The sequence below is a fragment of the Rattus rattus genome, chromosome 8 (assembly GCF_011064425.1).
Source record: "Rattus rattus isolate New Zealand chromosome 8, Rrattus_CSIRO_v1, whole genome shotgun sequence".
NCBI lineage: Eukaryota > Metazoa > Chordata > Mammalia > Rodentia > Muridae > Rattus > Rattus rattus.
The window spans coordinates 13,865,783-13,937,871 of record NC_046161.1 but is presented as its reverse complement, the minus strand read 5'-3'; positions in this window follow the sequence as shown (position 1 = coordinate 13,937,871).

Sequence of the window (72,089 nt, the reverse complement as noted above, 5' to 3'; positions counted from 1 at the left end):
GCATTTGCTTTTGATGTCTTGAGGAAAGATCTTACTGTTGTAACCCAGACTAGCCTCAAACTAAAAATCTTCCTACTTCTATTTCCTGATGGTTTAGGGTGTACTGCCACATCTGTCTCATGGCGTAGTTTTATTAAAGAGCTTTCTTTAGATAATAGACTTCAGGAAATTCATTTCATCATTTTTGATCTTTTCCACTTTGAGTCACATTGAAATATTCTTGGAAAACCACAGGATAAGCGATTCCTTTATTGCCCACTTTTAAATTCCTCTGATACAGCTTGTGTATTTATTATGATTTCGCATCATTTAAAAATTTTCAGAAGCAGCCATGAGCAGTGTAGCTACAAGCAAAGAAATTAAACTATTGGAGTGAGCCTAGGAGCTTCCTGGGTGAACTCTTTGTGTCAAAACTAGAACAATATTTTGTAAAGAGAAAAGATTTTAAGGCAGTCAGCTTAATCATCTGTCATATTCTAAATATTAAAATCCTTTGAATATTTCCCTTTTTAAATACTCTTTATAGGGATTATTGAGAGGATAAATAAGAAATTACTATGTATTTTAAACATAGTAAATATGACATCTGCATTAATAGTTTCATTTGATTTCCCCCCTACTTGAATGAATAAAAATAGAGGATGAAGATATTTTCTGAAAGGTACCAACATGCAGAATGAAGGGTTTGCTTTGGGCTTCATTGGCAATCTTGTCTGTATTTCCTGTGTGATATTATATAAGTTAAATAAATGTTTTAGATTAAATATATCCTGTGAAATGGGTGTACAGAGAACTTAATAAGTGAGAAAAGGCAAATTGAAGGCCCTCCCAGTCGGCTTGGTTTAGTGCACACTAAATATATACATTGAGGACATTATACCAGGGACTATTCAAAATTTTAACTAAAATTAGCAAACAAAAACCTGCACAACTTTTAAGCTGTTCAAAGATTCAACTCAGACACAAATAATGTTGTATAGATCTTTCCTAAACAGATTTTATTGTGTAATATTTTCCTTAATATGATTTAGAAAATTTCACAAACAAGCTGGAGAAAGTATCAATGTTAGTAATCAGTAAAGAAACCCATAAAATGGATCATTGTGAAAGCATTTGGAAATAACATTGCTTTAGTGAAGCAATATTCATGATTCTAGTTTCTCTGGAATAAAAGCAGGACAGCACCATGGGAATTATAGGCAAGTATCTATGACATCATCTCCAAGACTTATTATATTTGCTACAATTATTTTTGTAAAGTTGTTATAAGACCTAGAAGGTAATGAGAGACCAAAACTTCTTTTAAAAAAAGATTTATTTATTTTATGTATATGAGTGCTCTATGTATACCTGCATACCAGAAGAGGGCATCAGATTCATCAGAGCCACCATGTTGTTCCCAGGAATTGAACTCTGAACCTCTGAAGAGCAGTCAGTGAGCCATCTCTCAAGCCCCATGAGAGACCAAAACTTTTAAGTTCATATTCCATTTTAGAGAACCTGACTCAAGGCTGAACTCAAGTAAACTAACAGGTTGGTACCTATCATTAGTTTTCAAGTTACCACCTCTCCCCAGTAAAATCCAAGCCTAGATCCAGTTCCCAACAAAACCATTGTCTCCAGGTTAATATTCCCCAGCAAATCCAGCATTTCCAGGTTACCCCTCCCGACAAACCCACCCTCTGTCTAACAACCACCAATTCAGAAGGAAGCAGAAGTTAAGTTTATGGTTTGACTCTCAGAAGCATCCAGTTATGCTAAAGGCCACACTAGCTTTCTAATACTTGCCAGGCTAGGGACACTCACCCCTCACTTGTTGCTTTCTATAAAACCTTGTCCCCATAAGTGTTTGGGGCTCTCCTCTACCAAAACCAACCTCTAGGTCCGAGGTGGGCTGAGCCCAAGCTCAAGCTTGATAACAAAGGCCCTGTTGCTTTTGCATCGAATTCACTCATGACTGGTCTTTTGGGGTTCACAAACACTTCCTTGGCACTAGAGTAGGAGACCCTCCATCTGATGTTTAAATTCTGATTCATCTTCTCACCCTCTATTCTGGGTGGAGAATATAGTATATTAGCTTACCAGTTTGACAATAGCTGCTAACACCATTAGACTTCATTGATTTGAAAATAGTTTTTGTTGTAACAAGGATTTTCATTGTCATCTTCTCTGAGGAGACTCTTTTGGGAACTGGGCAAGAATCTGTAATTCTTCTCAACTTTTATATGTGCTACTATAAATTAATATTGACTTTTTTCTTGAATCATGTCAAAACTGAACTTGATGGATAGTAATAACACAATTGAGTTTCTTGATTTTTAAATAAACAGAAAATACTTTAGATGAAATCAAACATTTTGCCCATTTCCTAAAGTAGGTAATCTCTCCTTAATAAATGATGCAGTTATTTTATAACAATTATTTCAAGTTTGAAATAATACATTTCTGTAATCTGATTGTGGTTTTATGTCTAAGCAGCCTGTTTTATTTGCTTTGCTTCGATAGTCAGTCATTCTAACATTTCAAATATTCATTAAACTCATGCAACATGATGAGTAGGTACCGAGGACAGAAATAGGATAAAGAAGACATGACACAGAGGGGAAAGATATCCCTTTAAAGGCAGTTTCTTTAATAGGATTTTTTTTACTTACACTTCAAATGTTATTCCCTTTCCCAGTTTCCCGGACATAAGCCCTCTAACCCATTCCCCTCCCCATCTTCTACATGGGTGTTCCCCACCCCAACTACCTCCCCTTCCCACCCACCCCCTACATTCCACTATACTGGGAGGGTGGGGGGAATTCAGCCTTGGCAGGACCAAAGGCTTCTTCTTCCATTGGTGCCCAACAAGGCCATCCTCTGCTACATATGCAGTTGGAGACATGGGTCATTCCATGTAGTCGTTGGGTAGTGGTTTAGTCCATGGGAGCTCTGGTTGGTGGGCATTGTTGTTCTTATGGGGTTGCAAGCCCCTTCAGCTCTTTCAATCCTTTCTCTAATTCCTCAAGCAGGAATCATGTTCTCAGTTCAATGGTTTGCTGCTAGCATTCCCCTCTGTATTTGACATGCTCTGTCTGTGCCATTCAGGAGACAGTTATATCCGGCTCTTGTCAGCATGCACTTCTTAGCTTCATCAACCTTATCTAGTTTTGGTGGCTTTATATATACATATATCTATATCTACATCTATATATATCTATATCTATATCTATGTGCTATATGCTATATGCTATATACACATGTGGAGCAGGCTCAGAATGACTGTTCCTTCAGTCTCTGCTCCAAACTTTGCCTCCTACCCACTTGATCAGATGTAGGATTGGTAACGATTTTTCCCAATCTGCTGGTTGCCATTTTGTCCTAATGACAGTATCCTTTGCCTTACAGAAGCTTTGCAGTTTTATGAGGTCCCATTTGTCGATTTTTGATTGTAGAGCATAAGCCATTGGTATTTTGTTCAGGAAAATTTCCTCAATGCCCGTGGATTGAGACTCTTTCTGACTTTTTCTTCTATTTGTTTGAGTGTATCTGGTTTTATGTGGAGGTCCTTGATCCACTTGGACATAAGCTTTGTACATGGGGATAAGAATGGGTTGCTTTGCATTCTTCTACATGCTGACCTCCAGTTGAACCAGCATCATTTGTCAAAAATGCTATCTTTTTTCTATTAGATGGTTTTATCTCCTTTGTCAAAGACTAAGTGACCGTCGGTGTGTCCTTAAATACAGTTTACCACATCATATAAACTTTTATTTCAATATACTTTATTTATATGAAATTTTGACTATACCAATATTTTTGTCCTTACTTAATAATTAAAGATATGGCTTCTCAGATATGGTCAATGGAGCAGAGTCCAGAAATCATCCACTAACACAGCAAATGACTTTTATTTAGCTAGTGCCTACTAGGCACCAACATATAAGGCTGGGAATGCAAGACCTAAGAATTTATACTACCCCTGAATATGTATAACCTCAAGGGTCGTGTAAGACAACTTTGTGCCACTAAGTCAAAACACCTGTATACAATAACTTAAAGCAAGAGAGATTTCTTTTGCTTTACAACATCAGATATTTCTGTCTGTGATCACTGGGTATGATATTTCTTTCCTTGTAGTGAGTTAGTAACTGAGTGGTATCTACATTTACTCAAAGCTTTCTTCTATCAGAAAGAAAGTTGGCGTACTGTATGTGCGTAGGTTTTACCACCTAAACTTCTCACTTCCATCCATATTATGAGTCCTTTAGTGGATTATTCAATTGATGACATTGTAGTGCCAGGGAAGTGTTAATGAACTCCAAAAGACCAGATAGTATCCATTCCGATGCAATCACACTGGGCCTTTATTTGGGTTAACTTGGGGGCCCCTCAGCCCACCACTAACACACAGGATGGTTTTGATGGCCCTGAACACCTATCATGATTTTACAGAAAGCAGCAAGGTGTGTGTGGAGAGAGAGAGAGAGAGAGAGAGAGAGAGAGAGAGAGAGAGAGAGAGAGAATGAGAGAGAGAGAGAGTAGCCTGGCAAGCTACTCTGCTAGAGCTACTGTGGCCTTTAGCATAATTGGCTGCTGGTGGGAGTCAAACCATAGACTTAACTTCTGCTTCCCTCTGTATTGGTGGTTGTTAGGCAGGGAATGGGCTTTTTGGAGATTGACCTGGAAATGCTAGATTTGTTGGCATTAACCTAGAAACTAGAGCTAGGCTTGGGTTTTGTTGTTTACCTGAATTCAAATTATGCCAGATTCTCTAAAAATGTGTCTGAATTTTAAAGATTTGGCCTCTCAATATCAGGCCCTTATAATCCAATTACATTACAAATGTACCATCTCTGAACCCTGTTGGGTACAAGCAATTAATATATGAGCCTTTAGGGGGCATTTACATTCAAATTACAATACTCTCTTTATGGCCAAAGGCTCATGTCCACTGAACAGTTCAAAATATATTTAGTATATCTTCAAGTGTCCCCAAACTTCAATACCTCCAGCTTACTGAAATTCCAAAGTCCAAATCCTCCTATAAAAGTTTCTGATATGAATGCAAAATATCCCACATAGGCTCCTTGATTCCTAGTTGATGGCACTGTTTGGGATGGTAAAACCTTTAGAAGATGCAGCCTTGTAGAAGGAAGTAAGTCCTGGGGATAGTCCCAGGGTTTAGCCAGCCCCAGTTCTTGTGTGCTCTTTGTTTCCTGACTACTGAAGTTGGCCTCCCATTGATACCATGATGCTTTCCCTGCCTGGATGGATTGTATCACCTTCAACTGTAAGCCAGTATTTATGTCTCATCCCTTTAATTGCTTTCTGTTGGGTATTGGTTTTCAGTGACATGAGAAGGTAACTAATACAAGATTGAATGAGTCCCTGAGCTTTGAGTGTCTATAAAAATGATAAATCAAATTATATATTTCCATATAGAGTGGCACATGATAAAGATACATATTCTCAAAATCAGAAGGAGAAAAATATCAAGGAAAGAGAGGACTACAGCTAGACCAAAGCAAAGCCTCATAGTTGACATCTGGGACATGTGGCATCAGGAGGTGAGCTTGAAAAGCCTAGGACATTCCTACACTTACAGTCTTACTGTCTTCAGTACTCACGGCCTCTCTTTAGGTTCCACCTGTGACCCATGGGTATTTTTCAGTGGATGTTTCATCCCCTGAGAGTATTCCTTTGTCTTCCTTGTATCACACATTATTATTTCAGGTGCTGTCAGTCAGGATTATAATCTATCAAACAATGTTTGGTCTTGCACCCTATCCTTTGAAACCTCAGTGGGAGTTTTAGTGAATGTTTATGAAACCGTGCAGTGTATGTATAATGTCAATGTTGGCCAACAGCATGCACTGCACTACAGTAGCAAGATCTTTCAAGTATTTTAAACCTTGTGCTGGCTGTGGGCAGTGTTTGGGTAATTCATACTTTCCAGGAACCTTTGTAGGTCTCTTGGTGCAAAGTATTGGCTTTATCTTAATGCTGATTTTTCAAAAACAAGCATTTTGTCTTTTTTGAAACTTTGCATACTTTAAATGTCTTCTTTTTATCAAAAATAAAAGCAGGAAAATCTTTTTGCTCAGCCTTTTGCTCTTCTTTGCCACATCATATCCTTCCAAAAGCAGTTAGCAATGCTGCTGCAGTTTAAATGTTGCCTTGCCTTGAAAGTTCCTCCCACATATTTCTTAGTTTCTCACCTTGAAGCTCTGTCTCCCCCTTAGTATCACTGCATGGAAAAAAGGAAGTCAAGTACTTGCTGAATGTTACTTGAATGTTCTCTAGTTCAGTTCTCAGCAGACGTCTCTGTAACCTCAAGATGTAATCTAGCCAACCACATTCCTATTAGTGTTCTAGCCTCCCGGATGGTCATAAGATTTGCCTTAAGCACTTCACCTACAGTACTCTAAGGTTTCACTATGCCACATCCCCAAACTTTTTCATAGTTTTCCTAGAAAACAGTTTAAAAGCTTCAAAACATCAGTGTCAGGTGAGCTACTGCATCAATCCCACTTTTCAGCAAAAGATTTATGTCAGTTACCTACCTATTGCTGTAATGAAATACTAGCTAAAACTCACTTAAGTTGTTATTGTGGCTCAGTCTATGGTCACTTGTCTTCATTATTTTTAGGTTGTGATAGGGCATAGAAAATGGTGAGACATGTGATGGAGCAAACCCCTTAGATTGTGGCAGCCAGGATAGGGGAAAGGGGAAAGATGGATAGATAGATAGATAGATAGATAGATAGATAGATAGATAGATAGATAGATAGATAGATAGATGATGGATAGATAACAGATAGATAGATGATAGATGAATGGTATATAGATAGATAAATGATAGATACATGGTAGATAGATGAGATAGAGACAGAGAAGGGGGAACACAGAATGTTCTTACTGTGTGTCAAGATTTCCAGACTGAACAAGCTAGATGGGGAGTTTGAGTTATCTAGTTCACTATTTTGATAAGTCCCTTACAATGCACTATAAAATAATAACAATAATTGTCGCATAGTAACACACAATAATAATTACTATATAACTTATTTTTGTTACATTAAGGTTCTCATAAATATGATAAAAGTTGCTTGCTTCTACGAATATTTTAAAACATTGGTACTATGGACTTTGAGAGTCTCTTTGGATTTTGTCCAATGTAAAATTGTCAAAAGTCAAGATGTAAGCTTTTTGTCAATATTGTCATCAGTTTCCAAAACTTCTAGAAACAAAATTGTACATATGCGTAACTTGAAACGTTCTCACTCTTGTAAATTCAGCATAATTTAATTGTAATAGTAGGAACCACAAAAATGTAAATTAAAAAAAACTTGGAAGATGGGATCCTGTCAGTACTGATAAGTGTAGTTTAGAATTAGCAGCTGTGGTAATTTCAGCCCCTAATGAACAGCTGTGCTGGCATCCTTGCAAACTGTTTACTCAGGTATGTCATTTTTAACTATCACTTTTGCAAACTTAATTATTGTCAAGATGGGTTTTTCTCTTGTAATATTTTGAAACTAGATCTCTGATAAATTGATTTCATTGTATCCTAATCAGGCTGGGTATAGTAATATATTCCTTTAATTTCAGCACTCAGGAAGTAGAGGCAGATGGATCTTTCTGAGATGGGGGCCAGCTTGATTTAGATAGCAAGTTCCAGGACAATCAGGTGTAGGGAATGGTTCTGATGCTAAGGTCCTACTACCCAATTGGTTCTTAATTGATCAATAAATATGCCAGGAGCCAATTTTTGGACAGAAGGAAAAAAGTGGGACCTGGGGGCACAACAGGCAGGTTAAGAGACACAGGAGAGAAGAAACTATTTCATCATGCTTTGGAGGGACAAAAGGTGACCAGCCACATAGAAGCCATAGGCTGCTTCCCTAGCTGGAAGATTAGAAACACAACTAAGCTAAGGGCAGATTCTCTAGCCACTGGAAATTAAATGTGCCCAGCAATTGAGCCAATAAGGCAGGCTGATAATAAGTTAATGTGTATATGTTTTAGTCTTTCATTCACAGATCTAATGGATTGGTATCTCAGTCCTCCCCTTAAAGCAGGATAGCAAAAACTGCATGCTACAATTAGGGATTAGAGTTTTTTCTTGTAGAGAATTTTCAAAATCTACCAACCCACATCCAAGAAGAATGCACATATTTACATATCTGTCTCACTCTAAGGGGATTGCAAGGGCTAACTTTTAAGGTTAACGAGTAGATTTAGGAATACCTTTGAGCATGACTGTGAGACATTGTAAAGATTAGGTTAATTGAGGTGAGACGATCAACACTCAGTGTGGATGACACCATGCATGAGTTGGTTCAAGATTAAATAAAAAGAGGAAACTCAGATACATACCCAAATTCATGACTGGAGATGGAATGGGTCTAGCTTCCTTACCACCGTGCTTTACTGATATAATAGACTACATTGAATAAATCTTTTCTTCCTTAAATTGTTTCCCATTAAGTGTATTCTTACAACAATAAGCAAAGTAATTAAAACAAGTAAACCCAGTTGTTTTGTCTAGGTCACCTGTCACATCAAGGTTTTATGAGATAGTGCTGTTGATCAGTTGTTCTCTGGAGATGACACTAAGAAATGTTCCTTCCACAAAGATTTTAGGAAAATGGATTTTTTTTTCAATTGTAAAATTGAGAAAAATTCTATAGTTCCGAATGGGGGAAGGGATAAGGGATCTCTATGGTGGTTTAGGGGATAATTGAGCAATATTTGGCAAGGTCCAGCATTCCAGTGATTAAACTTTTGATTCAGTTGACATGATGACAAGGTGTTGGTATATTGTTGGTTTCATCAGTTTGTCAGACACTATCCATCCACATATATTTTAGCAGACTTTTAATCATGAGTGACTCCTGGGTAAATTATCATGCCTCAGTAACATGTGAACATATTACATAAGATGACTCCTTGTCATGTGTGACTTTGGGGTGAACTGTCATGTCTCACATTTAATGAAAGACTTGGATAAACTCTTAGGCAACTCATAGACCTCATACGATCCTGCTTTCTTCAATTGTAAGTCTTCAATTAATTTTCATCAATAATGCCCCTGATAATAACCCTGCATAGTGGTTTCTGTTTTGACTAATTTTACAAAAGAGATCATACATGTCAGATCCTGATGAGAAGACAACACCAATATTTATTTTCATTTTTTATTGGCTATTTTTTTATTGACATTTCAAATATTTTCCCCTCCAGAAACCCCCTATTCCCTCATACTGCCTACTACCTCTATGAAGGTACTCCCCAACCTGCATACCCACTCCTTCCTCAGCATTGGATCCCATTAGAGGTGGTTGTGAGCCACCATGTGGTTGCTGGGATTTGAACTCAGGACCTCTGAAAGAGAAGTCAGTGCTCTTAACCACTGTGCCATCTTTCCAGCCCCAAGCAAGTACTTCTTGACATCAGCAAGTGTCTGAGTTTGGTGGATGCAGATGGGATGGTCCCTAGGTGGGGAAGACTCTGGATGGACTTTTCTTCAGTTTCTGCTCCACTCTTTGTCCCTGAATTTCCTTTTGACAAAAGGAATTCTGGGTTAATATTTCTGAGGTGGGTGGGGTAATCCCATCCCTCAAATAGGAGTCATGCTTATCCATTTGATATGGTTTCTAAAGGTTCTATCTCCCCTTTGTTAGGTATTTCAGCTAATGTCCTCCCTGCTAGATCCTGGAAATTCTTGGGTCCCTGACATCTGTGACTTTCTAGTGGCTATCCCCAGTTCCCCCTCCCCCACTGATACTCTCTTCCTTTCAAATTCCTGACCCTCTGTACTTCACCATCACCTCAGGTATCTGAACCTACCCCCTTTCTTCCTCCCCCTTCTCTCTCTCTCCCAGATCCCCTCTCCTTCTCCTTCCCAAGAATATTTTCTTCCCTATTCTGTGTAGGACTGTAGCAATCCACATTTTGGTGTGGTCTTTCTTCTTGGGCTTCATAGCATCTGTGAATTGTATTGTAGGTATTCCAAGCTTCTTTTTTGGCTAATATCCACTTATCAGTGAGTACATATTATCTGTGTTCTTTTGTGACACTCAGATAGATATTTTCTAATTCCATCCATTTGCTTATGAATTTCAGGAAGTCATTGCTTTTAATAGCTGAGTAGTACTTACTTGTATAAATGTACCACATTTTCTGTATCCACTCCTCTGTTGAGGGACATCTGGATCATTTCCAGCTTCTGGGTATTATAAATAAGGTTGCTATGAACATAATGGAGCATGTGTTCTTGCTGTATGTTGGAGCGTCGATTGGGTATATGCCCAGGAATGATATAGTGGGGTCCTCATGTAGACTATTTCAAATTTTCAGAGAACATGCCAGACTGATTTTCAGAGTGATTGTATCAGCCTGATAACCCACCAGCAATGGAGGAGTGTTCCTCTTTCTCTACATCCTCACCAGCATTTGGTGTCACCTGAGTTTTTGATCTTAGTTATTCTGACTGTTGTGAGGTGGAATCTCAGAGTTGTTTTGATTTGCATTTCCCTGATGACTAAAGATGTTGAACATATCTTTAAATATTTCTCAGCTATTCAATATTCCTCAGTTGTGAATTTTTGTTTAGCTCTGTACCCCATTTTTAATAGGGTTATTTGGCTCTTTGGAATCTAACTTCTTGAATTTATTGATATTTTGGATATTAGCCCTATATCAGATATTGGATTGGTAATGATCTTTTCCCATTCTGTGGTTTTCTGTTTTGCCCTATTGACAGTTTCCTTCACATTTTCAATTTTATGAAATATATGTCAATTCTTGATCTTAGAGCATAAGCCTTTGGTGTTCTGTTCAGGAAATTTTCCCGTCCCAATGTGATCCAGGTTCTTTTCTACTTTCTCTTCTATTAGATTCACCATATCTGGTTTTTTGTTTGTTTATTTGTTTGTTTGTTTTGGAAGTCCTAGATACACTTAAGCTTTGCACAGGGCAATAAGAATGAGTCAATATCAATTTGCATTCTTCTACATGATGACCACCAGGTGAACCAGCACCATTTGTTGAAAATCCTGTCTTTTCCACTGCATGGTTTTAGCTTCTGGGTCAAAGATCAAGTGACCAGAATTGCTTCTTCATTTCTGGGTCTTCAACTCTATTCCATTGATCTACCTGCCTCTCTCTGTACCAACACCATGCAGTTTTTATCACTATTACTCTGTAGTAGAGCTTGAGGTCAGGGATGGTAATTTTCCCAGGAGTTGTTTTATTTTTGATAGTGGTTTTTTCTATCCTGGGTTTTTGGTATTCCCTATAAATTTGAGATTTTCTCTTCTATCTCTGTGAAGAACTGAGTTGGAATTGGAGGGGATTGCATTGAAACTGTAGATTGCTTTAGTAAGATGGCCATTTTTACTTTGTTGTCCTGATCCATGAGCATGGGAGATCTTTCAATATTCTGAGGTCTTTAATTTCCCTTTTCAGAGACTTGAAGTTCTTGCCATACAGATCTTTCACTTGCTTGGTTATTATCACACCAATATATTTTATATTATTTCAACAATTGCAAAGGATGTTTTTCCCCTAATTTATTTCTCAGCTGGTTTATCAGTTTATCCTTTAAATAGAGGATTTGTCTGAGGTTTTTTTTTTTTTGTATCCAGCCACTTTGCCGAAGTTGTTTGTCAGCTGTAGGAGTTCTCTCCTGGATTTTTTTTGGGGGAGGTGGGATCACTTATGTATATTATCATATCATCCACAAATTGTGAAATCTTGACTTCCACCTTTACAATTTGTATCCCTTTGATCTCCTTTTGTTGTCTAATTTCTCTGGCTAAAACATCAAGTACTATATTGAATAGATAGGGAAAGAATAGGCAACCTTGAATAGGCTTTGAAAGAATAGGCTTTGTTGATTCTTTTTGTTTCTACTTGGTTTATTTCAGCTCTGTGTTTGTGATTATTTCCTATCATTTACTCCTCTTGAGTGTATTTGCTTCCTTTTGTTATAGAGATTTTAGATGTGATGTTAAGCTGTGTATGTTCTCTCCAATTTCTTTATGGAAGCACTCAGGGCTATGAATTTTCCTCTTAGCACCACTTTCATTCTGTCTCATAAGTTTGGGTCTGTTGTATCTTCATTTTGTTAAATTCTAAAATGTCTTTAATTTCTTTGTTTATTTTTCCCCTGATTTAATTACCATTGAGTAGTTAGTTGTTCAGCTTCCACATGTATGTGGGCTTCCTGTTGATTTCTTGTTGCCTTAGTCCATGGTGATCTGATAGGATGCTTGGGATTATTTCAAACTTTTGTATTGGTTGAGGCTTGTTTTGTGTCAGACTATATGGTCAATTTTGGAAAATGTACCTTGACGTGCTGAGAAGAATGTATGTTCTTTTGTTTTAGGATGAATCTCTAGATATTTGTTAAGTCCACTAGGTTCATAATTTCTGTAGGTTTCACTGTGTCTCTGTTTAGTGTCTGGTTTTTTTTTTTTTTGGTGAGAATGAAGAATTAAAGTCTCCTACTGTTATCGTGTGAGGTTCAATATGTGCTTTGAGCTTCAGTAAGGTTTCTTTTACAAATGTGGGTGCCTTTGCATTTGGGGCATAGATGTTCAGAAATGACAATTCCTCTTGGTTGACTTTTCTTTTGATGAGTATGTGGTGTCATTCTCCATCTTTTTTTGATAACTTTTGGTTGAAAATCTATTTTATTGGGTAACAGAATTATTACTGTAGCTTCTTTCTTGGAGTCATTGGCCTGGTAAATTTTTTCTAGCATTTTATTTTGAGGTAGCATCAGTCTTTGTCACTGAGGTATGTTTACTCTATGCAGTATAATGCTGGGTCCTGTTTCTATATCCAGCCTATTAGTCTATGTCTTTTTATTAGGGGAATTGATGTTGAGAGATAATAAGAACAAATGATTGTTGTTTTCTGTTATTTTTGTTTTTAGAGGTGGAATTATGATTCTCTTGAGTTTGTTTTGAGATTAGTTTCTTTTTTTCCCCCATGGGTTTAGTTTCCCTCCTTGTGTCAGAGTTATCCATCTATTATTCTCTGTAGTGCTGTTTTGGTGGAAAAATATTGTTTAAATCTTGATTTGTCATGGAATATTTTTCTTTCTCCTTCTTTGATAATTGAGAGCTTTGCTGTGTATAGTAGCCTGGGTTGAATTTTTTCTCTTAGGTTATGTTTGACATCTGCCCAAGATCTTCTGACTTTTAGAGTCTCTGCTCAGTAGTCTGGTGTAACTCTAATGGGTCTCCCCTTTTATGTTACTTGGCCTTTTTCTGTTACTGCTTTCAATCTTCTTTATTTTTTCTGTGTGCTTTGCATTTTAATTGTAATGTGACAGGAGGGATTTCTTTTCTGGTCCAATCTGTTTGGTGTTCTGTAGACTTCTTGTATGTTTATGGGCATCTCTTTCTTTAGGTTAGTTAAGTTTTCTTCTATAATTTTGTTGAAGATGGTGCTGGTCTTTCGAGTTGGTAAATCTTTACTCTCTTTCATAGCTATTATTCTTAGGTGTGATCTTTTCATTGTGTCCTGGATTTCTTGAATGTTTTGCATTTGAATATAATGCTGATCTTTTTTTCTTTTTGTATTTTCTTTGACTGTTGTATCCATGTCTTCTATGTATCTTCCATGTCTAAGAATCTCTCTTATATTTCTTGTATTCTGTTGGTGATATTTGCATCTAGGACTCCTGATCTCTTTCCTAGGTTTTCTATCTCCAGGGTTGTCTCCTTTTATGATTTCTTTACTGTTTTTATTTCCAGTTGGTTTTCTTCTATTCCTCCACTTGTTTGCTTGTGTTTTTGTGCATTTCTTTAAGGGATTTTTATGTGTTTCCTTTTTAAGGACTCCTATCTCTTTACCTGTTTTCTCCTATATTTCTTTAAGGAGTAAGGGAGTTCATTATGTCCTTAAAGTCCTCTATCATCACCATGAAGTGTGATTTTAAATCAGAATTTTGCTTTTCTGGTGTGTTGGGATATCCAGAGCTTGCTGTGGTGGGAGAACTGGGTTCTGATGATGCCAGGTACCCTTGGTTGTTGTTGCTTAGGTTCTTGTGCTTGCCTCTCGCCATCTTGTTATCTCTGACCAGATGGTTAGCTGGTTTTTCTGTCTCTGACTGTAGCTTGACCTTCCTGTGAGCCTTGGAACTTAGAAGTTTCAGCACTCATAGGACTAGCTTTCTCTGGGCAGGATTTGGGTATGGAAACCTGTGGGTCAGGATCAGCTCCAGGGAGCAGATGGAAAAGCATCATGTGCCTGACTGTTCTGTCATCCCTTTGTCCTGTGGGCTCCATGCAGTTCCTACTTGGGCCAGGTATTGGAGCATTAATGGTGGTCTCACCTGTGGCTTTAGGTGTGTCAGCACTCCTGGGATATCAGATCTCTCAGGGTGGGATTTGTGTCTGAAGAACTGTGGCACAGGATTAGCTCTGGGTGCATATGGAAACCAAAACTATCAACCTCAATATTTTAAAGTAGCTGGACACACATTCTTTCTCTCTTTCCCTTTCTTTCTCCCTCTCCGTATTTCCCTCTTCCTCTACTCTTCCTCTCTCCTTTCTTCTCTATTTCTCTTCCCACCTTTCTCCATTCCTTTTAGTCACAAACAGAATTTAGCCTATAATTAGGAATTATGTGATAGGTGGGAAATAGGTTATCTTTTATAAAGTTTCACTCAGGGTTTTCCTTCAAAGATTGGGTCAACTCTTTAATTTATTTTCAAGATAGTACTGTTTAGTTATTAAAATGTTCCATACTTTGAGTTAAATTAAAACTACTCAGAAACCACATATCTTCTTAAAAATACAGTGATTATTGTCTGAAGAGGGTTAAATATCAGTTAAAATGTATGAATTGTCCCCAAAACAGATGGGGTTAATAAATAGTTGCATTTTACTTTTAATATACATCACAAAATGTATTGGATACAAAAGAGATTTAAGATGCTGGACCCTGGTATGAAAAAAAAATAAGGGAATTCTACCTATTAGACATATAACAAATTATTCCTCAATGGACAAAACACAGGAATGCACAAATGATAGCTTTTCTCTTTTAATTTTATTTTGCTCTTTTCATTTATTAAGAGAGGATTTTTTAAAATTTTCCTTTATTAAGAAAGATTAAGCTTCCTCCATGAGAAATATTTCACCTGAGTAGCTGAGAGACAGAGAGATAGATAGATAGATAGATAGATAGGTAGATAGATAGATAGATAGATAGATAGATAGATAGATAGATAGATAGGAAGAGAACTCAGATGTCTCGTGCCTTCAAAACAGGGAGGTTAGGACTCAGGCAACTCTCAAAGAAGTGAATTCTGGAGGTTCTGGTATAAGTGAAAAGGACAGGAGGGACTGTAGAAGACTAGTTCAGAAAGAGGCTGTCATGGAGAATTACTGACCGTGCATTTAAAAACAGTAAAGAAGTTATTTCTCTCTGATATTTATAATAACTTAGTTATGAAACATCATTTACTCTTTCTCAAATTTATGGATCTCAGTCATGTTTAATTTTTTCTGTGATTTTTAAGAAATACAATTCTGATATGTATACTTATATGATTTTTAATGATTTCACTTTTAAAAATGAGCAAACTTGTTCCTGCTAATTTGTCTTTAGAGGACTGGGCACTCTTTTTTTGTTTGTTTGTTTGTTTATTTTTTCTTTTTTCCTGTAGGAAGAATAAGGGCAATGTCCTTTGCTTCTGAGCCATTCAACAAACACCCAGGACTTTCCAAGCTTCTATTAAATGACTGAATTTCTTTATAGTTGAAATCTTGTGTAATTATTTGATGATATGTCATTATTTTTCACATTCCCTACAAGGGACTTCAATTTCTCATACAATTAACATTACAATGCAATTATCCTTTCAAAGGCATATCCCAAGCTAAAAATAATGTGAAGTCTTGGGAAACATAATATTATGCTTTTACATAATGATGAGCCAATGTTCAACTCAGGGAAAATTAGTCCAATTGACAAACACACATGCTAAAAAAAAATACTACATTTTTCCATTGCTCTCACATGCTGCTCATTTTGATCACTATATGCAAGAAAACTGTTCTCTCTCTCTCTCTCTCTCTCTCTCTCTCTCTCTCTCTCTCTCTCTAGCTGTGACAATAAGGTTGTGGTGATTTTAAAGCTTTTCTTATTATAAATGTACTTTAATATTTTATATCAAAGCATTTTCAAATATCCCATGATTTATGTAATTAAAAATTCACAGAGATGCTAGGAATGCTTAGGGGTAGAGAATGCCTAGCATATATGATACTAGGTTTAACCCTCAAGCACTGCCAAAAATATTAAAAATTTCAGTCATGTTTTCTAAAATTTTAATATACTTTTGTGTAAATTAACCCATGAATCAAATTAAAGTAATATAATACACAAATAATGACATAAAATATTACTAAACTGGTAGTGACTATAAACATCTTCCTATGAAAAATTATATTAAGAAGTGATTTTATATAAAGACTTATACATTATTGCCCAGTGAATCCTCATACTACATATATATTCTAAAATCAATTCTGTTGCTACATGCGCGGTCAGGATACATACCATATTAACAAATACAGATGGAGATTCCAAGTGCTTAGTTCACAGGTAACACTATAATTTATATACTCATTAATTTATTCACAAGCTCAAGCTTTTTATTCTCTTATTTTACAGGTGTCATGGGTTTGACTTTGATTAACAAGCACATAAACATATTTATGTACTTTTTATTGCCTCTGAATATATTCAGGAAAGTTGTTTGGAAGTTAAAGAATATGCAATTCAAAACTGACTTATAAAGTTGGACAGATGGCTCTCTGGTCAAGAACACTGATTGATTTTCACATGACTTGTGTTTGATCCTCAGCACCCAGTGGGGGCTGCACACAATCTTCTGTATTTCAGTCTCTGAAGACATGCTGCCTCTTCTGGCAATGCACACAAGTGATACACAGATTTACATTAATGCAAAACACCCCTACACGTAATATAAAAAAATAAAGCAATTGTTTTAATTGGCATATAAATTCTGTATCTGATAGAATGATAAACATTGTAGAAAGGGTCTGCCTTATACCCATAGTCACTGCAGTTCTTTAAAAGACTGTGCTGTACTTTTAAGTATTTATCAAAGTTAATCATATGAAAGATGATGAGATTGTTGCCCCAAAATATGCTACTTGGGGAAAATTAGTATTTTGAGTTGAAGGCAATTGAGACAGCAGAGGAAAAGCCGACATATTTCCCACCCCATTTTTTAAAAAATATTTTTATTAAAGCAAGACAGATTCCCTTTCCTAAAGGTGCCAGGAATTTACATTCAAACATGATCTACTCTTTATTATTAGTAACACTAAAAATATGTTGAATTGAGTTCCTATAGTAGACATTAATTATTATAGAATCCCTGTTTTCTATACAGTTCATGGTCCTCACCCAACCAATTTACAAGTATTTACGTGGTATATAAACTTTGAGTCTAACCACATCCTTGAGCCTTCACTTCTTTTCTATGACACTTCCAAGTACGTAAGATTAAATATAATGGGCATGAACTTCTTCCTCTGCTGCTTTTCACTTTGTTAGTTTAGCTTGAAGACCTGAAGTACACAAGAGGAAGGATGATAAAGCATTGTTCTTTCAGTGTAGTGCACTTTCTTGGGCATGATGCACAGAGTAGAGAATTACAAAGTTATAAAAATGAAAGAGCTTTCTAGATGATGTTGCATTTCAAAATATTGTATTCTTTATCGTAGTGTAGATACATTATCATAGTCATTATTCAAGTCTCATGCAAATCTAAGGTTAATGGAAGATTCAATTTCTGTTTTTTTCTCTTCTCCTTTTCCCTTCCTTATTTTTCTCCTCCTTTCTCTGTCTTCTGCTTCATTACACAGTATTTTTCACATCACACACAATCCTCAAGTACTTTTAGATGCTAAAAGTAATAAAGAACATGGTGTTTGCTTCTTTTTCTTTAGAAGCTTAAAGCCAGTGCTACAGAAACAGCTACAACAAAGGGTTAGCAGCATTCATAATAATGGTATCCTTTGTGCTGTGAAATTAGAGGAGGCAAAAATGGTCTCGCCCTGGAGTCCAGTAGATGGGAGTTTGAAGTCTGGGTCCACCATTTGTCTTAGCTTCAACCTAATCCCAGACTTTAACTCAGGCTGCCTCAAAATTGTGCATCTGGGAGGATCACGACATGTCTTAGCTTTTGAGTATTTTTACATCTAGTGAATATAGCTCCGATTATTTTGCATTTAGTAAATAGTTTTTATTCTTCTATTGTATTTAAAGTTTCACAACAAAAACTTGAATATTGAAGTTGATTAGAATTTATTTTCAAAGATCAGACAAATGATTATCATAAAATTAAACAATCAATCAATCCAAACCAAACCAAATAACCCCTAAACTTCAGGCTCTTAATGGGGGTTATTGTCCTAAAGGATAAACAAAGCCTAATACAGAGTCACATGATCTGAAAGTCAGCAATTTTACAGCATGGTTTTTACATGTGATTTACATGATTCTTTAAGGCTTATTTCATTTCAAAATTCATATTATCCGATAAAGAGCATTTTTAAGTCTGGCTATCAGTGGCCATTTTGTATCATTGTTTATAGACTAATGAAACATTTCTCAGAATTGACATAGTTGTATATTTTATATCTAAGAAGGCATGTGTCCTTCTAAATTCCTTCTCACATTACACCTACTTGTCATTTACTTTTATAAAGTGACATTATAGTATAGGTGGAAGAGTCATCATTTACAAGGAATGGCAAAGAGCTCAGTGAGGAAGATGTCAATAATTAACACAGCTAGTATTCAAAATGCCAGCCTGACCTCAGAACCTTCAGTGTTAACTTTGTATTTCAATGTCTCTGAACAAAATTGTCCAACCAATGAATAATCTACTCAAGTCTAACTTTGCTGCTCTGACTAGGCTTCAGTCCCTGATAGTGAAATTTTCTGGGATTCAGGAGAAGTCAACTAGCATAAAATATTAAATGGCCAATACCGACCAATGAGCTAGACACAATGAGTGAGAGCAAGACCATTCATTTACTGTTACACCTGTTGACCAGTCTACCCACAGTTCTCTCCCATATCATCTCCAGTTCTTCTGCTCTGAGTTTTTATATCTTTTAGAGGTATTCATAGATATTCTCTAATTCCTCTGGTTCCAGTGCAAACTCCATGCAAGACGAGGAAGGAAACTGGGATGATTTTCTCACCTGTGCAACCACATGTAGATTTTTACAGAGAGTAAACAGCATACAGACATGCCATGGGTGTCTCTTCTACATCTGGTAATTACAGAAGGTCTGTAGAGGAAAAATACTAAGCAGGAAAAGTCTGGGTAGGAATTATATTTAAAACTCTATAAAATAAAAGTGTGCATTCAATTTTGACACAATGGACTACTGTTTATTTTCTAATTGCTTTTTTGGGTAAATGTTCACTATAAGCAAGTGTAACCCTGGGTTGAAGCATATATTTTTTTTCAGGTGAGGAAGACATAGTTCATATTAGTTCTAGTTCCAGGGAGATAATAGTATGGAGTGCCTATGCCAATTTGGATATTGTATCTCAGTAACACAGACCTGATAATATTAGAAGATCGAGTCCCTATTCTCTGTTTATCCTGATATATTCTGTGGTCCTAAAGTGTGTGTGTGTGTGTGTGTGTGTGTGTGTGTGTGTGTGTGTGTGTGTGTGTCTCCTGTTTGGTCTAGGGGTAGCAATGTGACTTTTTTGTTTCATAATATTTTGAGAGATAAGACATATCAAGCTTAGAATGACCTTCAGAACTTGTACTCATTTTGCTATTCTCTCTCTTTTTCTTCCTTCTGTAATAATGGAAAAATGAGGGAGATTAGATGTCTGTTAAGGTAGTTCAATGTATATTGATGTTGAATAGATCCTTCATATAAACCTGTCAGGGATAAAGTGTGAGTTGAATATGTTTTATTATTCCAAGGTATTGAATTTATGCTATCTATTACAGCAACATACTCACCTATCCAGAGTAAGTGTTTGGCATTCATTGAATTAATTAATGGCTAAAAGATAGTTTTAGTGGCTAGAACTTTCAAAAAAACTGGTTATTTATTATACACTGAAGCTGAACTTACTTTTTTTTTCAAACTATGCAATCTATAATTATACCCATAAAAGTAATTTATAAATTATAAATGAAAAGTCTGTTTCTATCTTGGGATCAGGGAAAGATTCATTGAGAAGTTACTAAGCAACAGGGTTTATACGGATCTTATTAAGAATGTGAAAGTAGAAGTATTAATTTAGTAATTCTTCAAATATTTACAAAATGCCTACTGTGAACCAATCATTTAGCTAATAGTTCCCATTATTCAAACATATAATATGTGAGTCTCTGCTGAGCAGTTATGTTTTAATTTTTACCAGGCCTAAAAAGTTAATTCTATGAAGGAATTCAGGGAAGTAAAGTGTATTCTAATCCATTCTTTCGTGTTCCTTTTACAAAGAGGACACAGTTCTACTGGGAGACATCTACATTTAAAGACACTTAGAGTATAAAGTCCACTTGATAGCTTGAATGTTGGCTGAGAGGGTCATTAAAGTTTATATGCAAACTGACAAGGCTGGCCAGCTTCTACTCTAGAATAGTTTATTACATAAAAGAAGAGAGAGAAGCCAAGACCTAGTAGATTAGAGACACTGGGGACTAATGACAGTGGATGCACTCATCCTCAGTGGAACCGAACTAGAACTAGGAATATGAAAATGTATAATTTGGAATAATTGCTTTGTTTAAATTTCTTAACTTCCGAAATTGAAATTTGTTATGCTGAACAGAATTACAAAAATCCCCCCTTGACATAAAAGGAGATTATTCTGGAAAGTTAAGAAAATAAAACAAAGAAAGGAGTGATCACTTGGTACTGGATAATCATCAACAAGGGGATCTTCCCTGGGAACGACTACTCCTCCCAGCATTCATTACTTGCCTGTGGTTCTTTGTCTAGGAACGAGGCTCTGTGAGAGTTCTTCCTTCCATGGTAGCAGGTCATGTTTGTTGAGGTTGTATAGGTGTAGCACCTCTGCTATCCTAAAGATACACTCTCTCATAGCTGACACCCTATTCCTCTGGTTCATAAAAATATTTCTTCCGTGACCCCAAAAGTTCCACCAGAGAACTACTAAAGCTGATAAACAACTTCAGCAAAGTGGCTGGGTATAAAATTAACTCAAATAAATCAGTAGCCTTCCTCTACACAAAAGAGAAACAAGCAGAGAAAGAAATTAGGGAAACGACACCCTTCCTAATAGACCCAAATAATATAAAATACCTCGGTGTGACTTTAACCAAGCAAGTAAAAGATCTGTACAATAAGAACTTCAAGACACTGAAGAAAGAAATTGAAGAAGACCTCAGAAGGTGGAAAGATCTCTCATGCTCATGGATTGGCAGGATTAATATAGTAAAAATGGCCATTTTACCAAAAGCGATCTACAGATTCAATGCAATCCCCATCAAAATACCAATCCAATTCTTCAAAGAGTTAGACAGAACAATTTGCAAATTCATCTTGAATAACAAAAAACCCAGGATAGCTAAAGCTATCCTCAACAATAAAAGGACTTCAGGGGAATCACTATCCCTGAACTCAAGCAGTATTACAGAGCAATAGTGATAAAACTGCATGGTATTGGTACAGAGACAGACAGATAGACCAATGGAACAGAATTGAAGACCCAGAAATGAACCCACACACCCCATGGTCACTTGATTTTTGACAAAGGAGCCAAATCCATCCAATGGAAAAAGATAGCATTTTCAGCAAATGGTGCTGGTTCAACTGGAGGTCAACATGTAGAAGAATGCAGATCGATCCATGCTTATCACCCTGTACAAAGCTTAAGTCCAAGTGGCTCAAGGACCTCCACATCAAACCAGACACACTCAAAACTAATAGAAGAAAAAACTAGGGAAGCATCTGGAACACATGGGCACTGGAAAAAAATTTCCTGAACAAAACACCAATGGCTTATGCTCTAAGATCAAGAATCGACAAATGGGATCTCAAAAACTGCAAAGCTTCTGTAAGGCAAAGGACACTGTGGTTAGGACAAACGGCAACCAACAGATTGGGAAAAGATCTTTACCAATCCTACAACAGATAGAGGCCTTATATCCAAAGTATACAAAGAACTCAAAAGTTAGACCAAGAGGGAGACAAATAACCCTATTAAAAAATGGGGTTCAGAGCTAAACAAAGAATTCACAGCTGAGGAATGCCTAATGGCTGAGAAACACCTAAAAAGAAATGTTCAACATCTTTAGTCATCGAAATGTAAATCAAAACAACCCCGAGATTTCACCTCACACCAGTGAGAATGGCTAAGATCAAAAACTCAGGTGACAGCAAATGCTGGCGAGGATGTGGAGAAAGAGGAACACTCCTCCATTGTTGGTGGGATTGCAGACTGGTACAACCATTCTGGAAATCAGTCTGGAGGTTCCTCAGAAAATTGGACATTAAACTGCCTGAGGATCCAGCTTATACCTCTCTTGGGCATATACCCAAAGATGCCCAACATATAAAAAAAGACACATTATCCACCATGTTCATCGTAGCCTTATTTATAATAGCCAGAAGCTGGAAAGAACCCAGATGCCCTTCAACAGAGGAATGGACAGAAAATGTGGTACATCTACACAATGGAATATTACTCAGCTATCAAAAACAACAAGTTTATGAAATTTGTAGGCAAATGGTTGGAACTGGAAAATATCATCCTGAGTGAGCTAACCCAATCACAGAAAGACATACATGGTATGCACTCATTGATAAGTGGCTATTAGCCCAAATGCCTGAATTACCCTAGATGCCTAGAACAAATGAAACTCAAGACGGATGATCAAAATGTGAATGCTTCACTCCTTCTTTAAAAGGGGAACAAGAATACCCTTGGCGGGAAGAGAGAGGCAAAGATTAAAACAGAGACTGAAGGGACACCCATTCAGAGCCTGCCCCACATGTGGCCCATATATATACAGCCACCCAATTAGACAAGATGGATGAAGCAAAGAAGTGCAGAAGTGTAGATCTCTCCTGAGAGACACAGCAGAATACAGCAAATACAGAGGCCATGCCAGCAGCAAAAACTGAACTGAGAATAGGACCCCTGCTGAAGAATCAGAGAAAGAACTGAAGAGCTTGAAGGGGCCTCGAGACCCCATATGTACAATAATGCCACAACCAGAGCTTCCAGGGACTAAGCCACACCCAAAGACTATACATGGACTGACCCTGGACTCTGACCTCATAGGTAGCAATGAATATCCTAGTAAGAGCACCAGTGGAAGGGGAAGCCCTGGGTCCTGCTAAGACTGAACCCCAGTGAACGTGATTGTTGGGGAGGCAGCAATGGGGAGGGGCTGGGAGGGAACACCCATAAGGAAGGGAGGGGAGGATTAGGGGATGTTTGCCAGCGAAACCGGAAAGGGAATAATGCCGGAATGTATATAAAATATTCAATAAAAAAAAAATACTTCTTCCTCCCTCATGCATGGCGCTTTTCTGAACCTGAGTGCAGAAGCTGTGTTATGGATGAATCAGTTGTGGTTGGGTACCACAAAACTGCTTGTTATCTACATTTTGATCTGCAGTTTTCTGTAATGGTTTTCCTTCTGTCTGTTACAAAGAAAAGGTTCTTTACTGAAGGGCAAGAGCTATGCATATCTATGAGTATAATGATCTATATACTTTGAACACAGGACCTTGATGATATGAAAATCTCACCAGGGACTGGCTTTCATACTACAAAAGGTAAAGTGACATGGAAGCTTCCAAGGGGGAGAAACAGTCAATAATCCTACCCAGCTATGATGCCTATGGACTACAACAATGACTGACATGCCACAGTAACCCTAAGGGTACAGTTGTAATACTCAGATCTTAACATTAACCAAAGCTCTCTAATTAGATTTGATGTCTGCTCAACAAGAGAGCAACCAAGCCTAGTACTGGAAACTTAATCAAATACCTAAAGTTAGTGATATTATGGATCTTGCATGCAAATCTACAACTATATATTTACTAGCTCAACATAATTCTAAAATGCATTCTATATCTCAAACAACTATTAAATTTGAAAAGGAACTTCACCATGGATGTCTTCCTCAATTGGATGCAAGAGTGATCTTCCACATTTCTGTAGCCCCTCAAAAGTTATCACATATTGACAAAGATGATGGCAGTTATTAGGAACTGACCTAAGACGAGGAGCATGACAATAAATTATTGCACAAAGACATAAATTATACTTTAAAAATTACAATGTATTCTGATGATCAGAATTTAGTTGAAGTTGATATTAGAAATCAAAATTTCATATTCTGGACATCTTTGTCTGTGTATTTATTATCTATAACAGAAGTCTATTATTTAGATATGTTTTTATTTGACACTATTTTCAGAGACTTAAATCTCTGCAGCCCCTGAAAATAAATTGTTGCTTTCATAATGACTTCAGTTTTATTCAAATATTTGTCCATTTGCCTGCAGTCTTTGAACTTGTTATCCAGCTATCAAACCTAAAGGCTTTCTATTAAAAGAACTGCAACCATTAAATACTATAAGCTGAAAGTAACATGGTTAAGGGTCATACTTGTTGTTCATATGTGGTTTCCAGGAATATTGTATACAGACCCATCTGTCAACTGGCAACATGCTGGTTTAACTAAGGCAATAATGCTAATTAAATGTTTTCAATAAGCAAGCTGCCTAAGGTCATATCTTTTTTCTGAATTTAATATTTTTTTTGTTTCTGTGTGGCCCTACAGTTTATATTAACTTCCAAAATCAGAATAATTTCAGTGTTTGCCTGCCTATCTTCCTTTCTCCCTTCTCTCTCTCTCTCTTTCTTTAGAAAACTAAGAGTGATATACACTGATCAGCTTATTTTGGGGAAAGAAAAATTACAAGTAAACTCACACACATTTAAGAAAGAAAATGAAGTTAGTATAGATTTCATACTTTCTTTTTGCATAATTATCTTGGAAGTTTTGCTCAAACAGATACAAATGGTTTGTAACACATACAAACTATTAAATGTATAAAGTGAGTGATCAATTATATTTAAAACATTATAAACATAACAATGCTCAACAGACATACATCAGGAATATATTGAAGGAGAGTTGCTGACCTGGGAAAAGATAACAAAAATTCACATATAATAGGTTAAATGATACTGAAATTACTCATTTATATGAATACATTTTAGTAATTCAATTAAAATTAATTCAGATTTATAAGTCATTTGTTTATATTAGGACTAATGCACAGGAAACAATGAGCAAATATTGGAATAAACTTCATGTTGGACTTTAAGTGACATAAACAGATGAGGTAAGTTTTACAAAGAAGCAATATATTTTTGAAACAAGGTTGCATGTGAAGAACAGTTTATAAATAACATGTTCTGAAAAATTCATGATTTCTTCATCAGAAGAAACATCAAAGAAGATGAGATGCATTTACTAACAGTAAAATGGCCATAATGGTGCAATTTAGAGAGTTATAGATTTTCGAAATGAATCACTGTACATAACAGCATGGGTGAAGAAATTTGTATTTTCAATGAATTTCCATAGGGTTCCTCTTTCTCCACATCCTTGGCAGGGTCTGCTGTTGCCTGAGTTTTTGACCTTAGCCATTCTGACCAGGGTTGTTTTGATTAGCATTTCCCTAAGGATATTGAATATTTCTTTAGGTGCTTCTCAGCCATTCTATATTCCTCAGCTGTGAATTCTTTGTTTAGCTCTGTACTGCATTTTTTAATAGCTGGCTTTCTGGAGTCTAACTTCTTGAGTTCTTTGTGTATTTTGGATATTAGCCCTCTATTAGATGTAGGATTGGTACAGATCTTTTCCCAAACTGTTGGTTGCCATTTTGCCCTAATGACAGTGTCCTTTGCCTTACAGAAGCTTTGCAGTTTTCTGAGGTTCCATTTGTTGATTCTTGATCTTAGAGAATAAGCCACTGGTGTTCTATTCAGGAAGTTTTATCCAGTGCCCATGTGTTCAAGATTCTTCCCAAATTTTTCTTCTATATGTGAGTGTATCTGGTTTGATCTGGAGGTCCTTGATCCACTTGGACTTAAGCTTTGCACATGGTGATGGTGATAAGAATGGATCGATTTGCATTCTTCTACATGCTGACCTCCAGTTGAACCAGCACCATTTGTTGAAATGCTACCTTTTTTCCATTGGATGGTTTTGGCTCCTTTGTCAAAAATCAAGTGAGCATAGGTGTGTGGGTTCATTTCTGGGTCTTCAATTCTATTCCACTGGTCTATCTGCCTGTCTCTGTACCAATACCATACAGATTTTATCACCGTTGTTTTGTAATACTGCTTGAGGTCAAGGATCGTGATTCTCCCAGAAGTCCTTTTATTGTTGAGGATAGATTAAGCTATCCTGGGTTCATTGATATTCCAAATTAATTTGCAAATTGTTCTTTCTAACTCTGTGAAGAATTGAATTGGAATTTTGATGGGGATTGCATTGAACCTGTAGATTGCTTTTGCCAAGATGGCCATTAATTTACTATATTAATCCTGTCAATCCATGAGCATGGGAGATCGTTCCATCTTCTGATATCTTCTTCAATTTCTTTCTTCAGAGACTTGAAGCTCATATCATACAGATCTTTGACTTGCTTGGTTAAAGTCACACCAAGGTATTTTATATATTATTTGGGACTATTATGAAGGGTGTCGTTTCCCTAATTTCTTTCTTGGCTTGTTTCTCTTTTCTGTTGTTATGTCTCCCTTTGCATTTCTGATTTGGTTAATTTGGACACACTCTCTGTACCCTCTGGGTAGTCTGGTTAGGGGTTTATCTATCTTGTTGATTTTCTCAAAGAACCAGCTTTTGGTTCTGTTATTTCTTTGTATAGTCCTTTTTGCTTCTACTTGGTTGATTTCAGTCCTGAGTTTGATTCTTACCTGCCTTCTACTGTTTTGGGTGTATTTGCTTCATTTTGTTTTAGAACTTTCACATGTGCTGTCAAACTGCTGATGTATGCTCTCTTCTGTTTGTTTCTGCAGGCACTCAGAGATATGAGTTTTCCTCTTAGCACAACTTTCATTGTGTCCCATAAGTTTGAGTATGTTGTATTTTCATTTTCATTAATTTCTAAGAAGTCTTTAATTTCTTTCTTTCTTTATTCCTTGACCAAGTTATCATTGCCTAGAGCATTGTTCAACTTCTACGTATATGTGGGTGTTCTTTCCTTATTATTTTTGAAGACCAGCCTTAGTTCATGGTGATCTGATAGGATGCATGGGATTGTTTCTATCTTTCTGTATTTGTTGAGGCCTGTATTTTTTGTGACCAATTTTATAGTCAATTTTGGAGAAGGTACCATGAGGTGGTGAGACGAAGGTGTATCCTTTTGTTTTAGGATGAAATTTTCTATAAATAACCATTAAGTCCATTTGGTTTGTAACTTCTGTTAGTCTCTCAATGTCTCTGTTTAATTTTTGTTTCCATGATCTGTCCATTGATGAGAGATGAAATGTTCTATAAATAACCATTAAGTCCATTTGGTTCGTAACTTCTGTTAGTCTCTCAATGTCTCTGTTTAATTTTTGTTTCCATGATCTGTCCATTGATGAGAGTGGGGTGTTAAAATCTCCTACTATTATTGTTTGAGGTGCAATGTGTGCTTTGAGCTTTCAATGGTTTCTATTATGAATGGTGGTGCCCTTGTATTTGGATCAGAAATATTTAGGATTGAGAGTTCATCTTGGTGGATTTTTTTCTTTGATGAATATGAAGTGTCCTTCCTTATCTTTTTTGATGACTTTTGGTTGAAAATCGATTTTATTTGATATTAGAATGGCTACTCCAACTTGCTTCTTCAGACCGTTTGATTGGAAAGTGGTTTTCCAGCCTTTTCATCTGAGGTGTGTTTCCAATAGGCAGTAAAATGCTGAGCCCTCTTTATGTATCCAATCTGTTAATCTGTGTCTTTTTATTGGGGAATTGAGTCCATTGATGTTGAATGATATTAAGGAATAGTGATTTTTGCTTCCTGTTATTTTCGTATTTAGAGGTGGAATTAAGTTTGTGTACTTTTCTTCTTTTGGTTTTGTTGCTTTTAATATTCTTTCTTTGTTTTGTGCATTTGGTGTTTTGACTTTTATGTGATGGGAAGAATTTATTTTCTGGTCCAATCTATTTGGGGTTCTGTAGGCTTCTGGTATGTTTATGAGCATCTCTTTCTTTAGGTTAGGAAAGTTTTCTTCTACGATTTTGTTGAAGATATTCAGTGGCCCTTTAAGTTGCGAGTCTTCACTCTCTTCTATACCTATTCTCCTTAGGTTTGATCTTCTCATTGTGTCCTGGATTTCCTGTAAATTTTGGCCTAAGATCTTCTGTTTTACATTATCTTTGACAATTGTGTTGATGTTTTCTATGTTATCTTCTGCTCCTGAGATTCTCTCTTCTATCTCTTATATTCTGTTGGTGATGCTTGCATATATGACTCCTGATCTCTTCCCTAGGTTTCCTGTCTCCAGAGTTGTCTCCCTTTTTGCTTTCTTAATTGTTTCCATTTTTAATTCCTGGATGGTTTTGTTCATTTCCTTTTCCTGTTTGGTTGTTTTTTCCTACAGTTCTTTAAGGATTTTTTGTGTTTCTTCTTTAAGAGCTTCTACTTGTTTACTTGTGTTGTCATGTATTTCCTTAAAGGAGTTATCACCTTCTTAAAGTTCTCCATCAGCATGATAAAATGTGATATTAAATCTAAATCTTGCTGGTGTGTTTAAATATCCAGTGTTTGCTTTGTTGGGAGAACTGGTCCCTGATGATGCCAAGTGTTCTTGGTTCTATTGCTTGGGTTCCTGTTCCTGCCTCTTGCCATCAGGTTGTCTCTGGAGTTAGCTTGTCTTGCTGTTTCTGATGGTGGCTTGATCCTCCTGTGGGCCTGTGTGTCAGCATTCCTGTTTTCTTTCAGTCAGTTCTTTTCAGAACAAAGTGTTCTGCTTTCAGTCTTGTAGTTGTTCCTGGCGGCTGGCTTTTAGTTCTAAGTGAGAGCAGCAACTGGAAGGGTCCTGCCCCTACTGCTCCTAAGTCCCTGTGTGCAGGGGGCACAGATGACACTAGGTATTTTCCTCTTGAGTTGAGTATGTGAGCAGAGAGTAGTCCCCTCTGAGTTCTCAGGAGTGTCCACACTTCTGAGGGTTGAGCTTCCCCCACCCCATGGAATTTATGTTCAGGGAGCTGTTTGACCAGTTCAGTTCAGATGTGGGCACAGATCTGGACCATGGGGCTCCTGCAGCTGACTGCTCTATATTCCTGTGTCCAGAGGCACTTTGCAGTTTTCTTTTGGGCCAGGGATGTGGGCAAAGGTGGGCAGAAGTGGCAGTATGTCCTGCTCTGTAGTCTCAGGATTGCTTGCACTTCTGGTTGTTCAGCTCTCTCTCTCCCACAGAATTTGGGAGCAGGGAGCTGTGGCGCTTCATTCCTTCTTAAAAGGGGGAACAAAAATATTCATAGGAGGGGGTATGGAAGCAAAGTTTGAAACAGAGACTGAAGGAACAGACAATTCCAAGCCTGCTCCACATGGCTATACAGCATGCATATATACAGCATATATACCAAAACTTGATAAGATTGATGAGGCTAAGAAGTGCATGCTGACTGGAGCTGGATATATCTGTCTCCTGAGAGGCACAGCCAGAGCATGTCAAATAGATAGGCGAATACTAGCAGGGAACCATTGAACTGAGAATGGGATAACCTGTTGGAGGAATTAGAGAAAGGATCAAAAGAACTGAAGGGGCTTGCTAACCACCATAAGAACAACAATGCTAACCAACCAGAGCTCCCAGGGATGAAACCACCACCCAAAGAGTATACATGGACTGACCCATGTCTCTAGCTGCATATGTGGCAGACAATGACTTTGTTGGGCACCAATGGAGGGGAAGCCCTTGGTCCTGCCAAGGTTGGACCCCCTCCCAAGCGCAGGATAATGTCAAGAGGGAGTGGTTAGAGGGAGTAGTTGGGGAAGGGAACACCCTTATAGAAGAAGGGGAGGGGGAAAAGGGGCTCAGGTCCAGGAAACTGGGAAAGGGAATAACATTTGAAATGTAAATAAGAAAATCCAATAAAAATTAGTTCGATAAATAAGTTTTAATATACTAAAGATTATAAACACAATCTAAAACTTCATTTGTTCATGTTAACAAGAAATAAGCCCTTAAATTATGAACAATAATAATAATATAAATTCAGCATACAATTGCATTTGTTGGTATAACAACCATGGTGTACAGTTATGTTCCTTTAACTTTTTTTTTTATTAACTTGAATATTTCTTATATACATTTCGAGTGTTATTCCCTTCCCCAAGTAAACATTTCCTTATGGTGTTCCTCCCCCCCCCCCCATTGCCTTCCCCCCCAACAGTCTAGTTCACTGGGGTTCAGTCTTAGCAGGACCCAGGGCTTCCCTTCCACTGGTGCTCTTACTAGGATATTCATTGCTACCTATGAGGTCAGAGTCCAGGGTCAGTCCATGTATAGTCTTTAGGTAGTGGCTTAGTCCCTGGAGGCTCTGGTTGCTTGGCATTGTTGTACATATGGGGTCTCGAGCCCCTTCAAGCTCTTCCAGTTCTTTCTCTGATTCCTTCAACGGGGGTCCTATTCTCAGTTCAGTGGTTTGCTGCTGGCATTCGCCTCTGTATTTGCTGTATTCTGGCTGTGTCTCTCAGGAGAGATCTACACTTCTGCACTTCTTTTGCTTCATCCATCTTGTCTAATTGGGTGGCTGTATATATATGGGCCACATGTGGGGCAGGCTCTGAATGGGTGTCCTTCAGTCTCTGTTTTAATCTTTGCCTCTCTCTTCCCTGCCAAGGTTATTCTTGTTCCCCTTTTAAAGAAGGAGTGAAGTATTCACATTTTGATCATCCGTCTTGAGTTTCATTTGTTCTAGGCATCTAGGGTAATTCAGGCATTTGGGCTAATAGCCACTTATCAATGAGTGCATACCATGTATGTCTTTCTGTGATTGGGTTAGCTCACTCAGGATGATATTTTCCAGTTCCAACCATTTGCCTACAAATTTCATAAACTCGTTGTTTTTGATAGCTGAGTAATATTCCATTATGTAGATGTACCACATTTTCTGTATCCATTCCTCTGTTGAAGGGCATCTGGGTTCTTTCCAGCTTCTGGCTATTATAAATAAGGCTGCTATGAACATAGTGGAGCACGTGTCTTTTATATGTTGGGGCATCTTTTGGGTATATGCCCAAGAGAGGTATAGCTGGATCCTCAGGCAGTTTAATGTCCAATTTTCTGAGGAACCTCCAGACTGATTTCCAGAATGGTTGTACCAGTCTGCAATCCCACCAACAATGGAGGAGTGTTCCTCTTTCTCTGCATCCTCGCCAGCATTTGCTGTCACCTGAGTTTTTGATCTTAGCCATTCTCACTGGTGTGAGGTGAAATCTCAGGGTTGTTTTGATTTGCATTTCCCTGATGACTAAAGATGTTGAACATTTCTTTAGGTGTTTCTCAGCCATTCGGCATTCCTCAGCTGTGAATTCTTTGTTTAGCTCTGAACCCCATTTTTTAATAGGGTTATTTGTCTCCCTGCGGTCTAACTTTTTGAGTTCTTTGTATACTTTGGATATAAGGCCTCTATCTGTTGTAGGATTGGTAAAGATCTTTTCCCAATCTGTTGGTTGCCGCTTTTGTCCTAACCACAGTGTCCTTTTGCCTTACAGAAGCTTTGCAGTTTTATGAGATCCCATTTGTTTACATTCTTGATCTTAGAGCATAAGCCATTGGTGTTTTGTTCAGGAAATTTTTCCAGTGCCCATGTGTTCCAGATGCTTCCCTAGTTTTTTCTTCTATTAGTTTGAGTGTGTCTGGTTTGATGTGGAGGTCCTTGAGCCACTTGGACTTAAGCTTTGTACAGGGGTGATAAGCATGGATCGATCTGCATTCTTCTACATGTTGACCTCCAGTTGAACCAGCACCATTTGCTGAAAATGCTATCTTTTTTTCCATTGGATGGATTTGGCTCCTTTGTCAAAAATCAAGTGACCATAGGTGTGTGGGGTTCATTTTGGGTCTTCAATTCTGTTCCATTGGTCTATCTGTCTGTCTCTGTACCAATACCATGCAGTTTTTATCACTATTGCTCTGTAATACTGCTTGAGTTCAGGGATAGTGATTCCCCTGAAGTCCTTTTTTTATTGTTGAGGATAGCTTTAGCTATCCTGGGTTTTTTGTTATTCAAGATGAATTTGCAAATTGTTCTGTCTAACTCTTTGAAGAATTGGATTGGTATTTTGATGGGGATTGCATTGAATCTGTAGATCGCTTTTTGGTAAAATGGCCATTTTACTATATTAATCCTGCCAATCCATGAGCATGGGAGATCTTTCCATCTTCTGAGGTCTTCTTCAATTTCTTTCTTCAGTGTCTTGAAGTTCTTATTGTACAGATCTTTTACTTGCTTGGTTAAAGTCACACCGAGGTACTTTATATTATTTGGGTCTATTAGGAAGGGTGTCGTTTCCTAATTTCTTTCTCGCTTGTTTCTCTTTTGTGTGAGGAAGGCTACTGATTTATTTGAGTTAATTTTATACCCAGCCACTTTGCTGAAGTTGTTTATCAGCTTTAGTAGTTCTCTGGTGGAACTTTTGGGATCACTTAAATATACTATCATATCATCTGCAAATAGTGATATTTTGACTTCTTCTTTTCCGATCTGTATCCCCTTGACCTCCTTTTGTTGTCTGATTGCTCTGGCTAGAACTTCAAGAACTATATTGAATAAGTAGGGAGAGAGTGGGCAGCCTTGTCTAGTCCCTGATTTTAGTGGGATCGCTTCAAGTTTCTCTCCATTTAGTTTAATGTTTTACTATGTTTAGGTATGGGCCTTGGATTCCTATTCTTTCCAGGACTTTTATCATGAAGGGGTGTTGAATTTTGTCAAATGCTTTCTCAGCATCTAATGAAATGATCATGTGGTTTTGTTCTTTCAGTTTGTTTATATAATGGATCATGTTGATGGTTTTCCGTATATTAAACCATCCCTGCATGCCTGGGCTGAAGCCTACTTGATCATGGTGAACGATTGTTTAGATGTGCTCTTGGATTCGGATTGCCAGAATCTTATTGAGTATTTTTCTGTCGATATTCATAAGGAAATTGGTGTGAAGTTCTCTTTCTTTGTTGGGTCTTTGTGTGGTTTAGGTATAAGAGTAATTGTGGCTTCATAGAAGGAATTCGGTAGTGCTCCATCTGTTTCAATTTTGTGGAATAGTTTGGATAATATTGGTATGAGGTCTTCTATGAAGGTCTGATAGAATTCTGCACTAAACCCGTCTGGACCTGGGCTCTTTTTGGTTGGGAGACCTTTAATGACTGCTTCTATTTCCTTAGGAGTTAAGGGGTTGTTTAACTGGTTTATCTGTTCCTGATTTAACTTCGGTACCTGGTATCTGTCTAGGAAATTGTCCATTTCCTGTAGATTTTCAAGTTTTGTTGAATATAGGCTTTTATAGTAAGATCTGATGATTTTTTGAATTTCCTCTGAATCTGTAGTTATGTCTCCCTTTTCATTTCTGATTTTGTTAATTTGGACACACTCTCTGTGTCCTCTTGTTAGTCTGGCTAGGGGTTTATCTATCTTGTTGATTTTCTCAAAGAACCAACTTTTGGTTCTGTTGATTCTTTCTATGGTCCTTTTTGTTTCTACTTGGTTCATTTCAGCTCTGAGTTTGATTATTTCCTGCCTTCTACTCCTCCTGGGTGTATTTGCTTCTTTTTGTTCTAGAGCTTTTAGGTGTGCTGTCAAGCTGCTGACATATGCTCTTTCCTGTTTCTTTCTGCAGGCACTCAGCACTATGAGTTTTCCTCTTAGCACAGCTCTCATTGTGTCCCATAAGTTTGGGTATGTTGTACCTTCATTTTCATTAAATTCTAAAAAGTTTTTAATTTCTTTCTTTATTTCTTCCTTGACCAGGTTATCACTGAGTAGAGCATTGTTCAATTTCCACATATGTGAGCATTCTTCCCTTATTGTTATTGAAGACCAGCTTTAGGCCGTGGTGGTCCGATAGAACGCATGGGATTATTTCTATCTTTCTGTACCTGTTGAGTCCTGTTTTTTGACCAATTATATGGTCAATTTTGGAGAAAGTACCATGAGGAGCTGAGAAGAAGGTATATCCTTTTGCTTTAGGGTAGAACGTTGTATAAATATCCGTTAAGTCCATTTGGCTCATGATTTCTCTTAGTCTGTCTACGTCTCTGTTTAATTTCTGTTTCCATGATCTGTCCATTGATGAGAGAGGGGGTGTTGAAATCTCCTACTATTATTGTGTGAGGTGCAATGTGTTTTTTGAGCTTTAGTAAGGTTTCTTTTACATTATGTAGGTGCCCTTTGTATTTGGGCAGAGATATTTAGGATTGAGAGTTCATCTTGGTGGATTTTTTCCTTTGATGAATATAAAGTGTCCTTCCTTATCTTTTTTGATGACTTTTAGTTGAAAATTGATTTTGTTTGATATTAGAATGGCTACTCCAGCTTGCTTCTTCTGACCATATGCTTGGAAAGTTGTTTCCCAGCCTTTCACTCTGAGGTAGTGTCTGTCTTTGTCTCTGAGGTGTGTTTCCTGTAGGCAGCAGAATTCAGGGTCCTCGTTGCGTATCCAGTTTGTTAATCTATGTCTTTTTATTGGGGAGTTGAGGCCATTGATGTTGAGAGATATTAAGGAATCAGTGATTATTGCTTCCTGTTATATTCATATTTGGATGTGAGGTTATGTTTGTGTGCTTTTCTTCTCTTTGTTTTGTTGCCAAGACGATTCGTTTCTTGCCTCTTCTAGGGTATAGCTTGCCTCCTTATGTTGGGCTTTACCATTTATTATCCTTTGTAGTGCTGGATTTGTAGAAAGATATGGTGTAAATTTGGTTTTGTCATGGAATATCTTGGTTTCTCCATCTATGTTAATTGAGAGTTTTGCAGGATACAGTAGCCTGGGCTGGGATTTGTGTTCTCTTAGGGTTCTGTATGACATCAGTCCAGGATCTTCTGGCTTCATAGTTTCTGGCGAAAAGTCTGGTGTGATTCTGATAGGTCTGCCTTTATATGTTACTTGACCTTTTTTCCTTACTGCTTTTAATATTCTTTCTTTATTTTTGTGCGTTTGGTGTTTTGACTATTATGTGACGGGAGGTGTTTCTTTTCTGGTCCAATCTATTTGGAGTTCTATAGGCTTCTTGTATGCCTATGGGTATCTCTTTTTTTAGGTTAGGGAAGTTTTCTTCTATGATTTTGTTGAAGATATTTACTGGTCCTTTGAGCTGGGAGTCTTCACTCTCTCTATACCTATTATCCTTAGGTTTGATCTTCTCATTGAGTCCTGGATTTCCTGTATGTTTTGGACCAGTAGCTTTTTCCTCTTTACATTATCTTTGACAGTTGAGTCAATGATTTCTATGGAATCTTCTGCTCCTGAGATTCTCTCTTCCATCTCTTGTATTCTGTTGGTCAAGCTTGTATCTACAGCTCCTTGTCTCTTCTTTTTGGTTTTCTATATCCAGGGTTGTTTCCATGTGTTCTTTCTTGATTGCTTCTATTTCCATTTTAATTCCTTCAACTGTTTGATTGTGTTTTCCTGGAATTCTTTTTCAGGGATTTTTTTATGATTCCTCTCTGTAGGCTTCTTTACTTTGTTCTCTAAGGGAGTTCTTCACGTCTTTCTTGAAGTCCTCAGCATCATGATCAAATATGATTTTGAAACTAGATCTTGCTTTTCTGGTGTGTTTGGATATTCCATGTTTGTTTTGGTGGGAGAATTGGGCTCCGATGATGCCATGTAGTCTTGGTTTCTGTTGCTTGTGTTCCTGCCCTTGCCTCTCGCCATCAGATTATCTCTATTGTTACTTTGTTCTGCTATTTCTGACAATGGCTAGACTGTCCTATAAGCCTGTGTGTCAGGAGTGCTGTAGACCTGTTTTACTGTTTTCTTTCAGCCAGTTATGGGGACAGAGTGTTCTGCTTTCGTGCATGTAGTTTTTCCCCTCTACAGGTCTTCAGCTGTTCTTGTGGGCCTGTGTCTTGAGTTCACCAGGCAGGTCACTTGCAGCAGAAAAGTTGGTCTTACCTGTGGTCCCGAGGCTCAAGTTCGCTAGCGGGGTGCTGCCCATGGGCTCTCCGCGGTGGCAGCAACCAGGAAGATCTGCTCCGCTCCTTCCAGGAGCCTCCGTGCACCAGGGTTCCAGATGGATTTTGGTGTTTTCCTCTGGAATCAGTAATGTGTGCAGAGAGCAGTCTCTTCTGGTTTCGCAGCCGTGTCTGCCTCTCTGAAGGTTTAGCTCTCCCTCCCATGGGATTTGGGTGCAGAGAACTGTTTATCCGGTCTGTTTCCTTCAGGTTCTGGCGGTGTCTCAGGCAGGGGTCCTGCCGCTCCTGGGCCCTCTCCCACGGGAACCCAGAGGCCTTATACAGTTTCCTCTTGGGCCAGGGATGTGGGCAGGGGTGGGCAGTGTTGGTGGTCTCTTCCGCTCTGCAGCCTCAGGAGTGCCCACCTGACCAGGCGGTGAGGTCTCTCTCCTACCCCTTTAACTTTTTTAAAATTTTTTTCTTTTTGGTGAATGAGAAGTAAGCAAATTTGATTATATAAAAAATTATTCTATTGTGTATTTATGAAAAGTCTTGTAGAACAGGAGATAATTTTGCAAATTTTAAACAGACAAAAAAATAAATAAAACCTCCAACTAGAAAAGGGCGAAACACATGAGCAGGTAAAGTAGTAACAGCTGTGTGAAGGAATAGTTGGCTTGCTTTGGTGAAGTTCTAGGATAAACCTTGTCAGTGATACATCGCCAAAATGTGAACTACTCCAGAGAGATTGGTTAAGCCTGAAGTTGCCAAGGATGGCCTAAGTAGTAGGTTTTCTCTGTAAGTAGTGCTTATTCTGTGCAATTTCATGGCCTCCCAATATTGTTAATGAGCAAATTATTGAATTATTACTTCACCTTTCTTCCAATGAGTTATTCCATGTGTCCCTCTAGACTCATTCCAAATTGGCTAAGGGTATTATCCTTTGTTGTACATAACAGGTGTGTCTATGGAAAAGTGTACTTAGAGTAAAAAGATTTGGATTACAAGAAGAATTTTATTATGTAAATGTTCTATTAAAATTAGCTTGAAACTGAATTTAAATTGTATCTTTCTACATCAAATTAGGCATTGAAAATAAGAATAGATCTAGAAATAATGGAATGTGATTAAAAGAAGTGTTGATAGGAGGTGATCCATGAAGAAAGATCTGCTTCCTTAAAATGAAGTCTAGGATAGTCATTGGGCTGCTGATAGTGGGTATTTTTTGAAGGAAGATATAGTACATGGTGCTTTCCAGGCCTAGAATGCTTTCTTTCTCATGGCCTTTCAGGACCAAAAACCACAGGAAAGAAAAGGAGCCTCACAGGATCCCAAGCCTGGTGCCCTGTGGCTGTCTTCTAGACAGAAATGACCACCAAACTGGCACCATGATGGCAACACAGAGAGCTAGGCTGAGACAACCACCAGTTCAGAATTGTGAAGACTCAGGTAGGCAGATCATACCTTAAATGACCTCTGCTAGATGCCATATTGCATGGGTGTGGCCTAGCACTCCTGAGAGCACCCTCAAAGATACCCTAGACACCCAGAGACTCTTGACACTTCTAAGAGGAGCAAGTAAGTGGCAGATAAATGAACAAGAAAGGGAAGCAGAAGAATGTGTGCATAATGAACTGGAAACTTGAAGATAGTGGAAGAGCCTGATATGCACAGCCAGTGATGCCGCCTAAGATCATGGTGATGTCATGGCCTGTGCTGTGATACAGCTTCCATAATGATATATCTTTTTCTTTTGGGGGCAGGATACAAGGGTGGAGGACAGATATGAAGGGACGAGGAGATGAATGTGGTTGGGGTGCATGGTATGAAATTCACAAAGAACTAGTAAAAAGTAAAAAAAGATAAGAAACCTCAATAATTAAAAGCAGAAACAAAAACAAGAATAGATCCAAAACATCCTGGATACTAAAAAATTCCTGTGATTCAGTCACTTCAGAAAACATGGAATAGTAATGGAGTAATGGAAGGAGAAGGTGGAAGAAAAGAAAAAAAGGAGGAAGGGAAGAATGGAGAGAGAGAGAGAGAGAGAGAGAGAGAGAGAGAGAGAGAGAGAGAGAGAGACTCCTGTTAATTGAGTGGCCAGAAGTCCAATAATGGTTGACAATACCAATTAAAGCATATTTTTAGTCATTATATTTAGAGGGAATTTACCTAATTACATATTTAAACTATAATGACCTTATTTTGTTGTTTCGACTCCCTTTTGCCTTTAATAGAAAATGGCGCAAACTACTTTAAAAATACGAATATGAAAATTACAGTTATTCTAATATGCTGACTCAGTCCATTTAATTGGTCATCTAGAGGACATGAATGACTTATGTGACTGAGGATAACTGCTTTCTTACCTTTGCAAATGCCCTCCATCACTGAAGCCGCAATTCTGTCCATTGTTACTATGTGCCACATAGTGGGCTATGGGATAGTCATAATAAACTGTTAAGTGTACAGACAAACATGTTAGTTTATGCAATAAGATTATATTGGAGATGGAAGGGGGAAATACAATGTAAGTTTGGGGTTTCTGCTAGATAGAGATGCTGGGAAAACAAACACATGTTTAAAAAGGGGGCAAACGATGTACTTGACCATTACATAACAGCGTGAAAAAAAGCAACATAAGGACATAGACCTACATGTTAAAATTTAAACTCTTAGCATAGAAGGTGAAGGACAGAAAATAGTTGTGCACTGTTCATAGGTCAAGGTTTCTTAGCTAGCATACAAAACTCGAAAGATATGATGAAAAAGCATGCAGTAACTCTGAGGATACCTCATATGTGACAATATAGGATAAAAACAAAACTCTCAAATGCAACAGGCATCTGAGGAATGGATTCATAGCACTTAAGTTCAGCAGTTGTCAGAAATCAAAATAGATGCTAAAACCAAAGTAGACAAAAGCTTTAAATAAAAATTACACTTAAAAGATACACAAATGGAAAATACGCATATAAAACGGTGCTCAGCACCATCCCTCTAAGAGTTTTAAAGTTAAGGTCCAGTGAGACACCACAGCACACTTCTTGGGAAGAATAACACAGGCATGCCACATGATACAAAATGCTACTGAGGATACAGAACAAGGAACTCTCACATTGCTAATATGAGTACTGTAATTTTCATCTCAAATGAGATGAGAAAGTTTCTTCTGGAGCCAAATATGAATATCATGGCTCAGCAACACAATTTCAGTTTATTTTAAATCTATATTCCAATGTGTTAGTGTTATAAATACTAAGATTAGCAAGACATAAACCAATTCCATAATTCTGAGCCAAATTTGAAGCACATTTTGTTAAATATTGAATACTCATCAAGAGATGGCTCTTGGTCAGGACACTCATCTGGAATTTCCTAGCTGAATGGGCTTAAGGCAGGTTTTGCAGGCACTTATAAGAACAAACTCCTAGACCACTATACTTTGTCATGAGGCTTTGCATTTTTCAAAACTGCAACTCCTAGAATTCCAGGAAGGTACCTGGTTGTTGGACAGGTTGGACTTACATATTCATTTCTGGTATCACAGTCATACTCCCATGAAATTTTTATAGCTATATAAGGTCATTGTGATGGTTTGCATACGCTTGGCCCAACGAGTGGCACTATTTGGAGGTGAGGTGTTGTTGGAGTAGGTGTGTCACTGTGGGTGTGGACTATAAGACCCTATTCCTAGCTAGCTTGAAGTTATTCTTTCACTAGCAGCCTTCAGATTAATATTTAGAACTCTCAGCTCTGCCTGCATCATGCTTGCCTAGATGCTGCTCTGTACCTTGATGATAACAGACTGAATCTCTGAACATGTAAGCCAGCCCAATTAAATGTTTTCCTTTATAAGACTTGCTTTGGTCATGGTTCCTGTTCACAGCAGTAAAAACCCTAAGAGAGTAATAAATAAAATAGATTGGTGAAGATATCAAGTTGGCAGGCCACAGTTAGACAAGGAAATATTTGGTGTAAGTCTCAGATGCTGTCTGCAGATATTCTTAGCTTTTGATTGGTGGATATTAGTGATGCTAACTATCAGATAGTCACAAGAATATTAGCTCATTCAAAGAGGTGAACCTGGGAGATTTACTAAAGGGAGCTAAAAATAGGCTAAGATAGATTACAGTTAGGCTCTGGACCTGGAATATTCCAATCCCTCTACAATAACCAATGGTGATTATATTTGCTTTTTTTTTTTTTGGTTTGAGTTTTTAATTCCCTTTAACAATATTGTGTTTGTATGTAAAAAGTGTTTGTAGATACTGTGATGTGTGTGGAGGACAGTCTCCTTCTATCTGATGGGTACTGGGGATAGACCCCAGGACAGAACACTTGGCAGTAGGCAGTTTTACAGGCTAAGCCACTTGTTGGTCTTGATTGAAGTTTTAATCAGTTAATCAGTCTTCAACATTGTTTAACACAAATGGAAGTGTCTTTCTGTGAACTTTTTCTGGCAATACAAAATATCATAGTCACATTAGAAAACTTACAAGATTTCTTATTAAAATTAATCTTTTATTTACCCTAGACATTACCCATATCACGTTCAAGTATTTATTCTAGAGAAATAAAATTTTATGATCATTTAAAATTCTATGCATATGGTCTTGTTTATCCTGAAATTTGCTGAAGAAATACTAATTATAGCATTTGAGTCAAGTTTGAAGCAAACTTTTAATTAAATACAGATTAGGATGGGCTTTGGTCAGGACCACTCCCTGGAATTCCCAGACGAGAGTCCTAGAGACACTTTGTTGTTTTTGTTTGTTTGTTTGGTTTTATTTGTTTATTTTTTGGCAGAGCCTTATAAGGACAAACTCATAATGTCACAGTTTTTTCCCATGAGGCTTTGCTATTTTCCAAGATCTACAGTTTCCAGCGTGCCTGGAAGTTAACTGGCCCTTCGGGAGGTGAGGATTATACACAAAAGAGAACAAGCATTGGTTAAGAGCTCTTACTACTCTTTCACCTGTTTGGTTTCCTGCACCCATGGGGGTGATGTACAAACTTCTGCAACTAAAGCTCTAGAGGATCCAATGTCTCTTGGGTGTCTATGTGCATCTGCATTCACCAGCAGTACCCGAATGTAGACACGTGTGTGTGCAGGCATACATATACACAACCTCACACAATTAAAGATAATAAAATAGATCTCTTTTACATAAATATTTGTAATGCTCTTATTAATAAATACCCAAAGTTAAAATGTATCTTCCCTGCACTGGCAAGTGGGTACAGTGTGGTATATTCATAAGATGAACTACCATTGCTACAATAAACTAGTAAACTACTGGTATGTAATAAAAAGAACAAATAAATTGTAGTAGAAGTTCCAGACCACATGAGAAGGCATCACATGTGATTTGCTTATATGCATTTTAATGTAGAAAAGTAATGCTTGGAAGTTGTCAGTGCAGAAGTGTTTTCATGGACACATGCTTATTTTACAGCTACATGTTTAAAAGTGTGAATTATACCTTCTTTATATTCTGCTTAAATAAATGATATTTCTTCTCTTTGAAAAGAAATGTATTTGGCCTTTATAGGATTGTGGCAGGGAAATATTAGCTATTTGATAACTGGTGAGTCATAATTCACTTGGAAAAACAATATTTGCTAATGTTGCTTATCAATACCAGTTTACAAGTAGTAAATGGGAGACAGAATATACTGACAGATGTCATGAATCATGAAATTAGTAAGATTCCATCAGAAAATTCTATAACTCTTCAAAAATAAATAGAACAGCAAAGAAAAAAAAAAAAAGGGAGGGTAGCCATTCCAACTCCGTGGTAGCCCAGTGTCTCTGCTGCCACATATTCTCCCAAACTCAAATCTCCACAAGGAAGAACACACAACACAATAATCTCTGACCAAATCGATAAGATATAATTGCCCACCTAAAGATACAAAGCTCTGTACACATTACTCAAGTAATGGGTGAGCATTATTGGGTTCTGATTCTAACAAACTATATAAAAAATAATTTTAAGGGACAAGAAAAAATGGACTAGTAAATAAACATTTGATAACAAAAGCTATTACAGTTATTTTTATAAGCAATCATTAAATTCTTTATCATCTCCTATTCTTAGGTGTATGTTGTAAAATTATAAAAAGGCTATCTTTTACCCGCACTAGATCCGGCACTGTAGTGCCCCAAGATATCTGGTAGATATCTTGCTAAAAACACACATTCCTCCTCCGTGGTAGCCCAGTGTCTCTGCTGCCACATATTCTCCCAAACTCAAATCTCCACAAGGAAAAACACACAACACAATAGCCTCTTATCCAATTGATAAGATACAATTGCTTACCTAAACCTATGAAGCTCTGTACATATCCATCCCTTAAGAATATTCATAACAACCTGTAAATACACAGAGTGAAATCTTAACATCAGCCTCCATGTTCTCTCTGTTGCTTCTCCTCCAGTCTCCTCCTCTTCCCTCAAACTCTTCTCCCACCCAACCTTCCTTCTCGTCTGAGGACAGGCCTCCTTCCATCTTGTACCTGCCTCACTTGTATGACATCATCCCACAGGTGCACATTTAAAGCCATATGCAGCAAAACTGTACAAGAATAGAGAAGGAGAAGCAGAGCGATGCATCAGGAGCTTGTGGCCATAAACTCATAATATTTAAGCCCTTTATAGATGAAAAAATATTTTCACATTCAATATTTCAGTCAGAGAAAACTGACTTAGCTTCTAGCTCCTTTCCCAAAACATTCTGTGACTCTTGCAGACTCTTCTAGAAATAAGTGGAGACTTATTAGTGTCATTATACTCATTTTTCTCATAAAGAAATGCAACTTGCTTGGACAGATGCTATCAATGTCTAATTTGTACATCTGTTCTGTTGAATCGGAATACCAGTCCCAAGATCTTTTCACTCATTTTCTTTTAGGTGTCAATAAAAAACCACTTTTATTTCTTAAAATGGAGCTTTGGATGGATCTATTGCCAAAGAAATAGTTGTTAAATATTTACCAAATATTTTTTTAAACCTGTGGAACAACAGCAATGTAGCCCCTTTCAGATGGTAAGAAACAGATGTGGGGATAATATTAAGAGTTTTATTGCTGGAGTTTAAGTTTGCTTCTACAAGTACCCAACCAGATTAAAATAAAACACATAGTTTATTTTTGAAAAAAAAAATAAAATAATTGAGATACAGAAAAATTTTAAACTAGTTGTGTCTGTCCATTTCTAAGATTTTAGCCTAAGTATATTAATGCCTCCCTGGAAGATAATTAAAATCCAGAGTGGAAGAGGTCAGTGACAGTATGTAATTTGGACATGGCTAGATCAGTGCTATTGTTACACTAATCAACTGTACACTACTTTGAGCAAGTCTAGATTCTCTGTGCTCAACTTCCAATGCCCAATATGAAGCTACTACAAGGCAATGGATTTTGGCAACTGGGAAATAATTTCATTTTCTCCATATACAAAAGCAAATACTGGCTTCTCTAATCACTAAAAATTATAAAGCACATGTTCTTATATTTTCTTTTCACTTGCAAGGTAATGCACTAATTTTTAATAACAAAAGCTGAGGCAAGAGTAAAATGGCAGTCACCCCAGTGTCAATTCAACTGTCATGTCTAACAAGCAAACTGCTAGCATACCCAAAGTTGTCTACATGCCCTGGCTTCGCTGAGACAGCAGCCCAGATTATGGGCAACTAACTTTCCTTAAAAGTTTCAGACTAACGTAGTTAGAGAAATGAATAAAAGAAAACTCTTATGAGATTTATCCATATTTCTTTTATTTTTTAACTTGAAATTAGCCAGAAAACAGTAAAAGTCTAGAAATTACCTAAACATCAGTAAGAAAATAATTTACCAGTGAGGATTCTGATTCCACCTGTATGTTAATGTTGCCTTGGTGGCACACTGAATATTGATTAGAGCCATGCTTTAAATTCTTTCTCCTCTTAAATATTTAAATATAGCCTGAAAGTTACAGTCACTGTAGGAAGACATGTACTCTTCCTTTTTAAAGAAAAGGAAGCATGTAAAAAGCAGTAATGTTAATTAGCTGAATATAATTATGAACTCTCAGAGGTAAAATGTTCTTTCTAATAGCAGATGTGATTTGACACATGGCAGTGGAAGAATGAAGAAAGAATTGCCAGATGCTATTTTCTACAGTTGGAGCTTGGATTTGGTTTAGAAATTTCTGTCAGTTTCCACGTATTTGAATTATGCAAGCTAGTTGACTAAGTGGCCTCAAGCATTCAGGAGACACGATTTTTCAGAGTATACTAAAAATGAATTTCTCTGAAATGTATATCAAAACTTGCAGTTTCAATTTTCAGCAATTTGGAGAAATGTGAGAAACATTTTTCATTTAAATTTATATGCTTAGTGATGCTTAGCATGTTGCTTAGCTTGCCTGAGACCAAGAAGGTAGAAAGAAAATAAAAAAGAAAAATTATGAAGATAGAAATGATGAAAATACTCTTCAAATAAAAAAATTAATTTAGGAATACTGTGAGATTACTCTAGCCTTGGACATTCATTCCTCTTGTAATTTCAAACATATGTCAATTCTCCAATTAATGAATGTCTAACTACAAAATATATGATGGACAGAACAGCAAACACAGTGCCCGTTCCTACAATGCCCAGCAATTGTGTGATAGACGGTCAATCAACAGGCTGAATGGGCAGCAACTCTGTTCTCTGTCCTTTGTTGTTATTTTTGCAAAGTTCAAATTTACAATATTCCCCTAAAAATTTTGTGTTGAAATAGCATCTCCTACACCAGAGTTAATGTTCTTAAAGATCCTCACATGTCTTTCTGTGAAACATCAAAATAATGTTTTGGGATCTCATTTAAATTACCTTTATTTTCATCTTTATTTAAAACCACTCTTTCACATTAGATCACATATGTCTACTACTTCATGTCACCTGATCTCAGAACTGTGGGTTATGACTTACACAAATGTTACTTGGTCAGCTGCACTCTTAGAACTCATACTTTGGCCGTGATAGCTGTGCAATTGTGAAATTGTGTTATATTTATGCACTTATACTTTAATTATATACATATTAAAATTTGCATATGTAATAACTGCTAACATCCCTTCTAGACTCTGCCCAACACCTGGCCTGGTTTACTATAAAAGGCGATGTTTGGCTTTTTTATCTCTCTGACTCTTTCCTCTCCCTGAACACTTTCTCCCTCTCCCCCTCCCCCTCTCCCCTCTTTCTCTTCACGTGTTCCTGGTGGGCCTCTCTTCTCTCTCTCTTCTCTCTCTCTCTCCTTCTCCCTCTCTACTTCCTCTATCTTTATCTGTCTTTACTCTCTTCACAACTTCCCTTCCCATACCCCTAAAATCTCTGTTTTACACAATACTCATCCTATCGCTGGTACCTCAGGGAGAAAGGATGTCTCAGCATGGGCTTACCACGTCACCTCTCCCACCTCACCATACAATGCTCCAAAAAACATATCCTGGCTCTTTTTTATAAGATACAACAATAACAAATAAAGAAGAAAAGGCAATGAATTTAGAAAGAGAGTAAGGGAGAGTACATATGGGATCATTTGGAGGCAGGAAAGGGAGTAATGACATAATTATATTTTAATCTCAAAAACATTATTTGCAACATCAGCTTTTTTTCAAAACCAAAAATATTATTTCAATATTACTTGGAATTTTTAACCCACTTATCAAAAGTAAAAATTTGTTACAAGAATTGGTCCCAAATTGTTTTTAAAAGATATTTCCTCTCCATTTTAAAAAAAATTTTAAAACTAGGAAACTTATATTTTTATTTTTATTTTAGTCATATGACATTTTATCAAAATCTCACCAGTTTTTTTTTTTCTGAGCACAACTTGAGTCATACACTGTAAGACACCAGACTCATGGATTGAATGTAACAGAAAACTGAACTCATGTTGCTTTAAGCAAAGAGTAGTTTTCTCTTCCTTGTCCTCCCTCCTCCCTTTCTCTTCTCTCCCTCTCCCCTCCTTTGTTTCTTCCCCTCGACATGCCTTCTGTCTTTTTCTCTTTTCTTTTCTAACCAGGACCCAAGTATGTTAGTGCTTTTAACAGAGACTGACTAGGTTTTTCAATATGATAATAGAACCTGGTTTTGCTTAATTAGTTCTCTGTTCTTTGCATGGGGACTTCCTTCTTGCAATATTGAGAAGTAGCCATACAACTTATTTCCACTTGATTCAAATCCTAATGAAAAAGTATCTGCTTTTGTTCCATAAGTTTTGTCAAAAGGCTCCCTGACTTCAGAGTTTTTGACTAGGCCACAGGTATGTTCTTGAAAGAGTCACTGCAACATGACATAAAGCTGTTTAGTTTAACCATGGCCCAATGCTGTAATTACATTGCAGATAATTTCCTTGAAAATACATAGTAGTTATAGTTATCTAAAGAATTATGAACACATCTTACTTATCAAAAACATATTTAGCAAAGTGTATCATATTTTCACTGAATATTTTTTAATTTTTATTTACATTTCAAATATTATTTCCTTTTCAAGTTTCTCCCTCTAACCCCCCCCCCACTTCTATGAGGGTGTTCCCATTCCCATCCACACCCCTTCACACCTCCCTACCCTGACATTTCCCTACACTGGGGAATCAGGCCTTGGCAAGACCAAGGGCTTTTCCTCCTATTGGTACTTCTTCTACATATGCAGCTGGAGCTATGGGTCTGTCCATGTGTACTCTTTGGATGGTGCTTTAGTCCCTGGGAGTACTGGTTGGTTTGTATCTGTATTCTTATGGGATTGCAAGTCCCTTCAGGTCCTTCAAAACTTTCTGTAACCACTCCAGTGGAGATCCAGTTTTCAGTTCAATGGTTTGATGCTATCTTTTACCTCTGTATTTGTCATGCTCTGGCTGAGCCTCTCAGGAGACAGCTATATCAAGCTCCTATCAACATGCATTTCTTGGCTTCATCAATATTGTCTAGGTTTGGTGGTTGTATATATATATGGGCTGGATCCCAAGGTGGGGAAGGCTCTGAATGTTCATTCCTTCAAACTCTGCTCCAATCTTTGTCTCCATATCTCCTCCTATGAATATTTTTATTTCCCTTTTAAGAAGGATTGAAGCATCTACATTTTGGTTGTCCTTCTTCTTGACCTTCATGTGGTGTGTGGATTTTATCTTGGGTAACTCAAGCTTTAGGGCTAATATCCACTTATCAGTGAGTGCATGCTAAGTGTGTATATGCCTGTGTGTGTTGTTTTGTTTTGTTTTTGATTGGATTACCTCACTCAAGATGACATTTTCTGGTTCCCTCCATTTGCCTATGAATTTCATAAAGTTATTGTTTTTGATAGATGAGTAATAGTCCATTATATAGATATACCACATTTTCTGTATCCATTCCTCTGTTTAAGGGCATCTGGGTTTTTTCCAGCTTTGGCCTATACATAAATAAGTCTGCTATGAACATAGTGGATCTGGTGTCCTTGTTATGTGTTGGAGCAACATATGCCTAGCAGTAGTATAGCTGGGTCTTCAGATAGTACAATGTCCAATGTTCTGAGGAATCTCCAGACTGATTTCAAGAGTGGTTTTACCAGCTTGTCATCATAGCAATAGTGGAGAAGTATCTCCACTCACCAGCATCTGTTGTCGCATGAGTTTTTTTTTTTTTTTTTTTTTTTATTTTTTTTTTATTTATTTTTTTATATACATTTCGAGGTTTATTCCCTTTCCCGGTTTCCGGGCAAACATCCCCCTCCCCCCTCCCCTTCCTTATGGGTGTTCCCCTCCCGACCCTCCCCCCATTGCCGCCCTCCCCGCAACAGTCTAGTTCACTGGGGGTTCAGTATTAGCAGGACCCAGGGCTTCCCCTTCCACTGGTGCTCTTACTAGGATATTCATTGCTACCTATGAGGTCAGAGTCCAGGGTCAGTCCATGTATAGTCTTTAGGTAGTGGCTTAGTCCCTGGAAGCTCTGGTGGCTTGGCATTGTTGTACATATAGGGTCTCGAGCCCCTTCAAGCTCTTCCAGTTCTTTCTCTGATTCCTTCAACGGGGGTCCTATTCTCAGTTCAGAGGTTTGCTGCTGACATTCGCCTCTGTATTTGCTGTATTCTGGCTGTGTCTCTCAGGAGCGATCTACACTTCTGCACTTCTTTGCTTCATCCATCTTGTCTAATTGGGTGGCTGTATATATATGGGCCACATGTGGGGCAGGCTCTGAATGGATGTTCCTTCAGTCTCTGTTTTAATCTTTGCCTCTCTCTTCCCTGCCAAGGGTATTCTTGTTCCCCTTTTAAAGAAGGAGTGAAGCATTCACATTTTGATCCTCCGTCTTGAGTTTCATTTGTTCTAGACATCTAGGGTAATTCAGGCATTTGGGCTAATAGCCACTTATCAATGAGTGCATACCATGTATGTCTTTCTGTGATTGGGTTAGCTCACTCAGGATGATATTTTCCAGTTCCAACCATTTGCCTACAAATTTCATAAACTCATTGTTTTTGATAGCTGAGTAATATTCCATTGTGTAGATATACCACATTTTCTGTATCCATTCCTCTGTTGAAGGGCATCTGGTTCTTTCCAGCTTCTGGCTATTATAAATAAGGCTACGATGAACATAGTGGAGCACGTGTCTTTTTATATGTTGGGGCATCTTTTTTGGTATATGCCCAAGAGAGGATAGCTGGATCCTCAGGCAGTTTAATGTCCAATTTTCTGAGGAACCTCCAGACTGATTTCCAGAATGGTTGTACCAGTCTGCAATCCCACCAACAATGGAGGAGTGTTCCTCTTTCTCCACATCCTCGCCAGCATTTGCTGTCACCTGAGTTTTTGATCTTAGCCATTCTCACTGGTGTGAGGTGAAATCTCAGGGTTGTTTTGATTTGCATTTCCCTGATGACTAAAGATGTTGAACATTTCTTTAGGTGTTTCTCAGCCATTCGGCATTCCTCAGCTGTGAATTCTTTGTTTAGCTCTGAACCCCATTTTTTAATAGGGTTATTTGTCTCCCTGCGGTCTAACTTTTTGAGTTCTTTGTATATTTTTGGATATAAGGCCTCTATCTGTTGTAGGATTGGTAAAGATCTTTTCCCAATCTGTTGGTTGCCGCTTTTGTCCTAACCACAGTGTCCTTTGCCTTACAGAAGCTTTGCAGTTTTATGAGATCCCATTTGTCGATTCTTGATCTTAGAGCATAAGCCATTGGTGTTTTGTTCAGGAAATTTTTTCCAGTGCCCATGTGTTCCAGATGCTTCCCTAGTTTTCTTCTATTAGTTTGAGTGTGTCTGGTTTGATGTGGAGGTCCTTGAGCCACTTGGACTTAAGCTTTGTACAGGGTGATAAGCATGGATCGATCTGCATTCTTATACATGTTGACCTCCAGTTGTCCCAGCACTATTTGCTGAAATTGCTCTCTTTTTTCCATTGGATGGTTTTGGCTCCTTTGTCAAAAATCAAGTGACCATAGGTGTGTGGGTTCATTTCTGGGTCTTCAATTCTGTTCCATTGGTCTATCTGTCTGTCTCTGTACCAATACCATGCAGTTTTTATCACTATTGCCATGTAATACTGCTTGAGTTCAGGGATAGTGATTCCCCCTGAAGTCCTTTTTATTGTTGAGGATAGTTTTAGCTATCCTGGGTTTTTGTTATTCCAGATGAATTTGCAAATTGTTCTGTCTAACTCTTTGAAGAATTGGATTGGTATTTTGATGGGGATTGCATTGAATCTGTAGATCGCTTTTTGGTAAAATGGCCATTTTTACTATATTAATCCTGCCAATCCATGAGCATGGGAGATCTTTCCACCTTCTGAGGTCTTCTTCAATTTCTTTCTTCAGTGTCTTGAAGTTCTTATTGTACAGATCTTTTTACTTGCTTGGTTAAAGTCACACCGAGGTATTTTTATATTATTTGGGTCTATTATGAAGGGTGTCGTTTCCCTAATTTCTTTCTCGGCTTGTTTCTCTTTTGTGTAGAGGAAGGCTACTGATTTATTTGAGTTAATTTTATACCCAGCCACTTTGCTGAAGTTGTTTATCAGCTTTAGTAGTTCTCTGGTGGAACTTTTGGCATCACTTAAATATACTATCATATCATCTGCAAATAGTGATATTTTGACTTCTTCTTTTCGATCTGTATCCCTTGATCTCCTTTTTGTTGTCTGATTGCTCTGGCTAGAACTTCAAGAACTATATTGAATAAGTAGGGAGAGAGGGCAGCCTTGTCTAGTCCCTGATTTTAGTGGGATTGCTTCAAGTTTCTCTCCATTTAGTTTAATGTTAGCAACTGGTTTGCTGTATATGGCTTTACTATGTTTAGGTATGGGCCTTGTATTCCTATTCTTTCCAGGACTTTTATCATGAAGGGGTGTTGAATTTTGTCAAATGCTTTCTCAGCATCTAATGAAATGATCATGTGGTTTTGTTCTTTCAGTTTGTTTATATAATGGATCACGTTGATGGTTTTCCAGATATTAAACCATCCCTGCATGCCTGGGATGAAGCCTACTTGATCATGGTGGATGATTGTTTTGATGTGCTCTTGGATTCGGTTTGCCAGAATTTTGTTGAGTATTTTTGCGTCAATGTTCATAAGGGAAATTGGTCTGAAGTTCTCTTTCTTTGTTGGGTCTTTGTGTGGTTTAGGTATAAGAGTAATTGTGGCTTCATAGAAGGAATTCGGTAGTGCTCCATCTGTTTCAATTTTGTGGAATAGTTTGGATAATATTGGTATGAGGTCTTCTATGAAGATCTGATAGAATTCTGCACTAAACCCGTCTGGACCTGGGCTCTTTTTGGTTGGGAGGCCTTTCATGACTGCTTCTATTTCCTTAGGAGTTATGGGGTTGTTTAACTGGTTTATCTGTTCCTGATTTAACTTCAGTACCTGGTATCTGTCTAGGAAATTGTCTATTTCCTGTAGATTTTCAAGTTTTGTTGAATATAGGCTTTTATAGTAAGATCTGATGATTTTTGAATTTCTCTGAATCTGTAGTTATGTCTCCCTTTTCATTTCTGATTTTGTTAATTTGGACACACTCTCTGTGTCCTCTCGTTAGTCTGGTTAGGGTTTATCTATCTTGTTGATTTTCTCAAAGAACCAACTTTTGGTTCTGTTGATTCTTTTTCTATGGTCCTTTTGTTTCCTACTTGGTTGATTTCAGCTCTGAGTTTGATTATTTCCTGCCTTCTACTCTTCCTGGGTGTATTTGCTTCTTTTTGTTCTAGCTTTTAGGTGTGCTGTCAAGCTGCTGACATATGCTCTTTCCTGTTTCTTTCTGCAGGCACTCAGCGCTATGAGTTTTCCTCTTAGCACAGCTTTCATTGTGTCCCATAAGTTTTGGTATGTTGTACCTTCATTTTCATTAAATTCTAAAAAGTTTTTAATTTCTTTCTTTATTTCTTCCTTGACCAGGTTATCATTGAGTAGAGCATTGTTCAGTTTCCACGTATATGTGGGCATTCTTCCCTTATTGTTATTGAAGACCAGCTTTAGGCCGTGGTGGTCCGATAGCACGCATGGGATTATTTCTATCTTTCTGTATCTGTTGAGGCCTGTTTTTTGACCAATTATATGGTCAATTTTGGAGAAAGTACCATGAGGAGCTGAGAAGAAGGTATATCCTTTTGCTTTAGGGTAGAACGTTCTATAAATATCCGTTAAGTCCATTTGGCTCATGACTTCTCTCAGTCTGTCTACATCTCTGTTTAATTTCTGTTTCCATGATCTGTCCATTGATGAGAGTGGGGTGTTGAAATCTCCTACTATTATTGTGTGAGGTGCGATGTGTGTTTTGAGCTTTAGTAAGGTTTCTTTTACGTATGTAGGTGCCCTTGTATTTGGGGCATAGATATTTAGGATTGAGAGTTCATCTTGGTGGATTTTTCCTTTGATGAATATAAAGTATCCTTCCTTATCTTTTTTGATGACTTTTTAGTTGAAATTGATTTTATTTGATATTAGAATGGCTACTCCAGCTTGCTTCTTCTGACCATTTGCTTGGAAAGTTGTTTCCAGCCTTTCACTCTGAGGTAGTGTCTGTCTTTGTCTCTGAGGTGTGTTTCCTGTAGGCAGCAGAATGCAGGGTCCTCAAAGTTGTATCCAGTTTGTTAATCTATGTCTTTTTATTGGGGAGTTGAGGCCATTGATGTTGAGAGATATTAAGAATAGTGATTATTGCTTCCTGTTATATTCATATTTGGATGTGAGGTTGTGTTTGTGTGCTTTTTTCTCTTTGTTTTGTTGCCAAGACGATTAGATTCTTGCCTCTTCTTGGGTATAGCTTGCCTCCTTATGTTGGGCTTTTACCATTTATTATCCTTTGTAGTGCTGGATTTGTAGAAAGATATTGTGTAAATTTGGTTTTGTCATGGAATATCTTGGTTTCTCCATCTATGTTAATTGAGAGTTTTTGCAGGATACAGTAGCCTGGGCTGGCATTTGTGTTCTCTTAGGGTTCATGACATCAGTCCAGGATCTTCTGGCCTTCATAGTTTCTGGCGAAAAGTCTGGTGTGATTCTGATAGGTCTGCCTTTATATGTTACTTGACCTTTTTCCTTACTGCTTTTAATATTCTTTCTTTATTTTGTGCGTTTGGTGTTTTTTGACTATTATGTGACGGAGGTGTTTTTTTCTGGTCCAATCTATTTGAGTTCTGTAGGCTTTTGTATGCTTATGGGTATCTCTTTTTTAGGTTAGGAAGTTTTCTTCTATGATTTTGTTGAAGATATTTACTGGTCCTTTGAGCTGAGTCTTCACTCTCTTCTATACCTATTATCCTTAGGTTTGATCTTCTCATTGAGTCCTGGATTTCCTGTATGTTTTGGACCAGTAGCTTTTTCCGCTTTACATTATCTTTGACAGTTGAGTCAATGATTTCTATGGAATCTTCTGCCCTGAGATTCTCTCTTCCATCTTTTGTATTCTGTTGGTGAAGCTCGTATCTACAGCTCCTTGTCTCTTCTTTTGGTTTTCTATATCCAGGGTTGTTTCCATGTGTTCTTTCTTGATTGCTTCTATTTCCATTTTTAATTCCTTCAACTGTTTGTTTGTGTTTTCCTGGAATTCTTTCAGGGGATTTTTCATGCGATTCCTCTCTGTAGGCTTCTACTTGTTCTCTAAAAGGAGTTCTTCCGTCTTTCTTTAAGTCCTCAGCATCATGATCAAATCTGATTTTGAAACTAGATCTTGCTTTTCTGGTGTGTTTGGATATTCCATGTTTGTTTTGGTGGGAGAATTGGGCTCTGATGATGCCATGTAGTCTTGGTTTCTGTTGCTTGTGTTCCTGCGCTTGCCTCTCGCCATCAGATTATCTCTAGTGTTACTTTGTTCTGCTAATTCTGACAGTGGCTAGACTGTCCTATAAGCCTGTGTGTCAGGAGTGCTGTAGACCTGTTTTACTGTTTTCTTTCAGCCAGTTATGGGGACAGAGTGTTCTGCTTTTGTGTGTGTAGTTTTGTCCCTCTACAGGTCTTCAGCTGTTCCTGTGGGCCTGTGTCTTGAGTTCACCAGGCAGGTCACTTGCAGCAGAAAAGTTGGTCTTACCTGTGGTCCCGAGGCTCCAGTTCGGTCATGGGTGCTGCCCACGGGCTCTCCTCCGCTGGTGGCAGCGACTCAGGAAGATCTGCGCCGCCTCTTCCGGGGCCTCCGTGCACCAGGGTTCCAGATGGCCTCCGGTGTTTTCCTCTGGAATCAGTAATGTGTGCAGAGAGCAGTCTCTTCTGGTTTCGCAGGCGTGTCTGCCTCTCTGAAGGTTTAGCTCTCCCTCCCACGGGATTTGGGTGCAGAGAACTGTTTATCCGGTCTGTTTCCTTCAGGTTCCGGCGGTGTCTCAGGCAGGGCTCCTGCCTGCTCACCTGGGCCCTCCCCACAGGGACCCAGAGGCCTTATACAGTTTCCTCTTGGGCCAGGGATGGGGGCAGGGGTGGGCAGTGTTGGTGGTCTCTTCTGCTCTGCAGCCTCGGGAGTGCCCACCTGACCAGGCGGTAAGGTATCTCTCCCGCGGGTTCTGGGAGCAGAGAGCTGCTGCGGGCCGGGATCCGCGGGTGTGGGACTTCCGGTAAACACAGGACGTGCCTGGTCCTAGAGGGATTCTGCCTCTGTTGTCCCGATTCCACCCGGCAAGTCACTTGCAGCAGATAAGTTAGTCTTACCTTTGGTCCCGAGACTCGAGTTCGCTCGCGGGGTTCTGCCCACGGGCTCTCCGCGGTGGCAGCGACCAGGAAGTCGCATGAGTTTTTATCTTAGACATCCTGACTGTTGTGAGGTGGAATATCAGGGTTGTTTTGATTTGCATTTCTCTAATGACTAAGGACAGGAACTTCTGATTTTAAAGCAAAGAGAGGAGAAATGGATTGCTCAGTCAAAGACAGTATTAAAAATTTAAAATCCAGACAAAAGCATCAAGGAATTCTGTGACACTATGAAAGACTTGGTTTGACTTTAACCAAACAAGTGAAAGATCTGTATGACAAGAACTTCAAGTGTCTGAAGAAAGAAATTGAGGAAGATCTGAGAAGATGGAAAGATCTTCCATGCTCATCGATTGACAGGATTAATATAATAAGATGGTCATTTTGCCAAAAGCAATCTACAGATTCAATGCAATCCCCATCAAAATTCCTACTCAAGTCTTTATAGAGATAGAAAGAGCAATTTGCAAATTCATTTGTAATAATAAAAAACCCAGGAGAGCAAAAACTATACTCAACAATAAAAGAACTTCTGGGGGAATCACCATCCCTGACTTCAAGCAGTATTACAGAGCAGTAGTCATAAAAACTGTATGATATTGGTACAGAGACAGACAGATAGATCAGTGGAACAGAATTGAAGACACAGAAATCAACTCACACAGTAATAGTCACCTGATCTTTGAAAATGGAGGTAAAACCATCCAGTGGGGAAAAGATAACATTTTCAACAAATGGTGCTGGTTGAGCTGGTGGTCAGCATGTGGATAAATGCAAATCAAACCATTCTTATTGCCCTGTACAAATCTCAAGTCAGAGTACATCAAGGACCTCCACATAAAACTAGACACATTGAACTTAATACAAGAGAAAGTGGGGAAGAACCTTGAAAACATGCACATAGGGGAATATTTCCTGAAAAGAATACCAATGGTTTATGCTTTAAGATCAACAGTAGACAAATGACACCTCATAAAATTGCAAAGGAAACTGTCATTTGGACAAAATGGAAACCAGCAGGTTGGGGGAATATGTTTACCAATCCTACATCTGATAGAGAGCTAATATTCAAAATATACAAAGAACTCAAGAAGTTAGACTCCAGAGAGCCAAATAACCCTATTAAAAATGGGTCCAGTGCTAAACAGAACATTCACAGCTGAAGTTTATCAAATGGCCAAAAAGCACCCAGAGAAATGTTCAATATCCTTAGTCATCAGGGAAATGCAAATCAAAACAACCCTGAGATTCCACCTCACAACAGTCAGAATGGCTAAGATAAAAAATTGAGGTGACAGCAGATGCTGGTGAGGATGTGGAGAAAGAGGAACACTCCTCCATTGTTGGTGGGATTGCAAATGGTACAACCACTCTGGAAATCAGTCTGGAGGTTCCTCAGAAAATTGGATATTGAACTACCTGAGGACGCAGCTATACCTCTCTTGGGCATATATCCAAAAGATGCTCCAACATACAACAAAGACACATGCTCCCCCATGTTCATAACAGCCTTATTTATAATAGCCAGAAGCTGGAAAGAACCCAGATGTCCTTCATCAGAGGAATGGATACAGAAAATGTGGTACATTTGCACAATGGAGTACTACTCAGCTATTAAAAGCAATACTTCATGAAATACTTAGGCAAATGTTTGGAACTAGAAAATATCCTGAGTGAGGTAACCCTTCAACAGAGGAATGGATTCACAAAATGTGGTACATCTACACAATGGAGTACTACTCAGCTATCGAAAACAATGACTTCATGAAATTGATAGGCAAATGGAATGAACTAGAAAATATCATCCCGAGTGAGGTTCCTCAGTCACAGAAAAACACACTTGGTATGCCCTCATTGATAATTGGATATTAGTCAAAAATCCCGAATTACCCAAGGTGCAATCCACAGATGACAGGAAGCTCAAGAAGAAGCATGACCAAAATGTGGATGCTTCTCCTTCATTAAAGGGGAACAAAAATATCCATAAGTGGTATAGACAGGCAATGTTTGAAGCAGAGACTGAAGGAACAGCCATTCAGAGTTTCCCCATGTGGTCTGTGACATATATATATATATATATATATATATATATACAGCCACCAAAACTATATAAGATTCATGAAGCTAGAAAATTCATGCTGAAAGGGACTGATATAGATCTCTCCTGAGACACATCCAGAGCGTGTCCAGTACAGAGGTCAATGCTAACAGCAAACCACTGGACTGAGAATAAGACCCCTCTTGGGAATTAGGAAGTATGGAAAGAGTTGAAGGAGCTTGCAACCCCATAAAAACAATGCCAACCAACCAGAGTTTCCAGGGACTAAACTACTACCAAAAGACTATACATGGACTGACACAGGGCTCCAACTGCATAAGTAGCAAAGAATAGCCTTGTTGGGGCACCAGGAGAAGGGGAAGCCCTTAGTCCTGCCAAGGTTGGAGCTCCAGTGCAGGGGAATATGGGGTGGGGCCATAAGGGGGATGTATAGGGAGAATACTTGTATGGTGGAGGGAGAGGGGAGGGAATGTGGGCTTATGGACAGGAAACCGGGAAGGGGAATAATCTTTGAAATGTAAGTAAAGAAATATATCTAATAGAAATTAAAAGAAGTAAGATGTAAAAAAATAAAATAAACATCTCATATCATATACATTTTTTATAAATAGTATTTCAGAATGCTTCACACTCTTTGATTTCTCTGTTTTTCAAGAGCTATTTATAAGAATTATAGAATATTCAAGAAGTGGGGTGTATAACTTCTTTGATTGTTTTGCCTCATCCTGTGGGAGAATGGCTAAATGAGAGAAATTAATATACTTAGAGTTCTGGAGCATTGACATTCAAGGTCCAGGGTTAATGTTAATGGTAAAGTGTAGGGTTCTCCTTTGGAGTACAGGTGTCCTCCTTGTCTGTGTGTCAGGGCACTTTTGTATGTGAATTCTAGCCTTTCAGCCATACTTCCCTGAGAGATCTTGGATGAACTTGAATGTAGAGAGAATTATTTCTGAGCTACATCTATACAAATTATGGGTTAACAAGAAGGGATTGGGGGATTTCCCAGAACAGTATTGGCTTCTATTTTCTGTACAGATTTGGGACTTGGAAACATGCACATCCGAGGCCAGGCTTTTGGAATATTTCTTCTAAACATGGTGCTAAACAGTTCTGCTATAGAGATGCTCTTTCTAGGGAAAAGACAGTCATATATTCTTATCTATGAAATCCATTCAGCATGGTGAACACTCGTTGTAGGCCAAGTAATGGTTCTGTAAATATTGTACATGTTCTAATATGTGAATAGACTATGGTATATGATCACAGGGCTTAGTATAGGTAAATTCCATGCTGGAACTTACAATAGGGAAATTATCTTGATTTTATCTGCTGGGTCTTTTCTAGCCATAGGTTTTTGATAATGAAATGTTGACCTAATTTATAGAAGAATGTGTAATGAAACTGACCAACAATTGATGATCCAGAAGGAACTCTCCATCAGGATTCTAGTAAGACCCAAAATCACTCATGCTGACACTTTGATTTTACACATTTAAGGTCCAGATTTGGACCTGCATGCACTGTGAGATAATAGAGTTATTTTTTCAGAGCTGCTCAGCAGTTGTGTTTTTTTGTTTTTGTTTTTTTTGTAGTAGAAACAGAAAACAAATTTGCATTGTTTCTGTCTTTTTCAATATGTTGTGAAATTATGGATTCACTGGAGAAACGATATAAAATGAAATTCTACAAGCAAACTTTCTTCTCTGACAAAAACAATGTCTGATATAAAATTCTTAAGAAAAACTCACACATTAACTCTGATCAGAAAGGATAAATGCTCAGACCCAGTATGTTCCAAAGTAGCTCTTTCCATTATAAATTCTTTACATTTGTTTTACGTCAGTATATTTCATTAATTCACATTTGTATTAATATTAATTTAATATTAATATTTTGCTTTTATTACTTTTTGAGTTTATTGTTGACATTGTCACCTTTCTATATATGTCACTGTTTTTAATGCCACTGGGTAAATTTTTTTCTATTAATATTGGAGTTTTAAATCACCTACATTGTCTAGCATAGAAAGTTTTTTGCTTACCTTGTTTTCTGTCTTATTATTTCCTTAACCTACTTTTGCTATGAATCTGTAACTATGTATTATTATCTATTTCTCTCATTTTAAGATATGCTTGAGGCTTATAGCTGTTTTAAGTTTTGTGACTTTAATTTAGTAAAATATATCATTATACATTTTAATTAAAATTTTTATCTTTGAAATTATAATGTGATTACATAATTTCCCACTTCCTTTTTCCCTTGAAACCTTGCAATGTACAGCTCACTGTCCTTTTACAAATTTATGCCCTTGTCCTTTATTAATTGCTGTTTTATGTAGCTATATGTACATGTACACACATATATTTTACTTATTCAGTGTGTTTAAGATTGCCTGCATGTATATTTTCAGACCTGACCTTTGGTATTGGATAACCAAGTGCTGTTCTCTTCCCTGAAGAAATCTATTTCTCCCACTCTCAACAATTTTAGTTCTGTGTGTAGTTCTCTGTATATGGCTGAAGTCTCATGTGCTTTCCTGTCTACTTTGGCATGTCTGTTATTTTTGCTCATACATTTAGGGAGTCATGTAAGTTAGATTCAGTGAAGAATATCTTAGGGTTTTATTGCTGTGAACAGATACCATGACCAAGGCAAGTCTTTTAAAGGACAACATTTAATTGGATTGAATTACAGTTCAGAGTTGAGAGGTACAGTCCATTATCATCAAGGTGGGAGCAGGGCAGCATCTAGGCAGGTCTGATGCAGACAGAGCTAAGAGTTCTAAATCTTCTTCTGAAGGCTTCTAGTGGAAAACTAGCTTCCAGGCAGATAGGATGAAGTTTTTTAAGCCTACACCCACAGTGCCACACCTACTCCAAAAACGCCACACCTACTCAAACAGGGCTATACATTCTAATATTGCCACTCCCTGGGCCTGGCATATACAAACCATCACAGAGAATTTCCTATCAACAATGTCACAGAGATGTTTTGATGTGAAACAATTTTCTAGAGATGTATTCCTTTGCTTTTCATCTTCTTTCATTCGTATTAGTTCACTGTTAGTTATTTTCTATAAATAATAGAAACAAATGTAAAAGGCATCCCAGGAATTCCTATGACATACTGTTTTCCATCACAAATACATGTATAGTATAATGTCTTTCTCTCTGTCTTTTTTAAAATCACTAAGTATGAGACCTTAATGTTGTGGTGGCAGGGAAATTGTTTCACTTTTAGTGCTTTGGATTAGAGACAGATTCTGAAATTTTGCTAGCCTTAGTGAGGCATTTGGGGGTTACAATTGCATATTAGACTGATTATCATAATCCCCACTTTCTATAGACTCTACCTTTCTGGGGATGAGTTTTCAAAAATATGAAAAGTCTAAGGTGAATTATTATTTGTAAAATCAGATCCTAAAAACTGCCTTTCTTGATGATTTGGTTTTTTGTTTGTTTGTTTGTTTGTTTGTTTTTTGTTTTTTGTTTTTGGTCTTAGTTGTTCTTGCCTGGCTAGCTTAGGAATTCCAAAGGGAAAAAATACAATATAAAAAGGTAACATTTCTGAAATAAATAAATTCTTAAACATAAATACTGCATACAAAGGGAAAACTGTTTTCTCATTATCTATGAAGGACATGTAACTTCTTAATCTATTTTTGAAGATTCTTCTTCCAGAGTTATTGACCCATTTCAGTCCCATTCCAAGACACTGCTATGTTTTCTTCTAGGTGTACACCAAATTGATTCTCCACACCTTGTCAGACTAATCTGTCTCTATACTCACCCATGATTTACTTTCTCTGTGTAAAATGTCCTATTCCATATTGTGAAAGCCTAGGCCTGTAACTAAGAGCTAAATTTAAAAACCTTTTCTCCTTTCCCCAAATGAATTTATTTATGCTATTTTATGTATTAATGACATTTTTTTCCAGACAGAGACTCCTGGTGATCTTGCTACCTCATCCCCTCGGTGTTAGGATTATAGGGATGAGGCACCATTCCTGGTTGCAAAGCACCTTTTATAAGTTTTTTATTATATGATTTTATTGGGTTACTATAAAAACAATCAAATTTATTTTGGCATTTCCATGGATGTGTTATCTCACCTTGCTGTCATTTATCCTAGTTTACTTCCCCATTGCCCTTTCCTTTCTAGTTGTGCTAGTTCCCACAATCTGTCCAAGTAATCACATTTCTTTCTTCTCAATTGTATGCTTTTGAGTAGATATGTAAGTAGAGATATGAAGTGATTCTGCATGTGAGAGAACGTGATATTTCATTTTCTTTCACCTATCATTGTTCTCTCCTCAATCCTGCCTTTAAACATGTTTCTCCTCCACAGTTCCTTTTCTAACTTCATGTCAGATATATAGATATATAAAATATTTTGAAAATGATAGAGTTGGTACCATTATTCCTCAAACTATTCCATAAAATAGATACAGAAGGAACACTACCTAATTCATTCTATGAAGCCACAATTATTTTGATACCTAAACCAACAAGGACCCTACCAAAAAAAGAGAACTTTACAGCAATCTTGTTTATGAATATAATGCAAAAATACTCAATAAAATCCTCACAAACTGAATCCAAGAACACCATGATCAAGTAGGTTTCATTCCAGGGATGCAAGATTGGTTCAATATACAAAAAAATCCATTACCAAAATCCACCATATAAAACAAACTCAAAGAAAAAATCACAAAATCATCCCTTAGATGCAGAAAAGCATTGACAAACTACAACACCTTCACGTTAAAAGTATTGGAGAGATCAGGAATTCAAGGCCCATAACTGAACATAATAAAAGCAATTTACTGCAAACCAACAGCCAATATCCAATTAATTGGAGAGATACTTGAAGCAATCCCATTAATATCTGGAACACGACAAGGATGCCTACTCTCCCCATATCTATTCAATATAGTACTCGAAGTGCTAGCTAGAACAACTAGACAACAAAAAGTGATCAAGGGGATACAAATTGGCAAAGAAGAATTAAAAGTATCACCATTTACAGATGATATTATAGTATACATAAGTCACCACAAAATTCTACCGGAGAACTTCTCCAGGTGATAAACAATTACCTGAATATAAAATTAATTCAAATAAATCAGTAGCCTTCCTTTATACAAATGATAAACATGCTGAGAAAGAAATTGGGGAAACAATTCCTTTCACAGTAGCCACAAATAATATAAAATATCTTGGGGTAACTCTAACCAAACAAGTGAAAGATCTTTATGATAAGAATGTCAAGTCTCTCAAGAAAGAAACTGAAGAAAATCTCAGAAAATGGAGAGACTGCCCATGCTCATGGATTGGCAGAATAAATAGAGGAAAAATGACCATCCTACCAAAGGCAAGCTACAGATTCAATGCAATCCCCATCAAAATCCCAACACAATTCTTCAAAAATATGGAAAGAGCAATTCTCAAATTCATACTATTCAAAATCCCAAGAGTAGCAAAAACAATTCTTAACAATATAAAAAGGATAAGGGAAATACCACCCCTGACCTCAAGCTCTACTACAGAGCAGTAGTGATAAAAACTGCATGGTATCGATACAGAGACAGACAGGGTTGATCAATGGAATAGAATTGAAGACCCAGAGAAAAAACCCACACACTTATGCACAATTGATCTTTGACAAAGAATCCAAAAATATGCAATGGAAAAAAGAAAACATCTTCAATAAATGGTGCTGGTCTAACTGTATGTATGTAGAAAAATGAAAATAGGACCATACTTGTCACCTTGCACAAAGGTCAAGTCCAATTGGATCAAGGACCTCAACATAAAACCAGATACACTGAATCTAATAGAAGAGAGAGTGGAAAAGAGCCTTGAACTCATTGGTACAGGCAGAAATGGCCTAAACAGAACTCCAATGGCTTACGATCTAAGATCAAGACTTGATTAATGGGACCTTATGAAACTGGGAAGCTTCTGTAAGACAAAGGATATAGTCAATCAGAAAAATCAGCAACCTACAGATTGGAAAAAAATTTACTAACCCCACATCTGACAGAGGACTAATATCCAAAAATATATGAAGAACTCAAGAACTTACAAAAAAAAAAAAAAAAAAAACCAAACCAAACCAAAACAAACAACACCCCCCCCCAAAAAAACCAACAAAAACCAACCCTATCAAAAAATGGGGTATAGAACTAAATCAAGAATTCACAATAGTGGAATCTTGAATGGCCGAGAAGCAGCTAAAGAAATGTTCAAAGTCCGTAGTGATCAGAGAAATGCAAATCAAAACAATCCTGAGATTCCTCCTTATGCCAGTCAGAATGGCTAAGATCAAAACCTCAGGTGATAACACATGTTGTCAAGGATGTAGAAAAAGAGGAATACTCCTCCATTGCTGGTGGGATTGCAAAGTGGTAAAACCACTCTGGAAATCAATTTGGAGGTTCTTCAGAAAATTAGAAAAAAACCTACCTTAAAGATCCAGAAATACCGCTCTTGGGAATATATCCCAAAGATGCCCCACCATGCTACAGGGGTACAGTATCCACTATATTCATAGTGGCCTGATTTGTGATAACAGAAGCTGGAAACAATCCAGATGTCCCATGATAGAAGAATGGATACAGCAAATGTGGTTCACTTACACAATGGAATATTACTCAGCTATTAAATAAAAGGACATCCTGTGTTGTTGCAGGCAAATGGGTGGAACTAGAAAATGTCATCCTGAGTGAGGTAATTCAGACCCAAAAGGACATGCACAGTATATTCTCACTAATAAGTGCATATTAGCCAAAAAAAAAAAAAAGTACAGAATACGCAAGACACAGTCCACAGAACTCAAAAAGTTCAACAAGCTTAAGGGTCCAAGTGAGAACCCCTCAGTTCCACTTGGGAGAGAGAAGAAAGCAACCACAAGTGGGGAGGGAGGGACAGGGGATGGGGTTGGGGGGAGAGAGAAAATGGTCTGGTATTAGGTGGGGCAAAAGGACTGCAGCCCTGCGTGCCAGCAGAAAGAATAGAACCTCATGAGGAAGGAGGTTTGGAAGACCCTCTAAAATTATCAGAGACCTGGGATGTCAGAAACTCTCAGGACTCAAAGTGTGTGGGGGTGGGTTGGGGTGTAGATGAAAGGTCGTACAGTGTGGTGAGGGAACTTATTGAATCCACCTCCAGCAGAAAGACAAGGCATCAAGTGAGGGATAGGGTTGCTATCCCACAGTCAAAGCTTTGACCCATAATTCCTCCTGTCTGAAGGAAATACATGGATGGAAATGAAAAGCCTGAGGAAAAGAAGGTCCAGCAGTAGGCCCAAAGTGGGATCTGGCTCAAGGGGAGGCCCCAAGACCTGACACCATTGCTGAAGCCATGGTGTATTCACAAAAAGGGACCTACCAAGACTGCTCTCCAGAAGACCCAACAAGCAGCTGAAAGAGTCAGATGTATATATGTGCACCCAACCAATGAACAGAAGCTGCTGACCTCTGGTTGAATTAGGGAAAAGCTGGAGGAAGCTGAGGGAGCACAACCCTGTGAAGATCATCAGAAGTCTCAATGAACCAGGTCCCTGAGATCCTCTTAGACACTGGTTCACCAACCAGGCAGCATACACCAGTTAAGATGAGGCCTCCAACACATATACAGCAGAGTACTCCTGGGTCTGGGTCTCAGTCAGAGAAGATGCACCTATCCTTCAAGAGACTGGTGGTCCCAGGAAGTTTAAAAGGTCTAGTAAGGTGGATGGAGAGAGACATCCTTGTGGGAGGACCGGAGTTGAGGGCATAGATAGGGGAAGCAAGGAGGAGGTATAGGGATGTGGAACACTACGGGGATGAAACAAGAGGGGAATAAAAATTGAGTGTAAAATTAATTAATTAATTAATTAAAAAATAAAAATGATATTCATATATGAGAGAAAACATATATTGTTTTTTCTTAGTCTGCTGTATTTCAGTTAATTTGATGATCTCTAGTTACATATATCTTCTGAAATAGACATAATTTATTTTTTACTTACAAATAAAATAAAATTTCATCTATATATTTGTTTTATGTTTTTTATTCTTGCATGTCTTGGTAGACTTCAGGCTAGTTCCATATCTTGGATAGTAAAATAATACAGCAATTAATATAGATGGTAATATATTTTATTGAATGTTGAATGGCTGCACTTTTCACAAAAATACAGCATCTAGAATTTTCTTGGCTTACTAGACTAGTTTTGAGTTTCTGCTACTCACCAGTGGTATCATGATCAGAAATCAGAGAGAATGCTTGCTCAGGTCAAGAGGAAATCTGCCAGACCAGCTTTGACTATTTTTCATTCTCTGGGACTCAGAACACATTCTGTGTTATTTTCCTATTTCCTGAAGGAACAAGAGACGAAAACAGACATTCAGAAAACCTCAGAATCCCTTGCATTACTTTCATGGCTTCTGACATGAAAGCTGCTGTGATGGAAAGGGTCACTTGAGAGCATAGTTTCCTTTCACATAAGGTCATAAAGAAACAACATGCACTTGGAAGGTGAATACAAGGCTGAAGAGTCTGTCAATGTCAGTGTTGAAACAGCTGAAGGGTCACGTCATTAATCAGGTAGTAATGGTGGTTGTAGTTCTTTTCTAAAATCTGCACTGAACAAAAGAAAACAAAACAAACAATAACAAAACAGGTAAACAAATGGCATCAGGGACACAGGAGTTCACTATAAAATGATTCTCCACAGACCTATTAGTAAAGGTAATCAGAAGTAAGCTTTACTTTGCACAATGAAACAATCCTTTGTTCCAGCATTATCTCCTCTAGGTCAGTTTTCATTTCTGATACAGAAAACCAGCAGAGATGTTTGGATTACCTTCTGTTCTACTAGACATCTTGCTTGAACAGTGCATGTTAAAAAGAATTTGTTCTCACCCTAGCTCTCAAGACACCAAAGTTGTAGCTGTAACCTCTAAAAATTTAGGAGCTACCCTATGAGTATGACATCTTGATGTTTTAGTATATACATCCCAAAAAGTATGAGATCACTGAATCTGTTGGATGGGCAAAATATGACACATTGGGGTCTTTTGGGGAGCTGAGAAAGAATTCCCTTTTCCCATTGCCTGTATTCTTTTTCTTATTAACTTTGAAGCATTATTTATGAGAGGGATAAGAGAGCATGTTGAATCATGTCAAGATGTAATAAGGCTATATGAAGCTTGGCCTTGGCTTATTTAAGAAAGTAGATTGCCTGTGGCAATGAGAAATGGTATTACAATGTTCAGTAAGGTGGCCCAGGCATGTTAGAGAAGATCCGCAGAATTTTTCTCTAAGGCTATGCCTTCTTTGCTCACATCTATATTTAATTTGAAAACCAGTTTATGCTTTGACATCACATGAGTACTGAATATCTAATCAAAGAGTGCCATGCACTGTATAACCTATATCAGCCATTACATGCTAGGTGTTATGTGATGTCCTGAATCTTAAAATTATGCATTGCAGTATAAGTCTGTTGTAAATTAGAAAGGGTATTTAAATTTGGGTCCTGGCAAGTACAAAATTTACTAGTCACATGCTTCTCCCGGTGACTCAAACTCCCACACAAGAGGTTGCAATTCTTTAATTACTTTTTTCATATGGATGCATTTTATCATATTTTCACTTCTCTAACACCTCACAGATCCTCTTCACTTCCACACACCCAGCTTCATGTTCTTTCTCTTTATCTATATCTCTATCACCGATATCTATCACCCATATCTCTTCTCCATCCAGTCTGGTAAGGCCCAAAAGGTATGGAGAGGTACTAACCACCTACTTATGGGTGGCCTTTAAAAAGACCCAGTGGAGGACAGTTCCTAAATATTATATTTAAATCTTTTTAAGAAGAAGACATGGCACCCTAATTTATCTGGACTAATTCACCAAAATCTTGATACACTGGTTAACATCAGGGAGAACAGAATTGAAGTTTTGATGCTTAAACAATATCATGAATGTAGGTTGTCATCTTTGTAATCTATGTATAATATAGATGTAATGCCACAGAGATCCACTTACTGAGTTACATATGCTTTTACTGCTAAGTCCTCAGACTGCCCAAAATACAGGCTCATTTTTGAAGTTTTATACAAGACCATTCCCTAAAGGAACTGTGCTGGCCAGAAGGCAGATGATTTAGGTTTGACTTATTCACAGGTGGATGATGTAATGACACACAACCATCTTTTCAGGATAACTCTGGATACTACCACAAGCTTGAGTGTTTGGAAAATTCACCTCATTGTCTTGGTAATCCATGTACATTTTTTATCAGTAGACTCAAATTATGCCAGATAATTCATGCAGTTACAATAACTAATTAGGAGCATATAAGTAAGAAGATTGTGATAGGCATCTAGGGTGTGGGTTAGAAGATCACACCTCCTTCTAAGTGTGGGTGTCATCTCATAATATTAAATGGCTTTAGCCAAGATCTGATATATTAGGTTGCCTTGCAATATTGTTTCTACATTTCTTTCTGTTGCTGTGATAGAACATTTTGACCTAAAGCAATGTAGGGAAGAACCTAAGTTCACAGATCTGTACATCATTGAGGGAAGTCAAGGATAGACTCGATAAATTTAAAAGCAGAGACCATGGAGGAACACTTTAGTCACTGGCCTTAACTTTGAAAGTTTATGATTGGTCTATTGATTAAAAAATGTGTATATGCAAAACCACCTGCTCCAGGGAATGGTGCCGTGCCCACAGTGAGCTATGTCATCTTACATGAATTAGCAATCAAGAGAAAACCAATATACCTGTAGAACCAGCGTATTCAGGCAGTTTCTAGATGTCCCCAGGGTATGGAAAATTGACATGTAAAGCTAGAACATATCTTAAAATATATTAAAAGAGTCTGGTATCAAACTGTGCAGCAATTTCCTATTTCAATAATTATGTCAAAGTGCCCATCAACAAATCTTCTATCCACAGAAGAGATAATGTTTTAATAAATACACTGATAATTTAATTTGTTAGTTTTTTAAGTTTATTCATGTGAAAAATGAATAATTCCAATTTAAATGAAGACACAAATAACTGTTTCAGAGGAGTATAGGATGTGTTTCTGGTATTCTTTTAATTATTTTGATCACTAGAAAATAAAAGGAAGCCAAAAAAAGACAAATTTGTTAAGGACTTGGGATCCTAGTCTTTCACAATCCTAGTCTTTTTTGTTAACAGATGTAGAATCCTCATGCTGAGGTAATGTCACAAATAGCAATCATGGACATCAAGTGTGAAGTTTTGATTATCTAATTAGAATTCAGTTAATCAATGCCTGTTTTTTGAAAACAAGTATTTTCCTACTTAATTGTTTGTCAATTTTCACATTTCAGATTTATGTAATGGTCAGTGATTAACATTTGGTTTCTGGTAGGAATATATGCAGATTCAGGAGTAACTCTACATATAGTGGACACTATACTTCACATAGCCTGTGCTTGGAAGCCCTGCTTTCCATCCTGCATTGATTTCTGATTTTAGCATGTAGATCTACCTATACAAAGCACATTGAAGATGCTGTCCATACCTCTCACCCCCAATATATTTGACCACTTTCAGGTTTTGTCAGCCATAACTTGGATGGTGAAAGATGGGAGGTCAGAGTGTTTTTTACCTCTTACCTCTTGCAGTGCCAATAAAATGGATTCATCTCTTTTAGAAAAGCTACCTATCGTCTTAGGGTGGACCCTTCTACAGATGCTACCACTTGCTGGGTGAGCACCTCCTGTCAAGTATCACGAGCATTTCCTGTAGCAATACACAATACAGTACTCTCTTCCTTCTGTTTCCATCTCTACTGTACTATGCCATTTTGAGTCTGAAATAATACCTATATTTTATAAGTTGTTTATAATTTGTACACTACAATTATTTTGTGTAGTTTCTTCTTTAAAATCCATTAATGGTTGATTTATCAATTTTTACAAGGTGAAGTCAGTAAAAAAAAATTGCTAGTCTAATTTAAAAGAAGAAAAAGTGATTTAAATGAACATAAATACTTTCCTGTCCTCTTTTCATCTGGTGGTATAGGTCTCTTACTTAGATTAGAGATCAGACTCACAAATATCTCAAAATGCTAATCAAATATCAGTGAGTCAAATAACTAGTACAAATTTAGTGCTATCAAGAAATCAATTCAATTTAGAAGACTGTAAGATCCCCACTCAATAAGGCCACAGAGACCGAAATTGTTGGCAATCAGGGGAGGTTTTATTGTCCAAATGTACCTTGGGGTCCCCAGCACACAAGCCAAGAAAGACCCTGGAGCTCACAAAGCATTTACCACTTTTTATGAAACATTTGGTAGGGAATTCAAAGTAGTCGGCTGAGTTGGACGGTTGCCATTGTCACTGGCCTTTAGCAACTTTTTAAAACTATAGGTCAACTCAAATGAGAAGGTTGGGGTTGTCTTCATTTGGCCCCCGTCCTGCCGCCTGTGGAATTTGGTATTCCTGGCACACCTTTTTCACTCCCTCTCTGTCTCTACTTGTAGGCTGGGTGGTTCCCAGTTTAGGCCATTTCCCTTATTTGTCCTTCCTCAGGCAGGTGACCTGCTATTTTGACAGGTTCTTTCACAGCAGAAAGGGAGCAGAACTGGTAGCTGAGGGTGGCAGAAGCAGTCCTCCTCCCTGCCTAAGTTCTCTTCCACTACCCGAACCTAGCTGGCCAGAGATTGCTGTGGAGAGCCCCCCCTCACCCCTCAGCACACCCGTGCCAGAGCCCACCATATCCAAGAATTTCTCCAGTTTCTTCTATAAGTTCTGTAACTCCCCACCTAGATTCGTCAATGATCATTCTTTTACTGGAATCTGTTCTTGCTCTATAGGAGCTGAGCTCTTCCTTCTTGTAAGTCTTTACTTATAAATCTATAATAAAACTTGTTTAGAAACATACTTGCCTATTGTTCATAAAATTCATTCTCTAAATTAAAAAAATGAACCTCGGAGCCACTGGAATGTTTGTGTGACTGTGAGAGTCTGGGAATCAAATTTTGTTAGGTATTAGGCAGTTAATTTGGAACTTTCTGTCACACCTAAAGACGTCTATTTTCCTATATTAGGATTTGTTATTAAAATTATGTATAGGGGCTGGAAAAATGACATGATTTTAGAAGTCCTTGTTGTTCTTCCAGAGGGACCAGGGTGGGTCTCCAGTGGACTACAAGGCAAATAAACTGTCTGTAACCCCCACGCCACAGGGAATCTGGATGTCCTCTTTAGGCATCTGTGGGCACTTAGGCACACATATATTGTATAGAAATATATGCAGGCAAAAACACACATCCACTTAAAATTAAAATAATTGAAAATAAATATAGGTTCAGTGTGGTGACCCATGCTTTTAATTCCACACATGGGAGGTAGAGGCAGATGAATTTCTTGAGAGTGAAAACCAGCCTGGATTTCAGTCCATTTTAAGCAAGTCAGGATACACAGTGAGGTTTTTTCCTCCAACGACAGCAACAAAAAAACCTAAAAACTTGCACATAAAAAGTAGAGGTGGAACACCTCACTGGTGACAAAATATTTTTATTGGGGATCTTGGAGGAATCACTAACATTAAGAAGCCTTTACTTATTTGCTACCCTCAATGACAAATATTCTTCTGCTTGGTTAAATTCTTTCTCTAGGCAGATGAGTTTATTATAAGTACATTGTCAGTGAATTTGCTCCTTATCAAACAACTTGGAAAGCAATACATTTTGCTTTCTGTTCATTTAAAAAAACCTTGAGTATTTTTAATATTCTTTAATAAAGGAAACTCAAACAGGAAAACAAATGACCAAGTCAACTAATAAACTCACCAAAAATTGGCATGATCTCATGAATAAAGATTGTTCCCTCACGCATTAATGGAACCTCCATATTCCCTAGAATATTCTTTTACCCAGAATTATGCATTTTGGTAAAGTTCTTTCTAAATCCTTTGTTTAACAAATGACAATTCTCCAAAATAAAAGTAAGTAGGTTTCCAGAATTAAAGGAACTTATTTTATAGATTCTGTTCTTCTGTTCTGTTGACCATCACTAATAGTTGCCAAGAAGAGAAGATTATTATGCCTAGTAACAGGCAACCATAAACTGAACAGAAAACATGCCCTTTTCTTCACTTTCTGTGCCCCCCTACTGCTGATAAAAAGCATAACTTCATCTTAAAGGGGAGAAGAGAGTCTATTCAGCTATTGAATAACCATGTGGTTTGTTTCTGCTGGCACCCAAAGCTGACCCCAGCCACCTCTGTACTTAGAACCCACTAGGATAGAGCTAGACAGATAGAACTGTTGACACACCTAAGAGCACTTGCAAGGCCACCATTTCTGTTCATATTCATAGCCCAAGGGGAAAACACCATTTCCTGAGTCCTCAGGGATACAGGAGCTGAGGAGCAATCTGGGACAGGATCCTTTTCCAGTTCCTGTCTGCACCCTGAGTAGACCCTGTGCCACAGTTCTCTGTACCCAGATCCCACTGGGAGAAAACTGGTCTCTCAGAAGTGCTGCCACACCTGAGAGCACAAGTAAGACCATTTCTGCTTACATTCCTGGCCCTAAAGGATCCCTCATGGAGCCCTCAGGACACAGGAACTGAAGAGCAGTCTGGGACAGGATTCTTCCAGTTTCTGCCTGTGCCCTGAGCTGATCCTGTGCTACAGCTCTCTGTACCCAGATCCCACTGGCAGAAAGCTGGTCACCCAGTAGTACTGACACACCTGAGAGCACAGGTAAGACCTCTTTTGTTCACATTACAAGTCCAACAGGAACCTGCCAGGAGGCCTCAGAACTCAGGAACAGAAGAGCAGTCTGGGACAGGATACTCCAGTTTATATTGTGCACTGAGCTGACCCTGTGCCATAGTTCTCTTCCAGACTCCCTGGAGAGAGAGCTCCCAGTAGCATTGACACAGGATTATAGGAGGGTTGCCACTGTCAGAGACAGGCAAGACCAGCTAACACCAGAGATAATAAGAGATGTCAAGAGGCAAGGATTACCTCACAACAGAAAATCAAGGACACTTTGGCATCATCAGAACCCTGTTCCCCTACTACTAACAAGTTTTGGATACCAAAATATAGCACTGAAAAGCAAGATTTTATTTAAATTACAACTCAAGATGATGTCAGAGGACTTTAAGAACATAAATAACTCCCTAAAGAAATACAGGACAATAAGCAAATAACAGGGTAGAAGCCCTTAAAGATGAAATAAAAAAATCAACCAATCAGTGAAAATGAACAAAAAACTCTAGGATATAAAAATAGAAATAGAAATAAAGGAAATCACATCCCTAGTTATAGAAAACCTCAGGAAAGAGATTAGAGTCATAGATGCAAGTATCACCAACAGAATACAAGAGATAGAAGAGAGAATCTCAGGGCAGAAGATACCAGAAAACATTAACAGAACCATACAAGAAAATGTAAACACAAAAGCCCTAACCCAAAACATCCAGGAAAATCAAAACACAATGAGAAGATCAAATGTAAGGATAATAGGTATAGGTGAGAGAAAGATTCTGAACTCAAGGGCCGTAAATATCTTCAAACAAAATTAGAGAAGAAAACCACCCTAACTTAGAGAAAGAGATGCCCACACACATATAAG